This window comes from Eurosta solidaginis, chromosome 4 (genome assembly GCF_040869045.1).
Source record: "Eurosta solidaginis isolate ZX-2024a chromosome 4, ASM4086904v1, whole genome shotgun sequence".
Classification (NCBI taxonomy): Eukaryota; Metazoa; Arthropoda; class Insecta; order Diptera; family Tephritidae; genus Eurosta; species Eurosta solidaginis.
Window position 1 is genome coordinate 189,048,979 of NC_090322.1, and position 72,089 is coordinate 189,121,067.

General features: G+C 36.5%; 1 protein-coding gene and 1 long non-coding RNA gene across 2 annotated transcripts; one reads left to right on the forward strand and one right to left on the reverse strand.

The window, feature by feature from the left end:
• The first annotated feature begins 33,406 nt into the window (after positions 1-33,406).
• LOC137248746 (putative nuclease HARBI1) lies at positions 33,407-34,950 on the forward strand. Its single transcript, XM_067779653.1, has 4 exons — positions 33,407-33,692; positions 33,754-34,192; positions 34,256-34,400; positions 34,553-34,950. The coding sequence occupies exons 1-4, from the start codon at positions 33,595-33,597 to the stop codon at positions 34,948-34,950; spliced, it is 1,080 nt and encodes a 359-aa protein (XP_067635754.1). The 5' UTR covers positions 33,407-33,594.
• A 435-nt stretch (positions 34,951-35,385) lies between these two features.
• Positions 35,386-36,612, reverse strand: LOC137248697 (uncharacterized). The gene is made up of 3 exons (XR_010952186.1): positions 36,392-36,612; positions 36,122-36,320; positions 35,386-36,062 (listed from the first exon to the last, which is right to left on the reverse strand). It is a non-coding gene; the product is annotated as an uncharacterized lncRNA (long non-coding RNA).
• Between the last annotated feature and the right edge of the window lie 35,477 nt (positions 36,613-72,089).

The window sequence follows — 72,089 nt, forward strand, 5'->3', positions numbered from 1 at the left end:
AAAGAAGGGAAGTTTTGCAAGCTGTAATTTGGCAGTCGTTGAAGATATCATGATGAAATTTGGCAGGAATATTACTCCTATTACTATATGTTTGTTAAAAAAAATTTGCAAAATCTGATGACGAACACGCCCAATTTAAACAATTTTTTTTTTAAGTCAAATTTTAACAAAAAATTTAATATCTTTACAGTATAAAAGTAAATTATGTCAACATTCGACTACAGTAATGATATGGTGCAACAAAATACAAAGATAAAAGAAAATTACAAAATGGGCGCAACACCGCCCTTTTTCATTTAATTCGTCTAGAATACATTTAATGCCATAAGTCGAACAAAAATTTACCAATCCTTGTGAAATTTGGTAGGGACATAGACTCTATGACGCTAATGGGCGAAATCGGTTGAAGCCACGCCCAGTTTTTATACACAGTCGACCGTCTGTCCTTCCGTTCGGCCGATAACACGATAACTTGAGCAAAAATATATATATCTTTACTAAACTTAGTTCACGTACTTATCTGAAGTCACTTTATCTTGGTATAAAATATGGCCGAAATCTGACTATGACCACGCCCACTTTTCCGATATCGAAAATTACAAAAAATTAAAAAAATGCCATAACTCTGTACCAAATATGATAAAAGAGATGAAACATGGTAATCGGATTGGTTTATTGACACAAAATATAACTTTAGAAAAAACTTTGTAAAATGGGTGTGACAACCATATTAAGTAGAAGAAAATGAAAAAGTTCTGCAGGGCGAAATCAAAAGCCTTTGGAATCTTGGCAGGAATACTGTTCGTGGTATGGCATATATAAATAAATTAGCGGTACCCGACAGAAGATGTTCTGGGTCACCCTGGTCCACATTTTGGTCGATATCTCGAAAACGCCTTCACATATACAACTAAGGGCTACTCCCTTTTAAAACCTTCATTAATAATTTTAATTTGATACCCATATCGTACAAACGCATTCTAGAGTCAACCCTGATCCACCTTTATGGCTATATCCCTAAATGGCGTCCACCTATAGAACTATGGCCCACTCCCTCATAAAATACTCTTTAATGCCTTTCGTTTCATACACATTCGGTTTTCCTCGGTTCATTTTCCTACTGTGTGATTTTCCCTTGTTTTGTCTCCAAAGCTCTCAACTGAGTATGTAATGTTCGGTTACACCCGAACTTAGCCTTCCTTACTCGTGTTTTATTTATAATTTTTATTGTTACCTAGTATTTGAGAAGCAGTGGCTTCTTAAGCGCCGAGATCTAAAACTGCTCAGCTACAAAGAAACTCATCAGCTGAGAAATATATACTCATAAATACAATAGATAAAAAGTATACATATAATTTTACATTATTAAGAGAAGATAGAACAGTTTTTTTGTGGCAAAGAGCGAGTAAAAAAACATCAATTATTCTCCAGTGGAAGTTATTATCTTCGCACAAACATAGAAAAAGTCCGTTTAGTTGGAAATTGCGTCTGTATTGTTTAAGAATTATAGGTTTATAATGCCTTGTAACTCGACATGGAACATTCAAATTTACTTCGTTCAAAATATTGAAGTCGATCCATTGAATAGTTTAGCCATAAATAGTACACGATTAGTATAAGGAGCATCATTATACAAGCAGTCCCATTGAAGATTTCTCAAGGCGTAAAGTAAAAACTGTTTTTGAATTGATTCTAGCCTATTGACATGAACTTGATAACGACTATTCCAAATTGTCGATCCATATTCTAATATCGGCCTCACCAATGGTGTAAAAGTAGTTTTTGTATCGTAAGGATCACTAAGCCCTTTTGCCCATTTTTTCATAAAAGCTAAAGTTTCTCTCGCTTTATTGAATGTGGCATTAATATAAATAATAACTAAGTATGCAATTCATTGTGACTCCCAAGTAGACAAAAACATCAACGCTTTCCAGAGTTTGGCCATTAATTGCTTAAGAAGCTGGCTGTACGTTCCCACGTACAAAAAACACATAAATTTAAATTTTTCTGTGTTGAGCGGCATAAAATTCGCATTAAACCCAGTAACTGAACAATATAAATCTGCCTGGAGTACAGAACGTTCTTCAACCCACGCGTATGACTTAAAAAGTTTTACGTCATCGGCATACATAAAAATTTTTGAATATTTTATAGTTATGGAAATACCGTTTATAAATAGCAAAAAAAATAATCGCACCGAGATGACTGCCTTGAGGCACACCGGATGGAACATCGATAACATTTGAAAAAATGTTTTTAAAAATGACTCTTTGAGTTCTACCGCAAAGATAGGAGGAGATCCAGCGAGTTAGGCCAGGTTGAAAGCCAAGCAATTCGAGTTTATAAACAAGTAATGAGTGGCATACTTTGTCGAATGCTTTGCTGAAATCAGTGTATATAACGTCGGTTTGATGATTGTTTCTAAGCTGTGCAAAAGCCATCTGAGAACTATCTATCAATGTAGAAATCGCAAATGTAAGGCGATTAGTAACAATTGCTTCGAAAATCTTTGGGATAGCGGAGAGTTTTGCTATTCAGCTATAGCTTTCAATAGACGAATTGCTTCCTTTTTTATGGAGTGGGATAAGAAAAGATTCCTTCCAAGCCGACGGAAAAATGTCATTTTTCAAAGAGAGGTTAAACAAATCTGTAAGGGGCTGGTAAATGTATATGCACATTTTTTAGAAAACATGTTGTGATCAAATCAGGACCGTATTTGTAGGATTCTTTTAGGGTCTTTATACAGAGATAGTGAAGTCTCCTTCATTTGCGTTAACCTACATACATATGTACACGGCATAAACTGCTTTACTTGATAATATACAAGTATGGTTCGCATTTCTTTAAAAAGTAAATTAAAGTCCACGCTATGAAGCAAACGAAGAAGGTAGCGCTTGAAACGACCAAGTCGGACCGAGTCAGATTGTTGCTGCTACCACAAAAAAATCAGCGTATGATAGCCTAGCCGGCCTATATGCCATTTACGTTTTGTGTTGCGGGGTGGCAAAATACAAGCTCTAGTATGATTCACAATTTGTTAAACAAACAAATCCAAGTCTCCGATTTGAAGCAAACCAAAAATACTACATTCATATATTTTACTGCTATAAAATTTTTCAATCATCGAAATGCATTCGTAAGGGTGTTTGTGTAGAATTTCAAACATAGCTTTTATGTATGTTTAAACTAATGCAGGTATAAGTATGAGTTGAAGGCAATTACGAGGCGACTAAAATACCAAATTGATTCACGGGGTTGTGTAGAGCAACCCTCTCAAGGGGTTGCCAGCGCAACATATAGCTTCTCCAACCCAATTTTCAACCTCACCTACCCATGGCGAATCATGTTTCATTAACAACCGAAGCTCTGGCGATCCCAAATTCCTCATGGAACCAGGGGACGGTGAGAGCGGGATGGCATAGAAGATTTAATGTGGTCAAATAAATCGTTCCCGATATGTTCGGGCTAGTATCTTAACGGTTCTTTGTTACCGGAACGTACCGAATCTATACCTGGCAGAGGATCATCAACATCGATAACACTCTCCAAAGCCTTCGGGAAGTTTCTTTATCGTTAGTACAACAACAACAACTAACTCACTTGTAGCAATCCAAGCTTGGCATATATGAACAATCCTCAAGTAGCTTAAAAATTAATGTAGCTTTACCTATTCCTGTGATATCTACCATATTTTATACATACAAGTATTGAATGCATTAATTAATATTGTAACGAATTTACTGCAAATCCTCTTATTTGCAACCTTCTGCTAAGTTCGAATCACTAAACTCTTGAATAAATAACTCCAATATTGAATAATGGAAAAATGGCCTTTATTAAAGTACTCCACAATAACACTCCAACTATTTTCAAAATAATACTGCTGTTGCTCTCTACATAGCGTCTTAATCGAAACTGGTCATACCGCCTTTACCGCTGATGCTTTTATACTGTGTGATTTCCTCGTGGCATCTTCTAGGCGCTTCCAGAATTTACTTAGTTACCGCCATATAATTATAACTACAGATGCACGTATATAGCTTCTCATATGCGTGTATTTGTGAGCAACACTTTCACAATTACAATTGCATAATTTTGGGAGCATCTCAGATAAGATATCTGCATGTGTTTGTGCATCTCTTCTCTGCTGCGTGTACGTACATATGTGTAGACATAATGATTTATTCGTTTATGGAGATTCATGATTGATTTATGGATGTGCATACAGTCGCTGCTCAGCATTAGCTTAGAGGTGGCAGTACCCCTTAGTGTTGCTAATATTCGTAACAATATGAAATAATAAATTTAATTTATTCAATTTGTAATAAATAAGGCACTAATCTTTTGCACATAGAACTAAAAAATGGAAAATAAAAATATTTTAAGCATTTCCTTTATATAAATGGACAAAAATTAGCAAAAAATGTGTCCTTATATAAAGACAAATTCTTGTTTACTTTGATTTTAAAATTTTGACATAGAAACTGTAAAAATATTTATGAGAAATATAAATACAAAGGTGGAGCGCAAGTAATTGACTGTATATTGGTAAGTTAACTCCTTTTCTACCAACTTTCCAATGCACTCCACTTTTATATTTTTAATAATCATAAATATTTTTACAATATCTATTTTAAAATTTTAAAATCAAAGTTCAGCAAGAATATGTCTTTATGTAAGGACAAATTGTTCGCTGATTTTTGTCTATTTATATAAAGGAAATGCTATTGCATTCTTTCTTTGTGAATATGGACGAACTGTGTTCTAGTGATGTGTGAATAAAATTCATAAACATTACTCCCATGTGTGTAGTTTGAGCACAAAGAAAGATATCAGAATCAAAAGCCGTTTTGCATATACAAATAGAAGCGCGTATATAAACATATGTAATTTATGCCAAGGAAAGCATTGTGTAGAAAAAAAATTACAAAAAAACAAATAAGCAGCGTCAATATATCTACGAATGTACCTACATGAGAATAAGAAAGAATACGCAGAGAGAACGCTTTCGAGATAGCGTTTTTTTTTTTTTCAATCTGCATATTCCAAGCATGTCGGTGAGCAATAGCTGACATTTGCTCGCAAGAAGAATATGTATTATTAAAAAAGCTGACATAAAACATAACAAAAATACTTTTTGGTTGTATACTGAACTTTATATACGTTTACGTGCTAGCAGTAATTTAAAATTTAATTTTCCTTTTCCAAAGTTAATGCAATACGATGATCTAAACGGTCTTTAATCTTTGCTGTACCATGAGTAATCGATTTTCCATCTAGGAGTTCTCAATTTGGTAACTTTCCGATCACGTCTAGGAGACCCCTTCATAATATGGCACGCATCCGGGCGCACTTCCCAAGGAGGTGCATTGTCCATTCAACTGTGGAACTTAACAGTGCGCACTTTATTAATAAAGTAAAAAAGAAATTGCTTTCAGCTATTACTTACGCCGATGAGAGCACTTTAACAGCAACCGGAAAATATCTTTAGACCTAAGGCGAGCTACTGCAGACCATTTGAATCTTCGTAGAGTACCATATAAGCAGCATCAAAGTTAATCCCGCGAAGGCTAAAATGTTTTTCAAGCTACCACAATTGAACGGGGTAAATCTGGAACTCTCACGAGGAGCTAAATAACTCGGAGTTATTTCAGACAGTTAAATGAACGGAACGAAGAACATCGAGGCCGTATCCGAAAAGGCTATAACTGATCTCTTTGCCTATAGGTTTGCAGCGCACCGGTCGGGCAAAATGCTAATATCAGGACGCCTCACCTACGCAAGGGGAATCCAGTTACAAATATGGGTGTATCATAAACATATTTAGCAGACGAGGCCCTGGCGACCCTAAGCTAGTCAAGGAAGTAGGGGGTGGGAGGACGATTTGGCCTAGAAGGCTTAATTGGTCATATTAATCGTTCCTAAGATGGTCGGGCCATCAATATCAATAACACTCCCCAAAGCCTTCGGGGAGTTTCTTTATCGTTAGTACAAAAACGACAACAACAGCGATCTTAATGGATGACTTAAATTTGAACGAATTCAGTAAGGCTCATCGCTTCCTTCTCAAGTGCAAGCACTTCCTCATTTCAATGCCAATGTCAGATAGGCACTGAAACACACCTTTGAGGTGTATTGACAAGCTTGACGTCGCAAAAATGACACCCGAACTAGGCTCCTTATCAATCTCAATTGTTTCTCCCTAGTTTCATTGATCAGGGTATTAAAGGAAAATTGTCTGATGGTAGTACACGGCAAAAGTGTTGGAATTCCAACGAATTACTCTGTCGAAACTGTAGAAATGAGAAAGCGATTCGAAATATTGAACATATCTTCTGCAGTTACCAGGATCTACCAAAACACGCTTGGAATATCTGACTGTTTGGTTACGGGCTGGCATTTTATAATATATTTTTAAACGGTTTTATTTAGCTTGGCTTGACAGGCTGGCTGGTTGGATGGCTGGCACGAATTTTGTAATTGAAATTTAAGTAGCTTCCCGATAGGCTACAAGCTTAAATTTGGAATATAGTTCAGAAACGCATGACAATGCAATAATAAGAAAATCGCCGCTAGGTGGCGCAAGGGTCGGGATATTCAAAAAGTCGTATTTGTGGTCCGATATACATGAATAGAAACCGACCTATGTCCGATTTGGCTCATATTTGGAACAAATATTACATACAGGCCGGTAGAAGTGACATCAAAATATTTTGGAGTTGGAGGAGGGACAAACATACGTGGCGCAGAGTCGAGTAAAGGCTTTGCACGGATTATGTATTGAAGACTTAGATTGTAACAAATTACCAGGAAAGAGTCCTTGTAATAATGACTCACTAAACCAACTAAATAGAATGAGAAATAATAGATAATTAAATAAAGACCAAAAACTTGAAAATAAAATAATTAAAAAATATTGTTTAAGTTAAACGGTTTTATTGAAAACAATACTTTCATGAAGTAATAATAATACTACAAGCTATAAAATAATTAGGTAGGTCCAAAGTACTAGTCATCACACTCCTAATCAATCTAGGGATTTGATCACACAATTAAATAAAAGCATTGGGACGCGTCAAATTTCTATTGATAGTCATATATAAGGCCAACTGAACCATAATAAGGTTATGCTACGCCTCACATTTTTAGAAATTTCACGAGCCCAACGCTTTTATTTAATTGTCTGACCAACGCCCTAGATTGATGATGAGTGTGATGACTAGTGCCTAGGACCTACCTAATTATTTTCTAGCTTTTAATATTATTATCACTACATGTAAGTATTGTTTTCAATAAAAACGTTTACCTAAAATTTTTTTAAATTACTTTACTTCTATTTTGGTTAGCGAAAAATTATCGGTCTGTTTTAAAATTTTTATCACGGAGTTATCGATAAGTGTGTCGAATTTTTATCGGTTGTTATCAGTTTTTTATCTGCATGCTATAAAGATTTCTTTATGCCGATAAAGTTTCAATACAAAATCGATGATACATCGGCATTTCGTCGATAACGAGAATATAAGAAACCCATAAGAAGCATATGACGCTTTGTTAAAAAAGCTGATAACAAATCGAAAACTCGATGATAATTCGCTATCGATAATATGCTGAAAATTAAATTAGTAAATTTGTTCCTTTAAAGAAGCTTTTATTTTGATTTAGCTTTAGCTAGGCGAGCTCTAGTTAATTTAAGAATACTATTTTTTAAGATGTACAACTGAATATCTCAATTTAATAATTTGCATTAAGTAATACTGAGGATTTTGTCTCGCTCTAAAGAGCTCATCGACTTCTAGCCGCCCTCGCGAACTGAAATTACTAGAACTACTCTTGACCTAATTAAGCTAATCTTGAAGATAAGAGTATTGACAGAGGGCAGTAGCGTAAAAATTCTCCGCTCATAACACATCGAAACGCTCCACTCATTTTTGTTTACCTAACGGTTATCAACCAGATACTCACCAGGTTCATAGCACACTTAATAGCTCACAAAATAGCAAAACTAAACTCAATGTAATCACCGTTGAGATGAGAGGAGAGCTCGAAAACTATATATGTATCGTATTCTGTACCTTCATGTTTTTAATTTGGTCTTCTTCTTTTTTAACGAAACTTCACTATCCTAAGGAGGTGTTAAAATAAGCTTAAACCATATATATACAAATTTTATATGTAATGAAGTTATAGGGTATAATACTTTCATTCAGGTACGTAAACTAACATTTAGTAAGAAGTACATATGTACGTGCTTTTTAGTAAATGACTCTAGGACAGCTGCGGAAAACAGAGCAACTTACATAAATGACAACACCAACATTTCCCGACCCTCAAACCGGGAACAAACGCGATGCATATGACAAGAATAGGTTTTATGTGGCTTAGGTATGCAAGACATAAACTTCAGTTATGTGTCGGAAAAAGAAGTTTGAGTTGGATTTATGGAAGGTACTTGCGATGTAGATATATGCAAAAGTATATATGTACATACATATGTGCAGTGGAGATTTGACACAAACTTTTCCAATTAAATTCAACTTTTTTTATTTTCGATAATTTAATTGAAACTATGTAAATCAATCTAAAAAACGATTTCGAGATTTAAATAGCAGGAAATAACGTAAAAAATAAAATAAAATAAAATAAAATAAAATACAAATATTAAAATCTATTAACCTAAATAAAATTATATTAAATTAAATTAATTTAATTTAATTAAATTAAATTAAATTAAATTAAATTAAATTATATTAAATTAAACTAAACTAAATTAAATTAACTGAATCATTTTCTTCCGATCAGTATGTCATATATGGAGATTAAGTTTCCTTTAATCTATTCTGATCTATTTCGTTGTAGTGCGAATAAAAACAAGGTTTATTCCACCTTACGGCCCAACGTTTCGTCATGGAAAATTTACTTAACTACAACTTCACAGAACTCCAAAAACAACACAACATACAAATAAAGTTCCTTATAAAATAAGTTGATGACATATTCGCCATAATCAAAAGAAAAGACATAAATATAATTTTAAATACATTGAACAAATAACACAAAAAATTGAAATTTACCATAGAAAAAGAAGAAAACGGCAGTATCCCTTTCTTAGATACCCGAATATTTAGAAATAACAACGTTTTAATATTAGATTGGTATTCCAAACCAACTGCTTCTGGGCGCCTAATGCATTATTTTTCATCGCAACCTTTAAAATATAAAATAAATACTTCCGAGAACCTCATAAGCAAAATATTGACAATCAACCATCAGACATTTCACGACGCTAATATAAGAAAAATCAAAATGACACTTAGAAAGAATAATTACACCGACTACTTGATATCAAGCCTAATCAAGCAAAAACAAATGGACTTCAAACAACACACTCAGACAACAACAACCAAACAAAGCAATACTTCAGTGTCACATATACTCCTAGGCTCACAGAAAACTTCGCGCGAGATCTTATAAAAACAAACAAGACATTGGCTCTCAAATCAAATTGCACTTTGGCGACTTGCTTTACAAAAACAAAAAGCCCAGTAGATTTCCAACAACAAAGCAACATAGTCTATCAAATAGAATGCAAAGGAAACGACGAAGAAAAATGCAACAAAGTGTATATCGGGACGATCAAACGAGCTTCAGGTACGCGACTATCTGAACATGGAGCCGATATAGGAAAAACAGCATTAGCGCAGCATGCAATAACAAATAATCACAGAGCTGACTTTGCAGACGCGAAAGTTTTAGATAAAGAAATGAGAGAAAGAAAACGATACACTTTAGAGTAAGACAATCAACAGGAAGGAAGATACTGACAATATTGCCGCAGCTTATTTATTATGTTTATAGTGTTTAATGTGACAAAGTGTACCACAAATCGATGATACCGATTTTATATGTAATTAATGCAGTAATTTTTGTAAATTTTATTTATTTTCCATTTGTAATTTTGTCTACCGCCACATCTAAAATAAGTTGATTTTAAGAAGTATGTTGTAATTGTTCAATCTGTTTTACTGTGTTTTGTCTGTGGATATGTGTGTATTCACAAGCATTTAAAAATTTTATTGTAACATTTTGCATTCCTTGTTGTTTTTATTTTATACAAAAATAAATAGAATATTACGCCCGTGATGATGCCAAGGGAATTTGGCGAAACGTGGGACGTAAGTTGGAATAAACGTTGTTTTTATTCGCACTACAACGAAACAGATAAGAATAGCTTAAAGGAAACTTAATCTCCATAAATTAAATTAAATTAAATTAAATTAAACTAAGGATTGTGAAATTAAATTAAAATAAACTAAATTAAATTAAGTTAAGAATTCATGAGCTTAACACCGGCTTATAATAATTGAATATTCAATTATTATGGTTTTGTAAGAGAAACTGAAAAGAAAGAAAGAAATATTTACTGGCATATTGCGATGGTACCATTTTGATAACCGCCAACGTAATCAACAGCAGGCAATTTCGAAATATTATCAAAGGTTTAACCGATATTCGAACCGCGAATCACATGGTGAAACTGCCGTTGCCTTAACCACTAGGCTATCCTGCTGGTATTTGTTTGCATGCTTATTTCAGTTTTTCTCATTTCTTCACTAACAACACAACTGAGACATTCTGGTTCTATTAATTTGTTTGTTGTGTAGATTTGTTCTTGTGAAGTTTCCTTTTCGTTGAGAATGAGAAGCTTTGTAAACTCGAGCTCAGTTTTACATATTTATGTTTATTTGTTTAATGGTGTGTTCAATCCTTTAACAAGGTACAAGTTATAGATCTCTCAAATATTGCATTTATTTTAAAGTTTTTTTCAGAAGGTTGCTTAGGATTTTCTTCCATATAAAAAGAAAATTATGCGTCCTTCGTAAAGAAGAAAATATACAACAACTTATGGAAAGAATTTGTCAAAAATTCATACAAATGATGAGATATCTATAATCCGTTCCTTAAAATTTATGCTAAACTGCATACGCAAAATATGCAGAAAAGTCCAAATAAATAATACGAAAGTTGCGTAACATTTACTAAAATTTTTCGAAAAAGTTTCAATCGTAAGTTTCCATAGTTTCAGTTCGCTAGTTCAGTGAAGTTTTACCTCAAACTAAAGAAAATAAAGCATTAAAATTTAATTAGTTGACGAAATTTGATAAAATTTTACTATGGTATTTTCATGTTCGCTACTGTAGTAAAATAAAATGTGAAAAAAGTGGATATTTTATGGCGAGCGCGATTTTGTTATTACAATATGAGTTATGATGCACCATGTAGCAAGTATACATACAATATGTATATATGTGGCAGGTTTGATGAGAATATAATATAGCTCTGTTTATATGTTCCAGTAACACGTCTTATATGTTGTTTTCCCACTTTTAGGGATTACTAACCTCTTTTTGGAGTTGAGCGATGACTTTTGTCACAAAAGTTTTGTGCAGCTCAGAATTGCTTTAGTGGACAACAGTGACTATGAGCACAAGTAAGCTTAGAAAATTGATGACTTTATATTTTTCAATATAAACGGAGCTAAATATAATCACAGGAGAGTGGAGTTTTTTCCGTATTCATAGAATAATAAAATATGGAGAATTGAATGCAGAAAAGAGTAAAAAGTAAACGTCGGTTGCTCTGTTCTACTTCTGAAGCCAGTAAGCTCTTACACGGCACTTTAGTAGACATATAAAAAGTATTAGAGTCGTCCAATGCATTGTTATCGCTAGAAACATTTGGCCTTATCTTTATATAACTCTGTGCCATGCTGGAAATATAGATACACCCTAAAACACTTTTGTTCCCAAATCGATACGATTTTTCTCCACAGCAATTTTTTTCTTAAAACAATGAAAAATGTCTTTAAAGCTGGAAACCTGTCTGATGTAGATGGAAATTTTCTCTTACTTACTTACTTAATTGGCGCTTAACCATCTAAACGGTTATGGCCGTCCAACAAGGCGCGCCAGTCGCTCCTTCGCTCCGCCAACTTGCGCCAATTGGTCAGACCAAGGGAGTTTAAATCGTTTTCCACCTGGTCCTTCCAAGTTCGAGTAAGCAGAACTAACAGCGCGGGTGTTTAGGCCGATGATATCAATGTCATTAGCATATGCCAGTAATTGCATGCTTTTATAGTATATTGTTCCAGTGCGGTTAAGTTCTGCAGCTAGTATAATTTTCTCCAGCATCAAATTAAAGAAATCGCACGATATGGGGTCACCCTGTCTGAAACCTCGTTTAGTTTCGAACGGCTCGGAGAGGTCCTTTCCAATTCTAACTGAACCGATAGTGTTGCTCAACGTGATTTTGTACAGCCGTATAAGTTTTGCGGGGAAACCAAATTCAGACATAGCGGCATATAGACAGCTCTTTTCGTGCTGTCGAAGGCGGCTTTAAAGTCGACGAATAGGTGATGTGTGTCGATTCTTTTTTCACGGGTTTTTTCCAAGATTTGGCGCATTGTAAAAATCTGGTCGATGGTAGATTTACCAGGTCTGAAGCCGCACTGATAAGGTCCAATCAGCCGGTTCACCGTGGGCTTCAATCTTTCGCACAATACACTTGAAAGGACCTTAAACGCCATACTAAGAAGGCTGATTCCACGATAGTTGGTGCATTTTGCAGTTTCCCCCTCCTTGTGGACTGGGCAAAGAACACTTTGATTCCAATCGTCGGGTATGCACTCTTCCGCCCATATTTTGCTAAGAAGCTGCTGCATGCGCCTTACCAACTCCTCGCCGCCGTACTTGAATATCTCCGCAGGCAATCCATCAGCGCCCTCGGCCTTCTTGTTTTTCTAACTTCATCATAATCGGGCGGGGGGACATATATTCCATCATCATCGATTGCGGGATCGGGTTCTTCATCTCTGCGCGGTGAATTGCTGCCTCCATTTAGGAGAACAGAGAAGTGATCCCTCCATAATCTAAGCACTCTCTGGACATCAGTTACAAGGTCGCCGTTTTCGTTCCTACAGGAGTTTGCCCCGGTCTTAAAACCTTCCGTCTGTCGCCGTATTTTTTGGTCAAATTTTCGGGCGTTATTCCTGGTGGCTAGCAGCTCAAGCTCCTCGCACTCACGCCTTTCTACTTCTGCTTTTTTCTTCCTGAAAAGGCGTCTCGCTTCCTTTTTCAACTCACGATAGCGTTCACACACACTTCTTGCCGCGCTCGATTTTAACGTAGCCCTGTAGGCAGCGTCTTTTCTTTCAGTTGTAACGCGGCATTCTTCATTGTACCAGTTGTTTTTTCGTGGTAGCCGGTAACCAATTATTTCCTAAGCGGCAGTACGAAGTGCTTTGGAGATATGCTCCCACTGCTCCTGTATTCCTTCAGGATTAGTTGTGCTCTCAGAGAGCAGGTGTGAGAGTCGAGTTGCGAAATTATTGGCAGTCTGTTGTGATTGAAGCTTTTCGACGTCTAGCTTTCCTTGTGTTTTTGTTCCTTGGTTTTAACCGCGTTGAGGCGGGTGCGTATTTTGGCTGCAACGAGATAATGTTCCGAGTCGATTTTAAGGTCCTCGGATCGTGCGCACATCTAAAACACTGGAGGCATGCCGTCCGTCTATCACAACGTGATCGATCTGATTGCGAGTATTTCGATCAGGAGACAGCCATGTAGCTTGATATATCCTTTTATGCATGAACCTCGTGCTGGATATGACCATGTTTCGAGCACCGGCAAAGTCGATCAGCCTCAGTCCGTTAGGAGAAGTTTCATTGTGTACGCTGAACTGTAGGGTCAAAAACACCTTCTTTGCCCAACCTGGCGTTAAAGTCACCAAGCACGACTTTTATATCGTGAGGGGGGCAGCGCTCGTATGTGCGTTCTAATTGTTCATAAAAAGTGTCTTTCATCTCATCGTCTTTCTGGAAATTTCCTCTATTTTTATAAAATTTGTATACTAAATTGGGTAATAATTTTCTATTCAATGGTTTGAGGAAGCTTGTTTGTTGAGTGTTTCTATTAGGCAAACTGGGAGTTTTCAAGAGAAAGGTTGTTCGAAAAATTTTGGGCCACTTGGCGTCGGCGACGGCGAGTACCAAAGAAGATTTAAGGATGTACAAGCTTTACGCAGACACCAACATAGTCCAGCGAATTAAAAAATTGTTGTACCGCAGGCTAGTACTTGTTATGTAAATGAAAGATGATGCTCCGGCTAGAAAACTTTTCATATCAGAACTCACCCATAGAAACAGAGGATGGACTAGATTAAAAAGGAATTTAAATCCCTAGGTGTGACGAATTGACGCTAATTAGTCTAGTGAAGAAGCACAACTGTCCAAGTGTAAGCCAAGCATGATGATAGTGATCCGGCTTTTTTGATAGCGGCTCTCTGAAAATTATTATTCTTTTTATTTTTTTTAGTATATACAATTTTTCCTCTTACCAAAATAGGTATCAAGAGATTTGCATAAAAAGCTGTACCTATATATAAAAAGAAAAAAATAAATAAAAGGGTCATATTTTTCTAGCAAATTGTAGTCTTTGTTAATATGTGCTCGTTATAATGTAAAACAGGTATGGGTACCAAATTCACGAAAGGTCTAGAAAAGGAATGTTGTTTGTTAGACCTCGAACAGGGGCCTCTTCTCAGAAGAACAGTTTATAGGAATAAAATCATTTGTATTACTAGACTTGTTGTTGTAGCGACAAGGACACTCCCCGAAGGCCTTGGGGAATGTTATCGATGTTGATGGTCCTTTGCCGGATGCAAATCCGGTACCAAGCCCGACCATATCGGGCACGATTTGTTATGACCACATGCGACGTTCTAGGTCATTCCCCCTTCCCTCCCCCTAGATCCATGAGGAGTTCGGGGTGCCCAGGGCTTCAGCTGTTAATGAAACAGCATTCGCCACGGATAGGTAAGGTTGACAATTGGGTTGGAGAAGCTACATATTGCGCTGGCAACCCCTTGAAAGGGTTGCGCTACACAAGCCCCCGAATCTATTTGGTATTTTAGTCGCCTCTTACGACAGGCATGCGTACCGCGGGTATATTCTAACCCCCTAACCAGCTGGGGGATTACTAGACTTGCAACGGCCTATATGGGTTGAAATGCATTTCGGACTATTTCAGAAAAGCTTCCATGGCTTCACATCCGCTACAACGTATACTGACAAATTATTGTGTTATTATCGGCTGTTTATCGATAGCGAATTATTATGATTAGGGTACTTATTTAGAAAATAAAGTCTATTGTTCTGCACCAAACAGAGAAGCAACTGCTTTTCATGCCTAATATTCTCTATGTTTAAATTCCAGAAACGAACAAGCAAAACAAAAGAGCTTTCCTTATTGGTATTAGAGAAAAATTGCAAAGTTTACCAACGGCGATGGTTACTAGGACATGTTTCTGAATTTCACTTCTTCATCAGTTAGCTTCTCGTGAGCTGAGTATTGAACTCGAGAAATTTCTAGTTCAAAACTTGTGCGCTTCTAGCGAATTCGGAACTACTAGTGCCCTCTATCTCTTTCACACGCTTTCAACTGGCGAATTTGACATGGCGATGTCCTTGGCGGTGCAAATTGTCCCGTTGCATTACGTTATCGTTAACTTCGAACTAGATAAAAATTTCGACTGGTTTACTGGCTCTGTTTCGATAGTTCCGAACTAGCTTAAAAATTTACAGTTCAGATCTAGTTCTTTTCTTGGTACTATTTGATTGGCTGCGAATCCGGCCCAAATTCTACATGTTGCTTCTAGTACTTGTCCCATTTTTCGATAGTTCCGAACCGGTAGGAAAGTGTGAGAAGAAACGGCATATTTATAGTCAAAGATTCTTAAAGCTGGTGTATATTAGAACGATTTTCCGTCATCCCTTGTCAAATTTGGTTTGGAAACAAATCGGTTTTGGCGTTGCCGCATCATCAGTGTCGTTTCAATATACATCAATTATTATCTGTCGAAAAATCAACAAGACAAAACGAGTCCCTAAAGCTGCTGGCAGGTTTTTGTTGATGACTTCTTCTCAAGTATATGTTAAATATGAAATACTTAAACCCAAATTGTGGATTTTATAACTGGAGAAAATCTAGTTACTAACGAACTAGTACTTACTATATGGCACATTAGGTTTAGTTCGCAATCGGAAATTGGTATCACTAGTTACTGACTATCCTCCAGGGTTCATAAAGAGATTCAATATTAGCTGACTAATGGTTTTCAATCACACAAAATTCCAAATCTCATTAAAAAACAAAAGAAAACTTAAACAATTGTGCTAAATTATTGTTAGCATTGAATTTTGCACTCTTTTTGAAGAACTTAAGTGGAACTAATAAAATTTATTTAATGCAGTTATACTGCCCGAACTTTTGGTGCGTGCAAGTGTTTGAGTATATGCCACCACCCGTAGAGGTAATTTCATTTCAAATAACTTAACCTTATCGATACTCAATTTCGAATTAAATGGATTGACAACATCAAAAGCCAACAATCCTTATTCCAATACCAGTGGAGCTCTAAAATGTAATGTACTTATATGGTTGCACGAACATTTCACCTGCTGTGACAGGAAATAATCTGAAAAGAAATTTAAAAGCATATCGACTGATGTTTGAATGGGATAAGTGCGTGTAGTAAGTATGCGTTATAAAAGATGATTACAAACGATGCGAAACAAAAAAAAAATAAAAATTTAAATTTCCAGAAAAAATACACTGATTTACTGTTGTAACATTTACGATCGCCGTGGTAACAATTATGTGTTCTGATATACATTTTTACTACGCTATATATTTTGATTGTATGTACCATGATTATTTGGTATTATACAAACGGCTGGTAGTTTGTGATATTTGTTGACTACAAAGTCCCTACAATCTTCAACCAAAATCACAAAAAAAAAACGCGACTTTTTTAATGACATCTGTGGAATCACAACAAAATATATTTATGCTGGGGTATATAGGTATTTTTAAATGGGGGTTTTCCTTCGCATTCATCTGTAAATTTCTTTCTCTATCACTTTTTCAAATGGTAAAATCATAGTCCGAGGTATAATATATTTACATATTAAATTTAGACCCCTGAATGAAATATTACCTCGGCTGTCTGTTCGAAAATGTCCCATCGCAGAATATTTCTCACAAACTCCCTTTCTCATGCTTTGTTTAAAAAACGCATTATTTTTGATTTTTCTCATAATATATGCTCATATAGGGCTTTAAAAAAAAAAAAACATGATAGGTTGTTCTCCAATCGAGTTTTTATATGGAGATTTTTGAACAAATTTTTTTGTGTAGGATATTTCTCTAAAATTTTCTGAGTTAGGCCGTTTTTGAAATGGCAGCAGAAAATTCGTGATATTCTATTCAGCATTGATTTGTTTTAAAAGTTTCAAATTGTACTATAGACAGCAGCGAACACGGAAATACCGAAATAGCAGAGGCTAGTCTTAACAAATTTTGTCAAATAAGCCTGTCCGACGTACACTTCCATCTGGGAAATGATGCAGAAGAGCCAGTAGATAACACTAACACTACGATCACAGAGCGGGTTGTGACGCTCATGGTGGTTTATATCAGGATCGAAAGGGCTGTGAAGTATTTTTCTAAGTTTAAATCGCCGGTCAAAGGTGATTAATTTTCTATCTAAAAATCTCAAGCAGACCCATCGTGGAACGGCTCAACACAATATTAGACGGGTGCACACCACTGAATACTTAACACAAGAACTGCTTTCTTTCTAATATGAAATTTACAGCGATTCTAAAGCCCATTTTATACTATAGGGTTCTTGTTTGGTGAACGGTCAGTCAAAAAAGAAGATACCTCTTAAGCTAATAATGTCCAAAAATTATACCTTTAAGAGCCGGCAGATGGTGAACAATTTCCAAGGCCAAATAAAATTCCTGCAGCATGGATAATGACGACCTAACAAGAAGACGAACAATCTTAATAAAATTTTTGGAGGAAAACATTTCCTATGTTATATATAGCGAGATAAATGCCGAATCACATAACCCAATCTCCGATGAAAGTAGGGTGTCAAGACGTGGAAGCGGCAAATTTCCAACTGAAAAAAATAAATATAAAATAAATAAATAAAACGCAGGGCAACGATGGCCATATTGTTCAACCATTAAGTTGAAAAGTTAGTAAAGGGAATACATCAAATCCTATGGGCGAGCTCTGAGGGTTTGGCTGTGATTATAAGCCCCAAGTTAACGAAGCATGTTAATTTGTACGTAGCTAGGTCTGAATACAAGTTACACAAAAGTTTATGCTGAACTTCTGAATGACTAAAATTGCTGCCAAAAGCATATTTATATAACTCCATTAAAATCGGTAGAGAAGTTTTTGAGATAACAGCAGATATGCAAAAAAGTAATTTAAAAGGAAATTTAACATATTCAAAACAGGAATATTTTCTGTTCCACTCTGCCAATGCATACGTGTACACAAGTTGTACACAAGTTCATATGCTAAATCGAACTTCAAATGAAATGTAATAAAATTTTGCACAATTTGTGATGCCTAACTAACCATACAAGAAGTATACTTTAAAATGGAAAAGGCGCAGCAGCTCGCTGCCTTTGTCTCCCCCTCTATTCGGCAAAGAAGCACTTTACGACTCTTATGGCATGCATTATTCTGCCAGCACACATTTATCTACCACAATTTAGCATTTAAATCACGAAAATGAAATAAAATGTAGAAGCAAAGAAGAAAAATCAAAAATGGCTGACATAAATTAAAACAACTGCAAATAACAATGGAATGATAAAATATATGAAGAAATCAAAAAGAAATAACTTATTGTCGGAATGTGCAAAGAACAAGGCATCTACTAAATAAGTTATAAATTTCTTTAAATTATGAAGTGATCTATTGCGCCACCCACGTAGTTAAGGGCTATTTCAGTAATTATACTCAGCTGAGCAGAGCTCACAGAGTATATTAATTTCGTTCGCATAACGGTACCCCGTAACGGCATAAACTAATCGAGATAGATATAGACTTCTATATATCAAAATGATCTGGGCAAAAAAAGAAATTCATTAAGCCATGTCAGTCCGTCCATCCGTCTGTCCACGAACACGATAACTTTAGTAAATTTTGAGGTATCTTAATGAAATTTGGTATGTAAGTTCCTGGGCATTCATCTCGAAAAAGTGCGATAATTCAATATAAGACGGATAAAGCGATGAAACTTGGTAGGTGGGTTGACCTTATGACGCAGAATAGAAAATTACTAAGTGTGTACAATGGGTGCGGTACCGCCCACCTTTAAAAGAAGGTAATTTAAAAGTTTTGCAATCTATAATTTGGCAGCTGAGTATGTAATGTTCGGTTACACTCGAACTTAGCCTTGCTTACTTGTTGTACTCAGCTGACCAGAGCTCACAGAGTACATTAACTTTGTTCGCATAACGGTTATCCGTAACGGCATAAACTAATCGAGATAGATATAGACTTCTATTATTAAAATGATCTGGATGAAAAAGAAATTCATTTAGCCATGTCCGTCTGTCCGTCCGTCTGTAAACACGACAGCTTGAGTAAATTTTGACGTATCTTGATGAAATTTTGTATGTAGGTTCCTGGGCGCTTACCTCAGATCGTTATTTAAAATGAACGAAATCGGACTACAACCTCGCCTACTTTTTCGATATCGAAAATTTCGAAAAACCGAAAAAGTGCGATAATTCATTACCAAAGACGGATAAAGCGATGAAACTTGGTAGGTGCGTTGACCTTATGACGCAAAATAGAAAATTAGAAAAATTTTGGACAATGGGTATGGCACCGCCCACTTTTAAAACAAGGTAATTTAAAAGTTCTGCAAGCTGTAATTTGGCAGTCGTAGGAGATATCATGATGAAATTTGGTAGGCACGGTACTCCTATTACTGTATGTGTGCTAAATAAAAATTAGTGAAATCGGATGACGAACACGCCCACTTCAAAAAAAAAAAATTTTTTAAGTCATATTTTAACAAAAATTTATGATCTTTACAGTATAAAAGTAAATTATATCAACATTAGACTCCAGTAGTGATATGTTGCAACAAAATGCAAAGATAAAAGAAAATTTCAAAATGGGCGTAACTCCGCCCTTTTTCATTTAATTCGTCTAGAATACTTTTAATGCCATAAGTCGAACAAAAATTTACCAATCCTTGTGAAATTTGGTAGGGACATAGACTCTATAACGGTAACTGTTTTCTGTGAAAATGGGTGAAATCGGTTGAAGCCGCACCCAGTTTTTATACACAGTCGACCGTGTGTCCTTCCGCTCGGTTGTTAATACGATAACTTGCGCAAAAAACGATATATCTCAACTAAGTTTAGTTCACGTACTTATCTGAAGTCACTTTATCTTGGTATAAAATATGGCCGAAATCCGACTATGACCACGCCCACTTTTCCGATATCGAAAATTACGAAAAATGAAAAAAATACCATAATTCTGTACCAAATATGAAAAAAGAGATGAAATATGGTAGTTGAATTGGTTTATTGACACAAAATATAACTTAAAAAAAAAACTTTGTAAAATGGGCGTGACACCTACCATATTAAGTAAAAGAAAATGAAAAAGTTCTGCAGGGCGAAATCAAAAGCCCTTGGAATCTTGGCAGGAATACTGTTCGTGGTATGACATATATAAATAAATAAGCGGTACCCGACAGAAGATGTTCTGGGTCATCCTGGTCCACATTTTCGTCGATATCTCGAACACGCCTTCACATATACAACTAAGGGCTACTCCCTTTTATAACCCTCATTAATACTTTTAATTTGATACCCATATCGTACAAACACATTCTATAGTCACCCCTGGTCCACCCTTATTGCGATATCTCGAAAAGGCGTCCATCTATAGAACTAAGGCCCACTACGTTTTAAATAATGATTAACACCTTTCATTTGATACACATGTCATACAAACACATTCCAAAGTTACCCTAGGTTCATTTTGCTAAATAGTGATTTTCCCTTATTTTGTCTCTCTCAGCTGAGTATGTAATGTTCGGTTACACCCGAACTTAGCCTTCCTTACTTGTTTTTAATTACCCTTGAATATCACCAAATTTCTGACTTGTTATTATTGACAGTTTCCATATCCCAGTTTTCGTTGAAACCTTAACAACGGAAGGAACAATTGAAATTTAACTGGTACCACGCAGACTAATCTCACAAACGCTTTCAAAAATAAACATTTTACAAAAGTTTCGAACTGGAAGTCTGTGAATTTTTTGAGCATGCAGTTTAGTAGCCCAATCAATTTTAGTCCCATAAAGTACAAGTTATGCAATATTCGTACTGATTCCAATTTTTTTTTATAATGTTTTATATTTTCGGCCACCGTGGTGTGATGGTAGCGTGCTCCGCCTATCACACCGTATGCCCTGGGTTCAACTCCCGGGCAAAGCAACATCAAAATTTTAGAAATAAGATTTTTCAATTAGAAGAAAATTTTTCTAAGCGGGGTCGCCCCTCGGCAGTGTCTGGCAAGCGCTCCGATTGTATTTCTGCCATGAAAAGCTCTCAGTGAAAACTCATCTGCCTTGCAGATGCCGTTCGGAGTCGGCATAAAACATGTAGGTCCCGTCCGGCCAATTTGTAGGGAAAAATCAAGAGGAGCACGACGCAAATTGGAAGAGAAGCTCGGCCTTAGATCTCTTCGGAGGTTATCGCGCCTTACATTTTTTTTTTTTTTTTTTTTTATTTTTATATTTTCATTCTTTCGAACAGACCAAGACGCTGTATTTTGTATGAAAAAAATCTTAAACACATTTCGGAAAAAAAATTTTAAATAACACAGTGTTACAAAAATAACAAAATTGAAAATACCTGGGAATTGGTAAATTTTTCTAGTAGATCGAAGAATGACTGCATACAAAATTTTCCCCTGAGACCCCCAATCATAAGCGATGGGCAAAAAAACTGGGTTTTTGTACCTTTACACTCTTGCGTGTTTATGACTTTTTGGCACGATTTTCAGTTTTAAACTATGAATATTTTTAGAGAACAAACACAACAGTCTCAAGAAAATATTACGCTTTAACAAAAAAAAAAAAAAACATAGCTTAAGATTCCTGAGGATGACTTCAGACTGAAGTCGAAATATTGAAAAATAAAAACAAAATAAAATACACATCTAAGTGTTTTATTTAAGAAAACCCGTTCTTGAGCTCAACCAAAAATTTCAGTTTTTCTAAAAAAAAAAGACAAAAATTCAAAGACTATCAAAATAAATTGCATACATAATTATTCATCATGGATAGATTGCCTCTAATCAAATATTACCTGTTTTTAACGGTTTTTTTAAGAGCAAATTCAGAGAGCTCCAAATAAAAAGTTCGAAGGTAGTGGTGGGCATACTAACGCCTTCTGACGTCACATAGTTATAAATAAGAACTTATAACCTACAGCAGGTTCGGACTGTTCCATATATTCCGAAAAGTTCTTGAAAGTGCTCCGAAAACAATCCAGAAGCTTGATTTTATAACGATCCGTAAAGAGCTTAAAAAATATAAAAAACTAGCACGAGTACATCGAATGCTACCCCCAAAATAGTTCTAAAATTATTAAAAAAAAAAAATATATATATATATCGAAAATATCTTCCCACATAGCATATGGATTGATTAAAGTATAAATCACCACAATGAGACATTTTCGACTCCTTTTGACGATTAAAAACTGTTTAATCAATTCTGCGATCAAAAGAAGACACGAAATCGACTCCCTCTTATGAGTGAAATAGGATTTATTGAAAAAGCAACAACAAAATGTAAAGCGATCACAAAAAAAAAAAAAAGATTCCAAATATACTCTTAAATGTCTCGAGAAATAATCGCAAAAGCTTTAAAACACACTTAAATATTACTCCCACAAGACTCATAAATGATGGTAAATATGACTCGAAAATGACGAAATACTGATTAGAAATATAGGTTAAAAGACGCTCACCAAGTGTAATCGCGCGTAGGGTACCATTTTCTCCCGACGAGGGTGTCTTTTCTGATCAGAAAATGAGCGCATATTTGCTTATTTTGATCATGCTGGAGACTCGAAAAAGACTCTAATATGATTAATAATTTCAAAAAATGCTGGGTGGGTTTTATTTTTTACTGAGATAGTACCAGGAAACACCTCTGAAATGCGAGCTATAGCCATTCAAATTATTCAATAAAAGCGAACCTCATAATTTTTGGAACCTATTATTTTTTCGTACCGGTTACATTTTTGAACCAATTACATTTTGAAACTTGTTACTTTTTTGAATTGGTTATTTTTTTTGAACCCGGTACTCTTTGAAGCAGGTTAATTTCATGTTGGGAATCGTTAAAATTTACCAACGGATTAATTTTTTAACCGGTAAATTTAAACTATCTATTGATTCTGAAACGGTTCATATTTTGTTCTTACTGCTTGTTCGGAATGTTGTTCTTTAGAACCGACTACTTTTTTAACCGGTAATTTTTTTAAGCATATGAATGTTCAAGCGAGTTCCCTTTTTAGACCAGTTTCTTGCATAATCGTGTTATTCTTTGAATTTGGTAGTTTTTAACAGTTTTTTAAAAGTTTTAACAGTAACATTTTTAAAGCGTCCCATTTCCACCAGCACATTTACAAGTAATCACGATCGCATCTTTGTATCCGAAAGACTGGTGATCCAGAATCTAATTCTACCAACCGCCTACTACACTGGAGTTCCTAGATTGAAGTTCCAGGAAAAGCAACATCAAAAATTTAGAAAACTTTTTTTTCAATTAAAAAAAGTTTTCCTTGTCGCGCGGCCCGTTTATCGACTAATTTTTTTGCTCAAACTCACGAATAATGGCATAAATATTTCAAAAAGCTTTCATAATACAGATAAAACTACTTACAATGTGTGCATACAACAAGTACTTAATTTATACACATTGTTGCTATCTGACTACTGAACCGATTGTTAAATAGACAGCGCACCCTAAATTTTTTTTCATTCAGATATTTAAGTGGCATAGCTTTTACACTTTCCACATTTGCACTTTATCGCGTTGAAGAAGAGAAGACAAAATGGAACAGAAGAAAATAGGTGTAAAAAAAGTGAAACATAAACAGAAAAGCTTTTATTTTTAGCGAATGGGCTGGTACCCCACAAAAAAAAAATATTAAATAAAAACATCCAGGGCAAGAAAGCTGGTGCTTTTTACATAGCGCAAAAATTAAGCCATTCAACTAAGTTCAAATCTGCTGAAAAAAATTTCCGCTTAGTAATAAACTATGTGCATAAAAGCTTTTATTACATTCAACTTGTCACATGCTTTCAATTTTTTTATACTCAGTTGAGCAGAGCTCACAGAGTATATTAATTTTGTTCGCATAACGGTACCCTGTAAAGGTCTAAACTAATGGATATAGATAAAGACTTCTATATATCAAAATCATTTGGGCGAAAAAAGAAATTCATTTAGCCATGTCCGTCCGTCCGTCCGTAAACACGACAGCTTGAATAAATTTTCAGGTATCTTGATGAAATTTGGTATGTACGTTCCTGGGCACTCATCTTAGATCACTACTAGCAAAAGAGGATGACCACTTAAAAAAAATTTTTAAGTAAAATTTTAACAAAAAATTTTTAAGTAAAATTTTAACAAAAAATTTAATATCAAAAATATAAAATACAAAAATAAAAGAATATTAAAAATATAAAATACAAAAATAAAAGAATTTTTAAAAATGGGCGTGGCTGCGCCCTTTTTCATTTAATTTTTCTAGAATACTTTTAATGCCATTAGTCGAACCAAGATTAACCAAACCTTGTGAAATTTGGTAAGTACATAGCTTCTATGACGTAACAGTTTTCTGTGAAAATGAGCGAAATCGGTTGAAGCCACGCCCAGTTTTTATACACAGTCGACCGTCTGCCATTCAGCTCTGCCGTTAATACGATGACTTGACCAAAAATCGATATATCTTACTAAACTTAGTTCACGTACTTATCTGAACTCACTTTATCTTGCTACTAAAAATGGGCGAAATCCGACTATGACCACACCCACTTTTTCGATATCGAATATTTCGAAAAATTAAAAAAATGCCATAATATTATACCAAATATGAAAAAAGAAATGAACCATTGTGATTGGATTGGTTTTTGACGCAAAATAACTTTAAAACTTTGTAAAATGGGTGTGGCACCTACCATATTAGGTAGAAGAAAATGGAAAAGTTCTGCAGGGCGAAATCCAAAACCCTTGGAATCATGACAGGAATACTGTTCGTGGTATTACATATATAAATAAATTGGAAGTACCCGACAGATGATGTTCTGGGTCACCCTGGTCCGATATCTCGAACACGAATTCACATATACAACTAAAGTTCACTCCCTTTTAAAATCCTCATTAATACATTTAATTTGATACCCATATCGTACAAACACATTCTAAATTCACTCCTGGTCCACCTTTATGACGATATCTCGAAAAGGCGTCCACCTATAGAACTATGTCCCACTCACTTTTAAAATACTCTTTATTACCTTCCATTTGATACTAATGTCATACAAGCGCATTCCAGGGTTACCCTATATTCATTTTCCTATACGGTGATTTTCTCTTATTTTTTCTCCAAAGCTCTCAGCTGAGTATATAATGTTCGGCTACACCCGAACTGCCTTCCTTACTTGTTTAAATAATCGTTGTCGTTTCTGTAACTGTTGCGCGCTTATAAAGTTGAAATTTCACGCAATAAAATGTTAAAAAATTTCTGAAATTATTGTATGAATATCTTAAGTGCTTACGTGGTAGGGGTGCGAATATGGATGTGTTTGTAATGGCATTTAATCTTTAAATAACCGCGCAAGCTTTAAACTTTTTGCTTTAACTTTAATGGAATAAACTGACCTAAGTACAAAATTCTCGTACACTCATGACTTCGATAATAATATAAATAAAAATTTTTATTTTAAATAAGATATATTGTTTTAAAAAAAGGGAGGTTGACACTCCCATTTTAACAGGAGAACGAGCATACAGCCAAATTTTTAGCTCAACAGCTTTCAGGGAAATTAATAATGAAGAGAGCGAGAGAATGGGATCGAATATGAACGATAAAGATGGCGCTATAGACAAAGATTCTCACTTGGAAAGCGAGGAAAGGAGATAGTGAGATCGTTAAGTGAGCAGCAGATGTCTGTGAGTTCGAACAAGGATAAAGAGTTAAGGAAGAAAGAGGATACTCTTCCAATAACATCTGATAAAATCCGGGAAGAATACAATGCAGAAAGTGGTCATTGAAATTTGATGGGGAGGAAACGGCGAAGAATAGGGATGAGGGTAGGAATAGGAGTTAAATATTTAAATTAATAGAAATAAGAAAAGGAACATAAAGAAGAAGTAAGGATTGGAATACGAATAAAAAGAGGAATAAGAATAGGAGTACGAATGAGAATTAGAACAGGAATTGTAAAGGTAATAATAAGAGAAATAAGAATGGAGATAGAAATTGGAATAGAAATAGGAATAGGAATAGGGAAATAAATAGGAATAGGACTAGGAAGTGGGCTAGCAATAGCAATAGGAGCAAGAACACGAATGGGAATAGGAGTAGGAACAGGAATAAAAATAGGAATAGGAAAAGGTATATGAATGAGGGGCAAAAGGAATAAGAATAGGAATAAAAATGGGAATGTGAATAGGAATCGAAATAGGAAAAGGCGCGGGAATAATAATAGGAAAAGAAATATGAGCAGAAACAGAAACAGGAGACGAAATAGGAATATGAATAGAAATTGGAGTGGGAATAGGAATAGAATGGAAATTCAAATATAAATCTTTATATATAAAAATCACGTGCCACATTGTTTGTCCGCGGTGGACTCTTAAACTACTGAACCTTTTTTGAATTCGTTCTGCACCCCGTGTGTAGTTTGATCTAACCTGAAATATAGGATATGTTGTATCTCAGTTTATAGTCGCAATATTATTTTATTGCAAATTTTTGTATATGTTTATACATATTTTCAGGTGGTGCGGATAGGTGTGTCACGAAATCCCCAAAAAAAAAAATACCCAAACACAAAATCCCCCAAAAAAAAATACCCAAACACATAATCCCCAAATTCAAAATCCCCAAAATCAAACTCCCCAAACACAAAATCCCAGTGCTATGATAAACATCATGACCGTGTAAAAAATAGCAATATCTGTTTCATTCATATTTATGTATGTATAACTATATATTCACGTTTTGGCAATACATATTTTTACTTATCCATATATAGGACTGCTAGTCGCTCTAACAAGCTAACAGAAGCGTGTACTACGCCGAAGGACATCACCGTGGCGGTAGCAATGGTTACACCACACACCCGGACTTGGCATGGCGTAGCCCAGGGTTATTTTTTATAAGCGCAGAAAGTTGGTACGGATTATTAGCCTTTTTTGGTCTCGGTGATTTTAAACCTAATTTGAATTTATTTCACACTAAATGGGGATTTTATGTTGGGGATTATGAGTTTGGGGATTTTGATTTTGGGCATTTTGATTTCGGGATTTTGTTTTGTGGATTTTGATTTTGGGGATAACGTGGTAGACCCGGTGCGGATATATTTCCGTGTATTTGGTTGGTATTTAATTAAACAACGTGCTTATCAATAAAAAAATATTATAGCGAATGATATCAAGTATGGCACATCACCAGGCCCGTCGAGAGGGGTGTGGGGGGGATTACCCCCGTACACCGAGTTTCTGAGGGGGCCGCGATTTAGAAGTACTAAGACATTTTTTCTTAATTCAGGAGAGTCTTTATTTGTTCCATGTGCAATTTTTAAGCCGAATTTCGAAAGCAACGAATATCTGCATTTCGTTTTAATATTATAGTGTAGTGTGAAAAATAAAAATCTATATATATGAAAGGAAAGGCTAAAATGTGTGTTAGTTGGTCGCCGGTGTTTGAAGACATGCGTTGGTAGATTTTGTTCAAACGTGGACCCGGGCACCCCTAGTATGTGTTTATAGAATATGGATAACAAATGAAAGTTGTTGATGAGTGCTTTAGTACAGAGTAATATATTATACCGCTGGGTGACTAGGGTCTCGCCAAAACGTGGACACGGATGCCCCTAGAATGTGTGGGTAATATGGATATCAAATGAAAGCTGTTGCTGAGAGCTCTAAAATAATTTTCATTGTGATATTCGATTTAGTCGCATCAACCTGGCAAAACTGATAAATATGCATGCGATGCCGAAATAGAGACATGAATTAATAATACCCACATACGTATTTACATATGTCCTATTCGATTTGCCTGAAATTTGGTATATAAACTTGCCTATATTAGTATTTACCATCCTTTTTTCCGAGAAGTATACCAGAGAAGGACTGGGACTGGGATTAGGACTAAGACTGGGACTGAGACTCGGAGTGGGACTGGGACTGGAACAAAAGAGATAGACTGAGAGATAGATAAAATGAGACGAAGATGGAGATAGATGAAGCGAAAAAGACAGAGGGAGGAGTTAATAAAAATATTAGGAAAACGCGAAGAGGGCGAGGGCAGAGTTAGATGGAAAAAGCTTTTTAAAATGTATGCAGATAGGCCAAATTTAGGGCAGAACAACGTCTGCCGTGTCTGCTAGTAGGAATATAAATAGGTATATGAATGGAGGTAGGAATAGCAAGAAGGAAAGACATAAAAAATAAAATGAATAAATAAATGTAAGGCGCGATAATCTCCGAAGAGATTCTAGGCCGAGCTTCTCTTTCAATTTGCGCCGTGTTCCTTTTTAATTTTTCCAATGGCACTCCGAACGGCATCTGCAAAGCAGATCAATTTTAACTGAGAGCTTTTCATGGCACTCAGAGTGCTTGCCAAGCACTGCCGAGGGGCGACACCGCTTAGAAAAATTTTCTTCTAATTGGAAAACCTTATTTCTAGAGTTTCTATGTTGCGAAGATCAGGGGCGTGAACCTAGGGTCTTCGTTGTGGTAGGGGGAGCACGCCACCATCACACCACTTTGCCGCCAGAAAAGACATAATCATAGGATAAACGATAAAAGCAGGAATGGAAGGAGGAACAGGAACAGGTTTAAGCATTAAGTATATATGTAGATAGAATAAGGAATATTTATAGGAAATGGGAAATGTATAGGTCGAATTTTAAGTAGCGGGAAAATCAGGTGAAAAATGGAGAGCAGAAAGAAAAAATTCTTGGAGCAGGAAATGGCTAAACTTGAATTATAGGAGCAGATTGATAAAAAAGAAAGAGAAAGTATATATATACAGAACCAAAACAAAGAGGGTGACACTCTCTAATTGAGAGCATGTTGTCAGGAAAGAGCGCATGCAGTAAAATTTTTTAACACGCAAACTTTTAGAGAAATTAAAAATGAAGAGCGACAGAAACATTGTGATAAATACGAAAGCGAAAATTCAAGGTCTGCGTAGCGTAAACCTCTCTAAAGTTTGCCACCCAATATACAGCTTCGTCTTTCAAATTTTCAACCTTGCACTCCTGTTAGGGGAGGTGTGGGCGTGGTTAAATCGTTGCCGAAATGGTCTATCTAGTATCTTTCTGCAGATTTTGTCCAGAGCGTATTGGGTCAATATCCTGAAATATCAAAAACGATAAAACAAACCGAAAATTTCTAAAATCTTTTTACAGCTACCAGAAGGAAAAGGAACAGATAGTATTAGAGTAAGAAAATAATATAGTATAAAGAAAAAATAAAAGCAGACGAGTTGAAAAAGCTGAAGGAAAATAAGTGGGGAGGAATACGAGACCGAAAAAGATTTTAAATGTAAAAAAACGAGTGAGAGAATCTTTAAATATTGATGATGAGGGGCTCGCTACAAGTTTCTAATAGAATGAAAGGGAATTTTTGGACAGAAAGTCGTCTAATCGGTCTGCTTGATGAAAAAAGAGATAGCATGAATAACTCCCTTTCACAATATTGAAATGGAAAGAGGTCTAACAACCCTACTCTAACAGAGTTACCCTTTACATTGAAAATAGATGACTGATCTGTACTCCGACTGGACACTGCCTTCTGGCGTCTGTGACAGCAGATGTAGGAAACGCGAGCTGGTGAAATAAACTAGCGATCCCGTTTTGTGCTTGTTTTTGTTGTTGTTATAGCGATTAGGTTGCTCCCCGAAGGCTTTTGGGAGTGTTATCAATGTTATGGTTCTTTGCCGAATGCAGATCCGGTGCGCTCCGGTAGCAAAGCACCATTAAGGTGCCAGCCCGATCATCTCGGGAACGATTTATATGGCCATATGAATTCACATCCATAGATCAATCATTATGTATCTACATAAACAAAACAATAATTGTGTCTACACATATGTACCATGTACGTATACGAGCAGCGGAGAGTCAATGCACAAACACATGCATATATCTGAGATACTCCTGAAAGTATGCAATGAGAAAAAAAAACTATAAAATCGTGCAATTGTAGTTACAGCTGAGAAGTTGGAGAGCTGCTGGACAAGTAGATTCTGGAAACGCCTAGAAGATGCGAACGTTGAAATCCGAGAGTATAAAAGGCGGCAATTGTAGAGGCGCTGGAATTCAGTTTGATTTGAGATTTCGATTAAGACGCAATCTAGCGAGCAAGAGCAGTATTATTTTGAAAAGTAGAGTTTCATTTGAGCTATCGATCAGTTTGGTTATTAAGCAAGCTATTCGTTGCACAGTTTGAGCGTTATTGTGAAGTACTTTTATAAAGGTCATTTTGCATTATTACATATTGGAGTTATTTATTCAACAGTTTAGTGATTCGAACTTAGCTGAAGGTTGGAAATAAGAGGATTTGCAAGTAAATTCATTACAATATGTATATTCTTTTAGCTTTCTGTATTGAAAGTTTCGAAGTTTAAGTTTTTTTTTTCGTTTTACAAATATTCTATAATCTTCGAAGCGTAGTTAAGAAGCTACTTCACATACTATAAATAAAAATGCGTATCCACGCAATTCTTAACAATAACAACAAACAATTATATCTTTATATTATGTATGAATGAAAAAAAAGGAATAATATTATCATAATAATCTTTAAGGTACCTTCATATCGTTTAAATTATAAGATGATACAAAATATCATTGGCATAGTAAATTTGCCGAATCATCCACTCAAATCTCTAACAAATGTGTCACTGATTATTACTTTTGTGAAAATAACATAAAGAAGCTGTATCAAAAGAGAAATCATGAAAATGCAAGTGAGCTGAACAAAAGCCAATTGGTGTAGCAACAACAATTGAAGGAAAATAAATCAAGGAGGGCATAAAGCACTCATACTAACCCAAAAAAAGTTATTGGTGTCGATACAAGCATATCGAAATGAAGTGAAATGGCTCTGAAATAAAGGCGCTTTATTTGAATTAAGTCTGATTTTGCAAGACAGATACGATACTGGTATCAAGAAAAATCAGCTATATAAGAAGTGGCAAAAAAAATCTAGCAAAAAACCACAAATGCTCACAAAATTTTGACACAGATAAATAACAGTTCGATTTGTTCATTATATGTGACTTGCATAAATTTGCAATATCTATTGTTTATTTTTTGCTTATTTTGCTACATCAATTGCTTTTGTGATTTCAGTTTATAATGATGACGAATATAATGAAAATAGTAGAGTGGAGTTTACAAGGAAAAGCCACGAGTACTAAGTACTCTCGAAGTTCGGTGTGTAAACAGACAGATGTACGTTAAAAAATTTTTAGTTTTAAGAATAACTGGAGGTAGCATAAGAGTTGAAGCTAAATCACAACGGAGACAACTTTGTCAAAACGAAATAAAATTGGTAACAATCAATACCGATGAATTATTGCTGCATTTCTTATTATCGAATTAATATAGACGGCAAAATTATCGTCGAGTCCACGGTTTGTTATGGCCTTGTTATCGATGCTTTACAGATGTGTTATCAGAACAAACTGATATTTCGTTAATAACAAATCAATAACACGCCGATAACAAACTGGTAACAATTCGATAGTAAATCGATAAGTTTACGATAACTTTTTGGTAACAAGTTGATAGCTATTCGATAGAAAGTCGATATCTTTTGGATAAGAAATCGAAAAAATGGTAACTGATCGTTTGTAAATTGGTGACACTCTGCTAACAAATCTAAAACTTTTCTATAACCAATCGATAACGTTTCTATTACAAACAGATAATTCGTTGGTAAAAATTTCGATAACCCATGAATAATCTTTGCTATTAATGGAAAGTTTAGAAGACTTGATAAAAAACCCGATAGCTCGTCTATATCTTGGGTACGCCCAACTCACGCGTAGAATTTAAGTACGTTGTGTCTATATACAAGACAGCAAGGCTCACAAGCCGCATCAATTGCCGCTAACTCAGTGTGGTTCAGCTGGTAAACTGATTGGATCATATAAGTGCGCCTCCAGTAAATACAATTTACCATTATCATTAATTAGCGCTTAACCGCCCAGGCGATTGTGGCCGTTTCGTAACAATTCCCGCCATCTATCCCTGTTTCGCGATAACTGACGCCAATTGGGAGCACCAAAGGAGTTCAAATCTTCCTCCACCTGAATTTCCCAACTTAGTGGAGGTCTTCCCCATCCTCTGCTTTCAAACTGCGGTTTCGACTAAAATACTTTCTTAGCTGGAGCGTCTTCGTCCATTCGCATGACATGATCTAGGCAGCGAAGCGTTCGTATTTTTATTCGACGCCTATACATCTTGGTTATACTTCCTCTCCGTCGGCATCATGGACAGGACCAAAAATCTTCCGTAGAACTTTTCTTTCAATCATTCCAAGAGCCCTCTCGTCTTCCTTCAACACAGTCTAGGATTTCGAGCCATACATCAGAACAGATATGATGAGCGATTTGTAGAGCGTTATTTTTGTCCATGGAGAGGGGACTTTACTTGCCTGCTCAGTCCAAAGTAACAGTTGTTGGCAAGAGCTATTCTCCGTTTGATTTCTATGCTGATATTTTGCTGTTAATGATAGTTCCCAAATATACGTAATCTTTCACAGTATCGAATTTATACTCGTTGGCAATGACTTGGCTGCCAAGGCGCGAACGCACCATTTCTTTCTGGGATGATATTTCTAACCAGACACATTCGACATATACCTCCTTTCTCATTTGTCCTTGTGCTTACATGATGCGGCAAGAACAAAAGAAATTCCCATAATAAGAGTATTAACACTCAATGTCGTTGAACAGCTTCACCCGAGCGCTTCAATAGAAAACGAAGCTTCAGGTGGTAAGAAGGTAGTCAAGGCGAATCTGCGAAATGGGCTGAATTGGGTGCGGTGAACATGGCCGGATATTATCAGCGACGCTCCTAGAAATACGCATATTTAAGCAATAAATATCAATCAGACTACGCGATGAAGGCTTTGGCGTATCTGGGGGCCTACTCTGTATTGCGATGCGAAAGGCAGTGCGATGCGAAAATAAATTGCGATGCGAAAGGTAATTGGAACTCTGTAGCGCTATCGCATTGCTAACAGTGTCGCTTTTTTATTTTTCGCTAATTTTTTGCTTGAGTATGCATCACTGACCAAAGTCAAAGAAAGAGAACAAAACAAACAAGGCGATTACAATTTCGGCTAAAGATTAATTTTTGTTCAACAAATTAAAAAATGGATTCTGTAGCATTATGGGACGATTTAAATGAAGAAAGAATTGATAGGAGGATTATAAGGGACAACTCCAACATTATGAGTCTCAGCGATCAAAGGTAATTTAAACGTTACAAAATTACTCATACATATACTATTGCTTTATGTTCTATTAATTAGTTTTGTGCAGAATTTTCGGCTTAATAAGGAAGCATTTTTGTATGTGCTAAATAGCATTAAAAGTGAGTTGAAAACCCCACGGAGAGCAACGGCAGTTCCTGAAATAATAAAAGTTTCTACAACGTTAAAGTTTCTTGGTCAGGGTGCATACCAACACTTGATTGGCCAAGACCGTCACGCGGGATTAGCACAGCAAACCGTTTCGAGTTGTATTTTGGAAGGTTGCAGTGCAATTGAAACGATATTGTGTCCAAAGCATATTACTTTTTCAATGAGCAATCGCGAAAAACAGGATGCCAACCGTAGGTTTTATGCTAAATGCGGAATTCCGGGTGTGATCGGAGCTGTAGACGGAACGCACATTCAAATGATAAGGCCATCAAAAGACGAACATCTATTTTTTAACCGAAAGCTTAAGCACAGCATAAATGCAATGATCGTAAGTGTATTTCGATTAAATAAGATTACTTTTATTGTGCCTACATGTTTTGTTCTATTTTAGATATGTGATCACAAAATGCAAATAAGAGCGGTCAATGGTAAATTTGGAGGTGCATCGCATGATTCGCACATATGGAACTTGTCCGCTGAGCGCGAATATTTAAGGACTGCCTATGAAAATGGAGATACTGGCCAACGAATTCTCGGTAAGCTTTTTAATATATCGATTTAATGTAATGGTAGCATACACGTATTAACATAGTTACTTATGTAATATATAACATAATATATATACATATAATAAATGGTACTGAATGTTATTCAGCTAAAAAGACCTTTATGTTTTTGTTATCTGCAGGTGACTCAGGATATCCGTTGGAACCATGGCTTCTTACCCCATACAGGAATTCTGCGGAGGATTCTGACGAGAACTTTTTCAATCAAAAACATTCAAAGGGAAGGTCTCTCATTGAGAGAGTTTTTGGTGTTTTGAAAGGTCGATTTCGCTGCCTTTTGGCCTCAAGAGAATTGCATTATGCTCCAGCAAAAGTGGTGCAAATACTAAATGTTTGTTGTGCCCTGCACAATATTTGTATAATGTTCAAAGTTGAAAATCTTCCCAGTTCAGAAATTGAACCGGAAGAAGTGAACGTAATAAATTCAGAAAACGTGGAAAATTATAGAATGGGAAATATTGCTAGTTGTATCAGAGACCAAATAAAAAATGACATGATTTCCAATAGAAATGCTTTATAAAAAAGTGGTTTAAATTAAACATTATTTATTTATGTATTTTTACGGCTGCTAAGGCCTACAACTTAAACTACTAAATATAATTCAGTATTATTTAAATTCAAGTTTTCAGTCTTTTATTTAAGTAAGGGTTACAAATTGTGTATATATATATAAACTAATACTATTTATGTATTTTTACGGCTGCTAAGGCCTACAACTTAAACTACTAAATATAATTCACTATTATTTAAATTCACGATTTCAGTCTTTTATTTAAGTAAGGGTTACAAAGTGTGTATATATATAAAAATTAATACTAATTGTATCTAAATAACATACATACTGAAAAGTGCACCAAACTATACTTCGGTAATGCAATGTGTATGTGCAGGTACATACGTAAATAAATAGAAAATAAAAAGGAAATTTCATTCCAAAAACTAAGCCACTTGTAGTACATAAATTATGTGTCTACATATCTTTAAAAAAAAAATTTTGTGTATCTGTTACTACTTTCTGGATATTGCTTTGTTGGTCTGTAACTCCACATCCAACATTTGTTTTTTAATTTCTAATTTGTTTAATTTGATTCTTAAATTTTCACGGTCCATTCTTTGTTTATGGACAAATTGTTCTTTGGCGAACTTTAACTTTTTATTTTTTATTTTTAATGTAATTCTCATCGTTCTGGCAATGTTTTTCAAATTGTCATTAATCTCATTTAGCACTTTTACTGAGTTGCTTTGGTATTCAATTTGGTTGTCTACTTGCCTTTCCAATAGACTCTGCTTCTTGCGTGGAGTAAGTACCGATCGGCTGCAGCAAGGTTCCTGTTGTTGTTGTAGCAAGAAAGGTTGCTCGTTCTCCTCTTCACTCATTTCAACCGAATCGCTGTCGTTATTAAAAGCAGGTTCCAAAATTTCACTTGGTACTTCCGTCATAGCCTGCCGCGCACCAAACTCCCGCGTGCCAGCTATCCCGTCGACTGCTTGGTCCATCGACAGCAAATCGCTAGCTTGCTGTTCCAATGGCGTGAGTGCGGAGTAAACAGATGGGCCGCCCCCCGTACCAGCAATATTGGTTTTATTGCGACGCATTTTGGCCTTCAAATGGACTTTGTAGTCAGCCCAAACCTATAAATTTTATCAATCCCATTATAGAATTAAAAGTACACATATATCACCCAACCTACTTTTTTTCAGCCGGTGATATCACGCATCGGTGGTCCAGCTGCATTTAGTTGGCGAGTTACTTGTTTCCACAAATTATTGGCCATTGTTTTCGCGTTGGGTGTTTTAAGTAACCCTTTGGCCAAATCTGGGTGTATTGCCATGAAGTCCACTAGGAGTTCGAATTGTTGCTTTTGTGTTTGTTTTGTTTTTTGAGTTGTCCTATATATTTTAAAAAGAATGTACAATGAATATAAAGATATCAATTTATAAAATCATCAATTAATACTTACATATTTGTACAATGCGAATGCCTATTACTTGTAGCAAGAAAAATGCGAAAATGAATGCTGTTTGACATTCGCTTTCGCAATACAGAGTGCCGGCAATGCGAAAAGGGAGAAAAATTGCGAATGGGCAAAATGTGAATGCGAAAGTCAAAATATGCATGCGAATGTCAAGATACAGAGTACCGATTTTGCGATTTCGCGTATTTTTGCTTTCGCATCGCAATACAGAGTAGGCCCCCTGACTTTTGGCACCTAAGCTTCTAACTTATATTGGGTGGAGAAGAACTCGTTTGGGCACAGAACTGATTAACTCGATAGCGAATGTGTCGAAGTTGAAAGTAAAACCTTTTCATTTTGTTATTTAGCATACATCTACTTGAGCATGTACACTCATAGCCCCGACACATAAGCAGGTTTTCATATAGATGAGTTTAAAACGTGCTTAGGCATTATGAGTAGATTGCATGTATTTTTATGGAGAATGGTAGAATGAGCGCCACTAGCGCCATCTAATATTTGAAAGTAGCCAACTCCCCAATTTTGTTCCAAGGAAATCATAAGAAAAAGAATTTGACATTTGCTTTGGCTAAGGGTGTTGCCACACTTTGCAAGTGAAATTATTTTTCCCACTGGTTGGTAAATTTTCTAATACTTTTAACAATTAAAAACTGCAACATAACAATCGAATACGACACAAAATATGTTAGCAAGTTTTTTTGTTGTATAGGGAGAATGTTTGTAACAGTGCTTCGCGAAATTTTGTATGTAAATGGGCAAGGCGTAATAAACTTCAATTACTACGACTGAAGTTCCTTCATATTTACAAACGCAACAACTTGGTTGATTGTGGCGATATTATTGAAATGCATAAGCTTGTGTTAAACGCATCTATATGAAAAATGTCATTGTGTCACCGCCTTCAATGTATGGTGAAGTCAACAACAAACACGACAAAACAGTTCGGTAGCGCAAAAAAAACTAAGAGCAGCTGATTTAGGATTCACACAATAATACTTCCGCGCTGCGGCACTGAATTTGTGAAAGAAAGAGCGACAGTTGATTTACGACTCTGGATACTGGAGAACTGAATTTGCATTCGTTCGTAGCTAATTTTCATTTTTCGAAATTTTATGATACAGTCCGTTGGTTAGATTATATTTACAAACATATATTCAAGAATACTTCAAAGGGCAAGACCATGCGGTGTTTGGGTTTCATTTTGATAATAAAGCTATATGCAAAAATAAATCTTTGTTTGCGTTTTCTCAACAAATTTTAATTTTAAATGACGTAGATGAATGCGTTTATAACCATTTCAACTATCGTAGGAGTTCGGGTTCGACTCCCACTCCCGGGAGAAAAGGCTTTGAAGAGATTTGCAAGGTATAATCGAAACAGCTGCCGCCTTGTCCGTCCTGATATCACGTTGTTTAAATTTTTCCCAAATTATTAAATAAATTATAAAATTAAAAATTGCTTGAAATAAATGTTTTCATACATTTAAAGCGATACGGGCAATCCCCGGTTAACTCATATAAGTAGACAACATTTGGTAAATTCGTTGTAGTTCTATAAATAGAACAAAAACAACAACAAATACCAAGTTTCTCTGAAAACCGCCTTACAAACAGGCATAACTTCAACACATAACTACATACGAATTATGTAATGTGTGGAAGATAATATATGCGAAGAAGGCAATTGGGAAAAACTTTACAACAACTAAGGCATGACGTAGCTGAATGCGTTTATAACCATTTCGACTATCGTAGGAGTGCGACTCCCACTCCCGGGAGGAAAAGCCTTGAAGAGATTTACAAGGTATAATCGAAACAGCCGTCGCTTTGTCCGTCCTGATGTCACGTTGTTTAAATTTTTCCCAAATTATTAAATAAATTATAAAATTAAAATTTTGTTTACATCTATTTATAATAAAATTGGTGATATACACTTTTCTGTTTCACCCGAACTTATATTTGTTTATTTGTTTCCTTTAATTTCACTTTTCTATATTTCATATATATTCTTCTGTTTTTAATTGTTTTTATACCTTTCATGTTAATGAAATGTTATAAGTTTATTACGAATCTCAAAATTGTATGTCCTAAAAGGAAGAGGAAAAGACCCACCAATAAGTATATCGAGTTATTATTATTATTATTAGGTATTTATTTCATTATTCTCATAAGTATATGTACATATATCAATAGCTTAATTTTACTTCTTTACAACATCATTACTTATAGGGAATAATTAGGGACATTTTATTTTATATAATAACAAGTAAGCGTGTCAAAGTTCGGGTATGACCGAACATTATATACTCAGCGTGAGCTTGAACTGCACATTTTATTTCAGATAAATTACTTTTCTACATAACACGTGGCACCGCCCGTTTAAAAAAAATGTCGCCCCATTTCCTCTTAAAATAAAACTTGATAAGTGAAATATCATTGATTCAAAACTATTTTTTGCTGAGGCTTATTATTCTAATCTACGACCCTTTTAAACTTGTTTTATATTTAAGTTGCCGTGGTCTTGAACAGATCCCGTCCATTTTTACTACAAATATTTTCTAATATAGGCAAAATTTTTGTACCCAATTTCATTAGGATCCGTTATTTTTTCTTCGAGTTATGGCGCCCGAAACATAAAAAATTGCTTAGTCATAAAAGGGGCGGTGCCACGCCCATTTTTTTAAATTTGAAGTTTTTCCTATTTACTGTTATAAATCCACTTGGGAAATGAAATACCATTGATAAAAAGCTCTTTTTGACAAAGATATAGCTTATTTTATTCGTCCAAGACCCTTTTAAAAACCTTTTATATAAAAGTGAGCGTCGTCCTTAACCGATTTCATTAATTTTTCTTCAAAATATTCCTTATAGTAAAGGCAACTTCTCTGCCGAATTTTGGTGTGATAAGTTTAACGATTTTTGATTAATAATATTTGTAAAATTGATTTTACCACAAGTGGGCGGTGCCACGCCCATTTTAAAAAATGTTTTCATACTTTTATCAAGAGTCTCAGTATCAGTCCACAAATCAAATTTCAACACTCTAGGTGTATTATTTACTAAATAATCAGGCTTTTTGTGTTCTCCAAAATGTTATATACGTAAAAAGTGGTCGTGGTTATCATCCGCTTTCGCACATTTTCAATACCAATCTATTCTGGGTCCAGATAATTTGTGGAAGACATCTCAATATTTACTCAAGTTATCGTGTTAACGGAGAGACGGACGGACGGACATGGCTCAATCAAATTTTTTTCGATATTGATGATTTTGATATATGGAAGTCCTTATCTATCTCGATTCCTTTATGGCTGTACAACCAACTGCTATCTAATCAAAGTTAATATACTTTGTGTGTAAAGCACGCTGAGTATAAAAATTGTGTTCCATATCACATCATGTTTTGACAAATTCAATTACATAAATAGTAGTAGTGGGGTGGACAAAAAAAAGAATACAAGATTTATGTAAACAATTTTATTTAAAACGAGAGGAAAATATTTTAAAAATAACTTGATTGAATGAAGCTCATGAAACAATTTTAGGAAAAAAGATAAAAGCTAAGTTGCCAGAATTCCTCATATAAAAACGGAAAAAAGAAAATTCAAAGCTATACAATGCTTATATAATAGTAAATAGATATGCAGATGTATTATACAACGTAATGCATCAAAATTTCTACCTCAAGTTTAATCAGGTTGACGATCTGAGTTGATTTAGCCATGCCCACCTGTCCGTCCGTCTGTCTGTTTGAACGCAAACCGACTCCTAAATTTTTTAGATAGCTCGATGAAATTTGGTGAGCTGATATATTTCGGTGTCCGACTTATCATTTATCAGAAAAAAAGAAGGTTTTTGTCATTTATTCCTTAGTTCAACAGCTATAAGAAATTTCGCACGATAATTATATATAAGGCATACGTTGCTGTCTGGAAAAATTTGCCAAGATCGGTCATATATTTAATATTAATTACTTACAACCGATTGCGCAAATAAGAGATTTTATGTAATCTCTTCCTCATTTCAACCGCTTGCAGCTTCAAATTTTTTCTTGTGTTCACAAATATGACATATATTTTTACCCCAAGAAATCGTTAAAACCCGGAATATATATGTATATTATACTAGCTTATGCCCATGTGTAGGCACACAATTATTTGTGCGATATCCAAAATTAATTTTATTAATTAAAGTTTTGAAATTTACATGAATATATATATAAGTTTACTAAAATGAAATAAATGTATTGAAGGCGTGGTGTATGACACGTTCGTTGTCCAAGTATTAACTCTCTTCTTCTTCTTTCGTTTATGTATCCATCTGTTTGACAGTTGGGGTAGCGTTGCCAGTTGGTGTGGTATTGGCAAAGTTGCCGTCGCTCACAGTCGGCTTTCCTGACCATTCGTAGCGCCCTCGCTCGTTGTCACTGATGTCATCAAGATCATCAAGTGGTAACTGACACAATGGTCGTATTTGATCATATGCAAAGTCGGATGTATAGTGGCGTTGTGTTCTTTCAGCATGAGGGAGATCTTCTATCACGTAGCGGTCATTTGGTAGTACCTTGCTAACAATGAAAGGACCTTTGTATCAGGGTTCCAGCTTACGTGATCTACCCGTGCTCATCGGTTCATTCGTGGTAAGCACTAGATCACCTTCGTTATACGTCTTCGGCCTGGAGTGCTGCGGGTCGTACAGAGCTTTTGCGTGTCCTCGAATGTCGTCGATGAGATTAGCTACATCTCCTCGTAGCTGCTGTAATTCGGTGTCGGTCATCATGTCATTGGAATCATCTTGGAGCGCTTGGATGAGCTGGTTGTGCAGGATATCTCGTGGCGTATACCCATAGAGTAACTGGAATGTAGCATAACCGGTAGTCTTGTTGGGCATGGTGTTGATGCACCATTGGATCCGGCGTAGATCGTCGTCCCATCGTTTTTCATTTTCGGTTGTCGGTAATAGCATGGATAGTATAATGCGATTCATTCGTTCGGCGTGATCATTTGCACGTGGAGTACGCACGGCATTGAGAACATGTTTTACGTTGTTGTCGTTGCAAAACTTCCGGAACGTTTTTGACGTGAAAGCCGTTCCGCGATCGGAAATGATGCGTTCAGGCATTCCTAAGTAGCTAGTTACTTCTAATAACACCTGGATTACGTGATTTGTTGCTGTGCTCTTTACTGCGCGTATTATAGTAAATTTCGTGAATGAGTCGACAATGGTCAATATGTGCTCGTTGCGTTTGGAACTTTTAGGAAACGGACCTAAATGGTCGACGTGAATTGTATTAAATGGTATCGGCTTAACGTTGTCGTAATGGTACTGACCTTCTCGTCGTCCACCTGGTGTTTTGTTCAGAGCGCATCCGACGCAGGATTTGATGTAGCTCTTCACGTAATTACGCATGCGAGGAAACCAAAACATAGTGAGAATGCGCTTTATCGTTTCATCGACGCCTTTGTCGTGGCATTCATGTAACACCACATGTCTTATTTGCTTCGGGACTACCCATAGAAGTTTGTCGTTGTACTTCCTGTATAGACGTCCTAACTCGATGACATAATCCGAGTGTTCTGGATTTGTACCATTCCTCATCTCGTCGACGTTGTTCTTGAGTTTATCGTCTTGCAATTGGATGCTGAATAACCAATCCGGCTTGTCGATGATTGTTTTAGCAATTCTGAAATCAGCGGTTTCCATCTCGTGGGCGCATTCATATGGCATACGGCTAAGTGCATCCACATGTTCCATACGGGAACCTGGTCGGTGAATGATCTCAACGTCGAATTCCTGGATTCTCAACCACCATCGGGCTATACGTGGTATCAGTTCTCGTTTTTCCATTGTAGTCCGCAGAGCGTTACAATCAGTAATGACTCGAATCTTCTTTCCATATACGTAATACTTGAATCTTTCCAATGATTTCACGACCGTCAAAGCTTCCAGCTCATAACTGTGGAAACGCTTCTCGTTATCTTTAGTGGATCGACTAAAGTATGCAATCGGCTGGAGTTGCCCCTTCTCGGCTTGCATTAGGACGCTTGCAAGGCCAATGGAACTGGCGTCCGTATGTAGTTCGTGATCGGCGTCGATGCGGTAGCTCACCATTGTTGGTTTTGAGATGAGCATATGTTTCAATTTGTTAACTGCTGATTCTTGTTGTTCTCCCCATACGAATTTTGTATTCTTGCGTAGTAACTGGCGTAACGGTTCAGATATGATGGAATATCCTGCGACAAACTTGCGAAAATAGCCGCTGAGGCCTAAGAATTTGCATACTTCGGTGACGTTTCGTGGTGGCGGAAAGTTGGCTATTGCATTTCTCTTAACTTCTCCTGGGCTGATGCCTGTAGGATGTAGTTGATGTCCTAAGAATGTGATGGTTTGTTTGAACAATTCACACTTCTTGACGTTTAGTGTGAGTCCACATGATCGTAACACTTGAAGTGTTCGGGAAAGTTTATCGTACATTTCTTCGAAAGAGTTGCTGCCAATCAGAATGTCGTCCATGTAGTGAAGCATTTCGCCTTTCTTCACTCGTTTTTGTATTTCGGCCATGAGTCGACTAAAAACTGCTGGTGCGTTCTTAAGTCCAAACGGCATACGTTTGAACTCGTACAACCCGTCGGTGGTAATAAATGCGGTGAATTTTTGAATATCGGGTGCCATTGCGATTTGGTAGTAGCCACTATTCAGATCGAGCGACGAAACGGAAACGTTTGGCTTCTTGCAGCCTTTCTTCGATATTTGGGACCGGAAAGTTCTCCTTTTTCGTCAACTTGTTGATGCGTCGGTAATCGATACATAATCGATCACTTCCATTTTTCTTTTTCACGAGTACGACTGGGCTAGCATACTCGGATGTAGATTTCGTGATGATGTCATGTTCTAATAGCTCGTCGATCATACTATTGACGATGCCCCTTTTCGGCTCTGGAATGCGATATGGAGGTTGGGATACCATCTGACCGTTCTCCAGTTCTATACTCGCTTGGACCACATCGGTTCTGCCGATGCCGCTTAACCCGTTAGAGAAAACATCTTCATAGCTCGTCAAAAGATTTTGCATTTTAACTTTCTCAGTTGGAACTCTGAAATTAGACAAAAGTTTAACAATTTTACATTCGGATATTACCAAATCTGCTGTAGCTCGTTTATTCCCGAAAATAGTTCGACAATCCTCAATCTTTATTGTAACGTTGGCGTTGACAATGACGTCTTGTCCTAAAAGTATTTCTTCCTGCAGTAGCTCGTCGTCAGCGATGTAAACTTCAGCTTTTATGACAGCTGTATCGATGATTATGTCTACGACCATAGACTCGTGGAGCATTCGTGATGCTCCACAAATACCTTTTACTTGCATGCAACACTTTTTACGTTTTGCATTTATACGATTTGCCACTGAGTTACGTATGATACTGCACTGGCTACCAGTATCGATAAAAGCGATATACGGAAGCGTTTGTATGTAAATTATTTTGTGGAAACATCCATCGAGATTATTTGCCCCAAGTCGTCTTGTAGCTGCCGTCGTTTTATCGCAATTTCCTCCATTTGGATGTACTTTGTTGCACGTTGTACAGCGATAACGTTTCTGTGGTAGTGGACATTTGTTTGAGAAATGCCCCGGTTCGTTGCAGTTGTAGCATTTCAGCTGCGGTTTCGTCTCGTTTCCTTTCTCTACAGCGTACAATTTTGTTTTTGCTTCATCTCGTTTGATTACTTGATTTGCATGCGGCTCACTAGCCTCGCCACGATTAATGAAATAATCCTCGATTGTATCGCGCATGTGCTTCATCGTTGCAAACTTCATTGCTGCTATACTGTGCTGGAGCTCACGGTGTTTCAAACTCGACCTAGCGTATCTGATGACTGCTGCTTCACTAAGCTTGTACCGAATACCTAGTGCTGATATACGGAAACAATATTCCTTCACGGTTTCTTTTGGTCGTCGTGTCGCATTAGCCATGGCAAAGTGAATTTCCGCTTCGTCTTTCACTGAGCCAAACTCGCATTGCAAAGCGTTGGCAAAATCGTTCCAAGCTGTGTGCATTGTGGGTGATGCATCCAACCACATACGTGCGGCACCTTTTAATCGGGTGTATACAGCCAATAACAAAATTCTTTCATCCCATCGATAGGCCTCTACAACTTTATTGAAATTGCTCTACGGTTATGCTTGCGTTGTTTGTCGGATCAAATTCCGGCAGGGTATGCGAAATTTCTTTGACCGATGCTTGCCTCATATTTCCGTTTGAAAAATTTGTATTTCCTTGATTTCGTAGTGTTGCGCCACCATTAGCTGACACTGCGCTGTCATCGTCTTCTAGAACAATCTCGTCGTTTCTATTACGTTCATTTGCATTTTCGTCGCCTGCTACCGTGCTGTCTTTTTCTGCGCGCTGCTCTGCTACCTTTGACGTGTTGTCACTAGCGTTGGCGTTCTGCGTTTGCAAAAACTGCGCCATCATTTCACGAAGTTGCTTCATTTCTTGCTGTAGCTCGGATATCGTTAACATTTGAGATGATTCTTCCTGAACATTCCCGTCCTGTATGTCCACTTCATCGGATTCCCCGTGTGCACCGAGACTCTGTATTAATTGATCCCTTGTACCCGTCGTTGCCAAATCTCGTTCGCGTAACTATTTCTTCAATTGCTCTACTTTAAGTTCGTTAATTTTCACCATTTTTATGTATAAACCAATGATTTTTCGTTTTTACGTTGCAAATTCCTTTTCGTTCGTTTTTACTTTGCTGAGCGATGCTTGCTAGCCGTTGTATCGTTGCCTACTTGCTTGTAGCCGTTTTCGTTGTCGCTGCTGCTGAGCGATTTCGCTTTACGTTATTAAGTGGTACCTATTCGTCGTTCCGTCACTGCTGCGTTGCAGTTACTATGCGCAGTCGCTGCACATTTCGTATTTCGCTGGAAGAAAATAAAGGTGACTTGTCGTTTTGCATGTACTCACATGCGCTGCCACAAAATCATACGCTTTTGATTTTGTTATTCGAAGCAAGTGGATTATGAGCCCACTCTGAAACTGTAGGCACACAATTATTTGTGCGATATCCAAAATTAATTTTATTAATTAAAGTTTTGAAATTTACATGAATATATATATAAGTTTACTAAAATGAAATAAATGTATTAAAGGCGTGGTGTATGACACGTTCGTTGTCCAAGTATTAACTCTCTTCTTCTTCTCTCGTTTATCTATCCATCTGTTTGACAGTTGGGGTAGCGTTGCCAGTTGGTGTGGTATTGGCAAAGCTGCCGTCGCTCACACATGGGTAAAAGATGAGTTGCTAAGATTGACTTCTGCTACAGCTAATGACTGTTGTTGTATAAAATATTCATATTTGTAACAGGATTCCCCTCGCGTAGGTGAGGTTGGCAATTGAGTTGCAGAAGCTCTGAAGTTATAGAGGTTTGTATTGCGCTCATTAATCCCTTGATTCGCAGCTAATGGTCGTCCTTGAGCTTCATTGATATGGATAGGAAAGTTGAGGCATTTAAAATTTTAAAGACACATCTATTCGGTATCAATGGAATCCTTAGTTTTAAACTCTTTTGTTTTTGAAATTTTCCGCTAAATTAATTGCTTCAATGACATTCTAAAAGTTTTGTGATGAAAAGCCTTGTCCCACTACATAAGCGTGGATAATCGAAATAACGAAGAATAAATATTATGATATTATGGACCATTTTTTAAGGATCAATCAAAAATGAGGAGAAATTTCGGATGTCTCAAAAGGGTAAATAAACTCATTCAGATATGCACAGATTGGGACTCTTTCACGACTGTGTTAATAGGGTGATAAGTTGTCTTGGTTCTAGTGATATTAACATCCTCATTTTAAGTTGCCTAAATTCCTTTTCTCAAAGCCATTTATAGTTTGTAACGATAGATTCAATATTTGGAAGAAACATTAGCTATTAAAACTAAAGGTGGTGTCATAATTTCTCAAAAGCTTGCAAAAAAGTAATAAAATCTGTTAGTATAGGAATAGGAATTTTGCCATACTTAATTTCAAGAAGCTGTTTAGCAAAAGCTGCTGCTGAAGTGTTTCCGTCAAATTGCCCTCTCATATTTCTAAAGAGAGTAAATTTTTGTACGTAGACGCAAAAGCACGCATTTACTTCAACTGCGGCTGTTCCAGCAAGTAACAGGAAAGCACCATCTTTGGGATGGTGAATACACCTTAAATTCTTAGGAGTTTGGTCTAAAACTTGCACCGACTGTTTACGAGTCATGGTGCACACATCGTACACCCTCACTTTGGCCTGACCGTTTGCTTATGTTGCACTTCGGTGTATCAGATGTATGCATATAGTGGTCATTTAAATGCGGAGTTGTACGTCCACCACACAAAGGGTATCCGCGGTATCTGAGAAAGCAACTGCCATAGTGATTTTTCTTTTTGCTCTTACATCAGTTAATATCAAATTAAACGAACATGTTTTTTCCGGTTCCTCTAGGCGTATCCGAAAATACCAACCCTGAAGATAACATAAAAGAATACTAAAGGAATAACAGCCACAACCAACTCTGCAATCAAACTTTACGTGTTGAATTAACCTAAGTTTTTAAGGCAGCCATAGTTTTAAAAGTCCCATTTGTGTTGTTCTTTTTCAATTTCATATATTACTGGTGCTGATAGGACTTAACGTCATATATCTCCTTACCAATTTTCATTATTCCATTTGTATGGGAGGTGCCACGCCCCTTCTTACTCATAAGGGGTGAGTTCTTAGTGGTGTTAGGGATTGATCCAGTTTAACTCTTTACTGGCTTTCAATGTTCTTGCATGAATACTTCCAGAGTTATGCTGTATCAAACATTCCATTTGTATGGTAGGTGCCACCCTCTTTTTATAACTTTCATGAAAATGAAATGGTATATTAACTTTGGTACGAATCTCAAAATTGTAAAGGAAAGTAGATATACCCACCATTAAATATACCGAAATAATCAGCATGAAGAGCTGAGTTGATTTAGCCATGTCTGCCTGTCCGTCTGTCTGTTTGTGTGCAAACTAGTCCCACAATTTTTGAGATATCTTGATAAAATTTGGTGAGCGGGTGTATTTAGGTGTCCGATTAGACATTTGTCGGAACCGGCCGGATCGGACCACTATAGCATATATCCTCCATACAACCGATTTTTCAGAAAAAGAGGATTTTTGTCATATCCTCCTCAATTTATGAGATTGAAGCTTCAAACATCACCATATGCTTTCGTTTATTACACATATTGTTGTCTGAAAAATAGGTGAGATCGGTCCATATATAGTATATATCCCCCACAACCGATTATTCAAATAAGAAACTTTCCCTAATTACTGCCCCATTTTAAGAGCTAGATGCTTCAAATTTCAACGAATGCTTATGTATATAGCATATATTGTTGTTGAGATAACTTACGAAATCATAAGCAACGAAGTCGGCTGCACTAACAAAACACGTGTCTCTACCAGATGCTTTGATTTTTCCAAAACTAATTTCAACAATTTAAATAAAGAGCTTTCTGAGAAAACGTGGCCTCGATATAAAGAGGATGTAGAGGAAAACGTTTTACATTTTAACAAATCCATTTATACTTTATTTGAAAAACATGTGCCCAAACGCACATGTTCGTACATTGAACCAGTGCAAGCCTGGTTTACTAAAGATTTAAAAGCTTTAAAAAATAAGAAATCACGTTTATTCAAATAATATAAGAGAACCGATTTAAATTCTGATTATGCACAGTACGCTATTTTCCGTCATAAGTATTTTGAACTTAATAAAAAGTGTTATAAAGCTTACATATGTAAAATTAGAAGAAACATTATTTGCCACCCGAAGTCTTTTTATGATTTCGTAAATTCTAAACGCAACCCGTTAGTGGTTTCCTTCTGCCATGAAGTTTAGAAATAGAATTTCCAGCGACGATCAAGTGATTGCAAACTTCTTCGCTCAATTCTTTCACTCTAATTACTCTGCTGTGGTTGATTCATCACCTACAAAATATTCGTATGAGCTCCATTCTAGTAACTCAATATATGCCCCACATTTGCTGCCTGAAGATGTTCTACTACATCTAAAAACCCTAAAAGAATCCTTCTTAAAAAATGTGCGGAATACATTTACCAACCCCTTATTTATCTGTTTAACCTCTCTTTAAAAAATGGCATTTTCCCGACGGCTTGGAAGGAATCTTTTCTTATCCCACTCCATAAAAAAGGAAGAAATTCGTCTATTGAAAACTATCGTGGCATAGCAAAACTCTCCGCTATCCCTAAGCTTTTCGAAGCAATCGTTACTAATCACCTTACATTTTCGATTTCTACATTGATAGATAGTTCTCAGCATGGCTTTTGTAGAGCCAAATCAACCACAACCAATTTGCTTTAATTTACAACTCACGCCTTTAATGGGTTTAGAAACAATCATCATACCGGTGTTATATACACTGATTTCAGCAAAGCATTCGACAAAGTACGCCACTCATTACTTGTTTATAAACTCGAATTGCTTGGTTTTCAACCTGGCCTAACTCGCTGGATCTCCTCCTATCTTTACGGTAGAACTCAAAGAGTCATTTTTAAAAACAGTTGTTCGAATGTCATCGATGTTCCCTCCGGTGTGCCTCAGGGCAGCCATCTCGGTCCTATTCTGTTTTTGCTCTTTATAAATATGATATTTCCACAACTATAAAATATTCTAAAATTTTAATATATGCCGACGACGTAAAACTTTTTAAGTCATACGCGTCTGTTGAAGAACGTTCTGCACTCGAGGCGGAATTAAATCGTTTAGTTACTTGGTGTAATGCGAATTTTATGCCTCTCAACATTGAAAAATGTAAATCCATGTATTTTTCACGTGGGAACATACAGCCAGTTCCCTACACAATTAATGGCCAAACTCTGGAAAGCGTTGATGTTTTTGTCGACTTGGGAGTTACAATGAATTGCAAACTTAGTTTCAACCCTCATATTAATGCCACAGTCAATAAAGCGAGAGGAGTTTTAGCATTTGTGAAAATATGGGCAAAGGAGTTTAGTGATCCTTACGTTACAAAAACCCTTTTTACATCATTGGTGAGGCCGATATTAGAATACGGATCGATAATTTGGCATCCGCGTTATCAAGTGCATGTGGATAGACTAGAATCAATTCAAAAACAGTTTTTACTTTTCGCCTTGAGAAACCTTCAATGGGACTCTCCGTATAATCTTCCTCATTACACTAATCGATTAAAACTAATAAATCTTCTTACCTTTGCAAGTCGTAGAGAAATGCTAGGTGTACTATTTATGGCTAGACTTTTAAATGGATCGATTTCAAGCCCATTTCTTTTGAACGAAGTAAACTTGAATGTTCCATGCCGAGTTTCAAGGCATTATAACCCTATAATTCTTAAACAATGCAGAAGCAATTTCCAACTACACGAACCTTTTCTATCTTTGTGTGAAGATTATAACTCTCACTCGAGAATAATTGATGTTTCGGACTCGCTCTTTGCCATAAAAAATACGGTTCTATCTTCTCTAAATAATTAAAAAATTATATTTATACTTTTAGTATATTGTATTTTGTGAATTTATATTTCTCAGCTGATGAGTTCCACAACATCCGAGAAAAAAAAATAATAATAGAGATCGGTGGTATATATATTTCGACCCCATATAAACTGTCATTTTTGCCCCTCTTTTACGGCTAGAAGCTTCAAATTTCATCAAATACTTACGATTACGTCATATATTGTTAAAATACGTAATTCGTAGTCATAGTTTTACATTCAGATCACAAAAAACGTGAGACCTTGCATCCTCACACAAAGTACCTACCTATTTTTATACCTTTCATGAAAATGAAATGGTATATTAATTTCGTCACGAAACCGAAAATTGTAAGTCCTTAAAGGAAAATAGATAGACCCACCATTAAGTATACCGAAATAATCAGGTTGAAGAGCTGAGTTGATTTAGCCATGTCCGTCTGTCCGCCTGTCCGTCTGTCTGTTTGTATGCAAACTAGTCCCTCAATTTTTGAGATATCTTGATAAAATTTGGTGAGCAGGTGTATTTGGGTGTCCGATTAGACATTTGTCGGAACCGACCGGATCGGACGACTATAGCATATATCCTCCATACAACCGATTTTTCAGAAAAAGAGGATTTTTGTAATATCTTACCCAATTTAACAGATTGAAGCTTCAAACTTCACCATATACTTTCGTATATGGCACATATTGTTGCCTGAAAAAATTTATGAGATCGGTCGTATATATAGTATATATCCCCCACAACCGATTGTTCAGATAAGGAACTTTTCGTAATTACTGCCCTATTTTAAGAGCTAGAGGCTTCAAATTTCAGCGAATGCTTACGTATATAGCATATATTGTTGTCTGAAAAAATCATAAAGATCGGTGGTATATATAGTATATATATGGTGGTATATATAGTATATATATATATTATATATATATATATTTTCGCAAATTTTAGCACCATTTTAACAGCTAGAAGCTTAAAATTTCACCGAATATTTACCTATATAGCATATATTGTTGTCTGAAAAAATCATAGAGATCGGTTGTATATATAGTATATATCTCATACAACCGATTGTTCAGATAAGAAACTTTTCGCAATTTCTACCCCATTTTAACAGCTATAAGCTTCAAATTTCACCGATTGCTTACGTATATAGCATATATTATTGTCTGAAAAAATCATAGAGATCGGTTGTATATATAGTATATATCTCATACAACCGATTGTTCAGATAAGAAACTTTTCGCAATTTCTACCCCATTTTAACAGCTATAAGCTTCAAATTTCACTGATTGCTTACGTATATAGCATACATTGTTGTCTGAAAAAATCTAGAGATCGGTTGTATATATAGTATATATCTCATACAACCGATTGTTCAGATAAGAAACTTTTCGCAATTTCTACCCCACTTTAACAGCTAGAAGCTTCAAATTTCACCAACTGCTTACGTGTATAGCATACATTGATGTCTGAAAAAATCATTGAGATCGGTGGTATACATAGTATATATCTCATACAACCGATTGTTCAGATAAGAAACTTTGCGCAATTTCTGCCCCGTTTTAACAGTTAGAAGCTTCAAATTTCACAAAATGCTTTCGTATATAGCATATATTGTTGTCTGAAAAAATCATAGAGATCGGTGGCATATATATTATATACTTCATATAAACTGTCATATTGACCCCTTTTTTACGGCTAGAAGCTTCAAGATTCAACAAATTTCATCAAATAGTTACGTTTACGTCATATATTTTTGAAATACGTGATTCGTAGCCATAGTTTTTACATGCAGACCACAAAAAACGTGAAGCTTTGCATCCTCACACAGATTACCTACCTATTTTTTATTTTATATTTATCTCAAAAATCGTTTAGATATGTTCAAATTTCACCAAATGCTTACGTGTATAGCATATATTGTTGTCTGAGAAAATCATAGATACCGGTGGTATATATAGTATATATCCCATACAACCGATTGTTCAGATAAGAAACTTTGAGCAATTTCTTCCCCATTTTAACAGTTATAAGCTTCAAATTTCACAAAATGCTTACGTATATAGCATATATTGTTGTCTGAAAAAATCATAGAGATCGGTCGTATATATATTATATACTTCATATAAACTGTCATTTTGACCCCTTTTTTACGGCTAGAATCTTCAAAATTCATCAAATTTCATCAAATAGTTACGTTTTCGTCGTATATTTTTGAAATGCGTGATTCGTAGTCATAGTTTTTACACGCAGACCACAAAAAACCTGAAACTTTGCATCCTCACACAAAGTACCTACCTGTTTTTATACCTTTCATGAAAATGAAATGGTATATTAATTTCGTCACGAAACCGAAAATTGTAAGTCCTTAAAGGAAAATAGATAGACCCATCATTAAGTATACCGAAATAATCAGGTTGAAGAGCTGAGTTGATTTAGCCATGTCCGTCTGTCCGTCTGTCCGTCTGTCTGTTTGTATGCAAACTAGTCCCTCAATTTTTGAGATATCTTGATAAAATTTGGTGAGCGGGTGTATTTGGGTGTCCGATTAGACGTTTGTCGGAACCGACCGGATCGGACCACTATAGCATATATCCTCCATACAACCGATTTTTCAGAAAAAGAGGATTTTTGTAATATCTTACCCAATTTAATAGATTGAAGCTTCAAACTTCACCATATACTTTCGTATATTGCACGTATTGTTGCCTTAAAAAATTGATGAGATCGGTCGTATATATAGTATATATCCCCCACAACCGATTGTTCAGATAAGGAACTTTTCGTAATTACTGCCCTATTTTAAGAGCTAGAGGCTTCAAATTTCAACGAATGCTTACGTATATAGCATATATTGTTGTCTGAAAAAATCGTAAAGATCGGTGGTATATATAGTATGAGTGCGAGGAGCTTGAGCTGCTAGCCACCAGGAATAACGCCCGAAAATTCTACCAAAAAATACGGCGACAGACGGAAGGTTTTAAGACCGGGGCAAACTCCTGTAGGAACGAAAACGGCGACCTTGTAACTGATGTCCAGAGAGTGCTTAGATTATGGAGGGAACACTTCTCTGCTCTCCTAAATGGAGGCAGCAATTCACCGCGCAGAGATGAAGAACCCGATCCCGCAATCGATGATGATGGAATATATGTCCCCCGCCCGATTATGACGAAGTTAGAATAGCAATAACCAGATTGAAAAACAAGAAGGCCGTGGGCGCTGATGGATTGCCTGCGGAGCTATTCAAGTTCGGCGGCGAGGAGTTGGTAAGGCGCATGCAGCAGCTTCTTAGCAAAATATGGGCGGACGAAAGCATGCCCGACGGTTGGAATCTAAGTGTTCTTTGCCCAGTCCATAAGAAGGGGGATACTGCAAAATGCACCAACTATCGTGGAATCAGCCTTCTTAATATCGCATATAAGGTCCTTTCAAGTGTATTGTGCGAAAGATTGAAGCCCACCGTGAACCGGCTGATTGGACCTTAACAGTGCGGCTTCAGACCTGGTAAATCTACCATCGACCAGATTTTCACAATGCGCCAAATCTTGGAAAAAACCCGTGAAAAGAGAATCGACACACATCACCTCTTCGTCGACTTTAAAGCCGCCTTCGACAGCACGAAAAGGAGCTGCCTATATGCCGCTATGTCTGAATTTGGTTTCCCCGCAAAACTTATACGGCTGTGCAAAATGACGTTGAGCAACACCATCAGCTCAGTCAGAATTGGGAAGGACCTCTCCGAGCCGTTCGAAACTAAACGAGGTTTCAGACAGGGTGACCCCCTATCGTGCGATTTCTTTAATTTGATGCTGGAGAAAATTATACTAGCTGCAGAACTTAACCGCACTGGAACAATATACTATAAAAGCGTGCAATTACTGGCATATGCTGATGACATTGATATCATCGGCCTAAACACCCGCGCTGTTAGTTCTGCTTACTTCAAGCTGGAAAAAGAAGCGGTAAAGATGGGTTTGATGGTGAATGAGGACAAAACGAAGTACCTGCTGTCATCGAGCAAAGAGTCAGCGCATATGCGCCTTGGCAACCACGCTACTGTTGGCAGCCATAATTTCGAAATAGTAAAAGACTCCGTTTATTTGGGAACCAGCATCAACATTAGCAACAACATCAGCACTGAAATCCAGCGAAGAATCAATCTTGCCAATAAATGCTACTTTGGACTAGGTAGGCAATTGAAAAGTAAAGTCCTCTCTCGGCGAACGAAAATCATACTCTACAAGTCACTTATCGTACCCGTCCTGCTATATAGGGCAGAAGCATGGACCATGACAACAGCAGATGAAGCAGCTTTGGGAGTGTTCGAGAGAAAAGTTCTTCGAAAGATTTATGGACCTCTACGCGTTGGCGATGGCGAGTACCGAAGAAGATTTAATGATGAGCTATACGAGCTATACGCAGACATCAACATAGTCCAGCGAATTAAAACGCAGCGGCTGCGCTGTCTAGGCCATGTTATGCGAATGAAAGATGATGCTCCGGCAAAGAAAGTGTTTCTATCGGAACCCGCCTATGGAAGCAGAGGTAGAGGGCGGCCCCCACTCCGTTGGAAGGACCAGGTGGAAAGCGATTTAAACTCCCTTGGTGTGACCAATTGGCGCCGGTTGGCGGAGCGAAGGAGCGAATGGCGCGCCTTGTTGGACGGCCATAACCGTTTAGACGGTTAAGCGCCAATTAAGTAAGTAAGTAATATATATGTGGTTATGTTAAAACATGACTTTACTGTTCTAAGTTCACTTCTTTATTCATCTTCACTACAATTTTATAATTTAGTTTAGTCATTGCGAAATACGGTGGAATGTAAACAATACAAATGTCAAAATTTACAGTGTTGAATAACTATTACGAAAGTTGCTATTATACGTGTGTTGGAGAACGTAATTTTGCAGATATGCTTACGTAGCAGGATTAAATGATTTAAAACGTAGGCTGATACGCCACATTACCCCCCTCTTAGGAACCAGGTAGGGTTGCGGTGAAAGCAGGTTTAAGTCTGTCGATCGATACCTTTGTTTCGTTGTTATTAAATTGTATAACGTAGTATTTGGAAGTTCGCCTTAACACGTTGTAAGGACCTTTGTACGGGGCTGTGAGCGATGGCCGTACAGAGTCATCTCTAACAAATACTTGCGCACAAGACTTCAATTCTGGATGAACGAAAACTTTAGGAGATGCATGCCAGGATGTGCCAACTGGGCGAATGTCTCGCATAGCTCGTCTAAAATCACTAATGAAATCATGTTCATCGGTCGACGGTTTGTTGTCGATAAAAAATTCCGCCGGCAGGCGAAGATTCGTGCCATAAACTAGTTCCGAAGGTGTTGCCATTAAGTCGTCTTTAAACGCGGATCGAAGACCAAGTAATATTAACGGTAAATGCTTTGTCCATTGGTCAGCACCATGACAGAGGATGGCAGATTTTAGGGTGCGGTGCCATCGTTCCACCATGCCATTGGCTTGTGGGTGATAGGACGTCGTTCGCAAATGGCTAACTCCTAAGCGCTGAAGAAGTTGTCGAAAAAGTGCACACTCAAATTGCCGACCACGATCGGTGGTAATTGACGTAGGAACTCCGAAACGAGATATCCACTCTCTTACTAAGGCGGTGGCCACAGACGGTGCGGTAATATCGGGGAGTGGAATCGCGTCTGGCCACCTTGTGAAGCGATCAATTATTGTAACGCAGTACCGATTTCCATCCGAAAGCGGAAACGGCCCTACAATGTCGATATGAAGGTGAGCAAATCTTTCGTTGGGTATGGCTCGTCGTTGCAGCTGCGTTCTATTGTGGCGAAAGACTTTATTTCGTTGACAATCTATGCAACTTCGAGCGAATTCCCTGCTATCTCGTTGTATTGACGGCCAAACGAATCTTTCTGTCATAAGCCGGGCTGTGGCTCTTATTCCGGGATGTGCGAGACCGTGTATCGATTGCAGAACACTGGAGCGAAATTTTTTGGTGATGAACGGTCGTACTTTCCCAGTTGAACAGTCACAGTAGATTTTATGTTCACTAGAGGGAATAGAAAGCAAAGCAAATTTAAGTGAGTTAGCAGTGTTACCTTTCAAGAGTGATTATAACTCTGAATCGGTTTTTTGATCTGCAGCTAGTTTCTTGTAATCTATCGGCTGGTGTGTAATCGACTCAATACGAGACATCAAATCTGCTACTGCGTTATTTTCACCATTTACGTGCCGAATGTCTGTCGTAATTTGGGCAATAAAATCAAGTTGTCTTACTTGCCGGTCAGACGCTTTGTCTAGTCGTTGTTTGAATGCGAAGATCAGGGGTTTATGATCCGTGTATATGTGACAATTTCTGCCCTCGACCATGTACCTGAAGTGACGCAAAGCTAAATAAATGGCGGTCAGCTCCCGGTCGTAAGTACTGTAGCGCTGTTCCGATTTTGAAAACTTCCTCGAAAAAAAACCAAGCGGTTGGATCTTATCGTTTACGACTTGATTGAGTACTGCACCGGCAGCTAAGTTAGATGCGTCGACCCAAAGTGATAGCTCGGCGTTCGGAAGTGGATGTGCGAGCATAGCAGCATCAGCTAACTCTCTTTTACAGGACTCAAAGCAGCGCACGGTATCGTCAGACCACACGAGGGGCGTTAAATTGTTACGTTTGTTTGTCGGTATCATATCGAAAAGAGGTGCCTGCGATTTGAGTGCGTGAGGCAAAAAGCGTCGATAAAAATTTAAAGTAGCTAAAAAACGCTTTAACTCTTTCGCCACTGTTGGAAGTTTAAAGTTCACTAAAGCATCCACCCGACTCTTGAGAGGTTTTATACCATCTTTCGTAAGAGAGTGGCCGAGAAACTCTAGTTCCGCTACTCCAAATTCTGATTTCGTAACGTTTATTGTAAGGTTGTTGTTTTTTAAGCGCGTAAACACTTGCCGTAGATGGTCTCGATGTTCTGCTACTGACGTTGACGCAACGCAAATATCATCCAAGTATGTAAAAACGAAATCAAGTCCACGAAGCACCTCATTTATTAGACGCTGGAACGTTTGAGCTGCGTTCCTCAGACCAAACGTCATCTGAGTAAACTCAAACAGACCAAAAGGCGTCGTAATGGCGGTTTTTGGGACGTCATCTGGGTGAATTTTTACCTGATGGAATGCCTTTTGCAAATCAATTTTGGAGAATACAGTCTTACCAGCAAGAACGTTGGAAAAATCCTGTAAGAACGGTAGTGGGTAGCGGTCAGGTACCGTCTGCGCATTAAGTGAGCGGTAATCACCGCATGGCCTCCAAGAACCATCTGGTTTGCGTACCATATGCAGTGGGCTAGCCCAATTACTGCTCGATGGTTTACAAATTCCGAGTTTGAGAAGAGATTCAAATTCAGCTCGGGCTGCGGAAAGTTTTTCGGGAGAAAGCCTTCGTGGCTTCGCAAAAACGGGTTGGCCGTTGGTGATGATTCTATGTACAATAGTGGATTGCGTGGAGGCTCCAATAACTGGCGCACGAGTAATATCGATAAATTCACGTAATAAATCTAAAAACTTTGAGGTCGTGCTAATTGTCTTAACACTACCCACACTGCTGATCTCTTTGTCACAATGGGCACTTAAATCTGTTTTGCTGTCGATTAAGCATTTCCGTTTAAGATCGACAACAATTCCAAAGTGACTCAAAAAATCGGCACCTATTATGGCTTGAGAAACATCCGCAATCAAAAAATTCCAAGTAAAGTCGCGACGCAAATTAAGGTTAAGTCGCATGATTATTTCGCCATACACTTTAATACGAGAACCGTTGGCAGCAAACAAATTTTTACCGGTGTAAGTAGCTCTGGCTGTCCCCGCAACAAATGGGATTACTGATACGTCAGCACCCGTATCAATTAAAAAACGAATTTTAGATGACGTATCGAATATGCGAAGCCGGTAAGTTGAGACAATATCAGGCTGCTTGCCAACTCCTGATATCGTCGTAGCCGAGCAGTATTATTGCGAAGTAGAGGGTTTCCCTAAAGAACATGGTTCGCGACATTTTGTAGCTTTATCGCCAAACTTTTCGTGATACCAGCAAATTCCGTTTTTCGAAGTACCGTTTTTATGCACTGTTTTTGTTCGAGACGTTGAACGGGAACGTGGGCGGTTCTCCCTAACCTTAAACTGTTTTTGCAAGTTACGTGACAGCTCTGCTATTTCATTTTTAATATCCGAAATATCATTGCGTGATGAAACCATGTCTACTTGGCCATTATACCACCCAATAGATTCAGAAATTGAATCTGCTACCTTCACTTTTTCCGTTAAGGGTACATTGGTGGCGATTATGGCTGCTTGAACGTATGGCGGCAGGCGTGCGACCCATAGATCACACAGAAGGCTATCGTTGAGTGTGGTACCAGCCACACGCTTCATGTCTGCGAACAACTCGCTTGGTTTTCGGTCGCCGAGTGGCATGTCTTTTAGGAGGCGTTGCAGGCGGCGTTGTTGACTTTCAGTGTAGTGATCGATGATTTTTTGCTTCATGTAAGTAAATTTATCCGTAAATGGAGCTGCATCAATTAGCGGCTTAAATTCCAGAAGTTTTTTTGGTGGTAAGCTCGCAAGTATTATGTGAAATTTTCGTAGATCACTCTGCACGAGCGAGGCTTGAAACCAAAATTCTAATGCGTAGAAGTATGCCTCGATGTTTTCTTCACTCAACACGGGTAGCGGAATTCGAGGAGCACCATTGTGGTTGTCCAAAATACTAAAATTTTGGCCCTCCGTGATCGTACTGCTATCGTTTAGAGGCATTTCTCTTAAAATTTTTCTACAAAAAACCGCGTGTTAAAAACGTTCGGGGTCACCACTGTGGTTATGTTAAAACATGACTTTACTGTTCTAAGTTCACTTCTTTATTCATCTTCACTACAATTTTATAATTTAGTTTAGTCATTGCGAAATACGGTGGAATGTAAACAATACAAATGTCAAAATTTACAGTGTTGAATAACTATTACGAAAGTTGCTATTATACGTGTGTTGGAGAACGTAATTTTGCAGATATGCTTACGTAGCAGGATTAAATGATTTAAAACGTAGGCTGATACGCCACATATAGTATATATATGGTGGTATATATAGCATATATACATAGTATATATATATATATATATTTTCGCAAATTTTAGCCCCATTTTAACAGCTAGAAGCTTCAAATTTCACAGAATACTTACGTATATAGCATATATTGTTGTCTGAAAAAATCATAGAGATCGGTTGTATATATAGTATATATCTCATACAACCGATTGTTCAGATAAGAAACTTTTCGCAATTTCTACCCCATTTTAACAGCTATAAGCTTCAAATTTCACCGATTGCTTACGTGTATAGCATATATTGTTGTCTGAAAAAATCATAGAGATCGGTGGTATATATATTATTTACTTCATATAAACTGTCATTTTTGCCCCTTTTTTACGGCTAGAAGCTTCAAAATTCATCAAATTTCATCAAATATTTACGTTTACGTCATATGTTTTTGAAAGACGTAATTCGTAGTCATAGTTTTTACATGCAGACCACAAAAAACGTGAAGCTTTGCATCCTCACACAGATTACCTACCTATTTTTTATTTTATATTTATCTTAAAAATCGTTTAGATATGTTCAAATTTCACCAAATGCTTACGTGTATAGCATATATTGTTGTCTGAAAAAATCATTGAGATCGGTGGTATATATAGTATATATCTCATACAACCGATTGTTCAGATAAGAAACTGTGCGCAAATTCTGCCCCTTTTTAACAGCTAGACGCTTCAAATTTCACCATATGCTTACGTATATAGCATATATTGTTGTCTGAAAAAATCATAGAGATCGGTGGTATATATATTATATACCCCATATAAACTCTAATTTTTGCACCCTTTTTACGGCTAGAAGCTTCAAGATTCATCAAATTTCATCAAATAGTTACGTTTACGTCATATATTGTTGAAATACGTGATTCGTAGTCATATTTTTTACACGCAGACCACAAAAAATCTGAAACTTTGCATCCTCACACAAAGTACCTACCTGTTTTTTATTTTATATTTATCTTAAAAATCGTTAAGGTATGTAGATCTGTTCACTATATATTTCTCATCTTATACATCCGATTATTCGGAGATTACGAACGGCATAAGATTATTGTTCAGCGCCATTCATGAAAGGTATGAAGTCTTCGGCACAGCCAAAGACAGTCCCGTCCTTACTTGTTTATTTTATATTTATCTTAAAAATCGTTTAGGTATGTACATCTGTTCAGTATATATTTCTTATCTTATACAGCCGATTATTTGGAGATTACGAATGGGATAAGATTATTGTTCAGCCCCATTCATGAAAGGTATGAAGTCTTCGGCACAGCCGAAGGCAGTCCCGTCCTTACTTATATATATTGAAGTTATGTTTATCCTATGACCATCTTTGGATGGTTTCTAGTGCTTGATACAAACTTAGTTGTGATCGGCCGATCCATTTAGGGTGCAACCCGCTTTATACCTACATACAAACATTCATAATTTTAACTTTATATATATAGATAGAAGATGTGGATAGACTGAAGTTAATAAACAATTTTAACGGCGGAAGATTACTAAACATCCAAAAGGAATAACAGACAAACAACTCTGTAGTCAAAACTTTAGCTGTTATAATAACCTAAGTTTGTACGGCAGCCTTAGTTCTGAAAAATCCCATTTTAAGAAGGTGCCACGCCCCCTTTTCCCCAATTCCACATTTTACTGGAGGTGTTAGGACTTAACCTCATATAGCTCCTTACCAATTTTCACTATCCTACCATTACTACATCCAGAGATCTGCAGTATGATAAATTCCATTTATACGGGAGGTGCCACGCCCCCTCTTCCGCACCCCACATTTTCTTGGGGGTGTTAGGGATTGGCCTCTTTTAACTCCTTACTGAATTTCAATGTTCTAGCATGTATAATTTCAGAGTTATGTAGTACCAAATATTTATTTTGCATGGGAGGTGCCACGCCCCTTTTCTATGTCGATATTATTTTTAGCCTATCACCATCCTTGGAAGGTTTCTAGTGTGTAGTGCAAATTTGCTTGTGATCGGTCGATCCGTTTAGGACGCAACTCTATCTATACCTACTGCATACATAATTAGAATTTTATATATGTGACCCGGTCTATGAAAAGGTGGCTTATGACTCAAAAAGGAAATTGCGAGAAAAAGTTGTTAAAGATAAACAATGCATTTCTTCAGGACGTTTATGCTCTTCTTTTTTTTTTTTTTTTTGAGTCATAAGCCACCTTTTCATAGACCGGGTCACATATATAGATTTGAATTTTATATATATAGATATCAATTACAAGCGATTGTTCAGGTAAGAGGTTTAACGTAACTCCCTTCCCATTTTAAAAGCTAGAAGCTTGAAACTTCACAAGCTGCTTACTCAGATATCATTATGTTTTTGAAACCTTAACAAATCATTGTTCAGCTCCAATCATGAAAGGTATGAGGTCTTCGGCACAGCCGAAGACAGTCCCATATAACTTGTTTTAATGTTTATTTTAGATCATATTTGGGTCAGCATTTCACTCAAATGCATGCTAGACATTGAAACATAAATACAACGCAATGAGTATGTTCATATTAATAAATGTAGGTTTGTGTGAGTATTGCAATTATTTGTTATTCAAGTGAGATTCAGTGAGATTTACAATATACGCACAGAAAATCCTTATCACGTATATAAATAATAACACTGGTCGACACACGTTATATTGCATGAAAGTTGATGCATGATTGTTAAAGTAATTTTTAAGCTAATTTTATATCTAGAAGTCGTTTTTTTCAGCAGCCCTAGTTTCTGACATATTTCGTAATACAACTTTTAGTAAAAGTAATTTTTTGTTTACAAATAAACTTTATTATTATCAATTACAGTGAGTTAAATTATCCTTTAAAAGATTTTCTTGTATGGGTTTATTCAAGAACAGTTTTCTGAATGCTTCCGTAGTAATCAGTTAGCATATGTGCATTTCAGTTTCTTTGATATCGCTCTTCTCTTCACGATGACCCAACACAACTTTTACATACGAAAGCTGTGTCCAGGATTTCTTATTAGTCCAATTAAGATCGTTTCACTAGGTCTGACGGATTTAACATACACACGCCACAAATAAAACTAAAACTGTTTGGATTGTTTACACACATTTTCCTTGATGAACTCAAAATATATTTGGTAATGGATTACATGTTTTACTACAGCTACTAATTTGACACCTGAGTAGTGTTTTTTAGAAGAAATTTCAGGACATATTTGAAATCAGCGACCCCAAATTAGTTAGAAACAATGTTGTGGTGATGTGGCGTGATGGTAGCGTGCTCCGCCTACCACACCGAAGATCCTGGGTTCACGGCCCGGCAAAGCAACGTCAAAATTTTACAAACAATTTTTTTCAATTAGAAGGAAACTTTTCTAAGCGGGTCGCCCCTCCGCAGTGTTTGGCAAGCACTCCGACTATATTTGTGCCATGAAAAGGTCTCAGTGAAAACTCGTCTGCCTTACAGATGCCGTTCTGAGTCGGCATAAAACAAGTAGGTCCCATCCCGCCAATTTGTTGGAAAAATTATGAGCACGACGCAAATTGGAAGAGAAGCTCGGCGTTAAATCTCCTCGTAGGTTATCGCGCCTTTCATTTGTTTATTAAAAAAAGTTTTATGCAACAGAGAAAAAGTGCCATTTTGTTCACCAGTGTAATGTATTCGTTTCAAATAGGTCATGCTTTAGTATGGGTGAATTTGTTTTTAATACATAAATAATACATAAAAAACTTCTATGCAGATGTATATATTTCTAATGACTACGGATTTGAATTACGAACTGCATACGAATTATTGTAATATATTTACAAACATAACAAGTAAGGAAGGCTAAGTTCGGGTGTAACCGAACATTACATACTCAGCTGACAGCGTTGGAGACAAAATAAGGGAAAATCACAATGTAGGAAAATAAACCTAGGGTAAACCTGGAATATGCTTGTATGACATGTGTATCAAATGGAAGGTACTAAAGAGTATTTTAAGAGGGAGTAGGCCATAGTTCTATAGGTGGACGCCATTTCGGGATATCGCCATAAAGGTGGACCAGGGGTGACTCTAGAATGCATTTGTACGATATGGTTATCAAATGAAACGTATTAATGAGGGCTTTAAAAGGGAGTGGCCTTTAGTTGTATATGTGAAGGCGTTTTCGAGATATTGACCAAAATGTGGACCAGGGTAATCCAGAACATCATCTGACGGGTGCCGCTAATTTATTTATATATGTCATACCACGAACAGTATTCCTGCCAAGATTCCAAGGGCTTTTGATTTCGCCCTCCAGAACTTTTTCATTTCATTCTACTTAATATGGTAAGTGTCACACCCATTTTACAAAGTTTTCTATAAAGTTATATTTTGCGTCAATAAACCAATCCAATTACCATGTTTCATCTCTTTTTTCATATTTGGTACAGAATTATGGGATTTTTTTCATTTTTCGTAATTTTAGATATCGAAAAAGTGGGTATGGTCATAGTCGGATTTCGTTCATTTTTTATACCAAGATAAAGTGACTTCAAATAAGTACGTGAACTAAGTTTAGTAAAGATATATGGATTTTTGCTCAAGGTATTGTTAGCGGCCGAGCGGAAGGACAGACGGTCGACTGTGTATAAAAACTGGGCGTGGCTTCAACCGATTTCGTCCTTTTTCATAGAAAACAGTTATCGTCCTAGAAGCTAAGCCCCTACCCAATTTCACAAGGATTGGTAAATATTTGTTCGACTTACGGCATTTAAAGTATTCTAGACGAATTAAATGAAAAAGGGTGGAGTTACGCCCATTTTGAAATTTACTTTTATCTTTGTATTTTGTTGCACCATATCATTACTGGAGTCGAATGTTGACATAATTTACTTTTATACTGTAAAGATCTTAAATTTTTTGTTAAAATTTGACTTAAAAAATATTTTTTTTTAAGTGGGCGTGTTCGTCATCCGATTTCGCTAATTTTTATTTAACACACATATAGTAATAGGAGTAACGTGCCTGCGAAATTTCATCATGATATCTTCAACGACTGCCAAATTACAGCTTGCAAAACTTTAACATTACCTTTTTTTAAAAGTGGGCGGCGCCACGCCCAATGTCGAAAATTTTACTAATTTTCTATTTTGCGTCATTAGGCCATCGCACCTACCAAGCTTCATCGCTATATCCATTTTTGGTAATGAATTATCGCACATTTTCTGTTTTTCGAAATTTTCGATATCGAAAAGGTGGGCGTGGTTGTAGTCCGATTTCGTTCATTTTAAATAGCGATCTGAGGAGAGCAACCAGGAACATACGTACCAAATTTCATCAAGATACCTCAAAATTTACTCAAGTTATCGTGTTTACGGACGGACGGACGGACGGACATGGCTAAATGAATTTCTTTTTTCGCCCAGATCATTTTGATATATAGAAGTCTATATCTATCTCGATTAGTTTATGCCATTACGGATTACCGTTATGCGAACAAAGTTAATATACTCTGTGAGCTCTGCTTAGCTGAGTATAAAAATACACTCAATACGTATGTATGTAAAACTGCGTTTAGAGCTGCGAATATTTTCAGTTCTACAATCATATGTAGAACAATTATACTGATACAAAAGCAACACAGACACTCTGATATATATCCACCCAAAGATTTGCATTTAGTGAACTGTTTATTTTATTTTTACTATAATACGACCCAAATAATATGCTTTGAACGAAAGTTATACGAAAATTGCATAAATAAGATTGTGCTTGAGATTCATTTTTGATTAAAAAGTGCTCTGCGAACTAAGAACAAATATAAATGCAAGCATACCGATCACTTGGGATCACGCAATATTTATGTGGAAGTAACTTCTGTCTGTGGAAAAGTGTTCATGAATGTAGCGTGGAAAGTATTGTGCAAAGCTAAAAAGAGGAAAAAGGAAGCTACGGTACACGTGGCTAGATTTCTCTATTGCGTTCACCTCCGTACCACACTTCACAAATTTTAAAGGCACTTGAAGCGCATTGCTAACCAGGTAAAATTATCAGCACAATTAGGTAAAACTAAAAGGACAGCTAAAGGTAGCAGAGGGTAGCTCTTGCATATGTATGGGGGTGTGAGTACGCCGGGGATGTCTTTCAGCTCTATGATGTTCGCCTTGATCCTGGAGGTCGTCATCCGCTCAGTGGAGGTCCAAGACAGGCTCAGATAACAACGGGACAACGCCCTTATTAATAACTTCGCATATACCAACGATGTGCTGCTAATCATGGATCCACCAGCCAATGCGCAATAAATGCTGGAAGCCACGGAAAAATTGCGTCAGCTATTGGGTTCAACTATCATGCAGCTCAATGCATAACGCTCCACATACCGGGGATGGGCAACGACACAACTGCTACGAATTTTCTAGTTCATGACCAGCATGTTGGAGCATTCACACCAGGAAAGTATTACAACCACCGTTCAGATCAGACAGACTCTGGTGAGCACCATAGCTGGCTTTCTGAGTGATATGCGAGCACTGGACTGCTCCGGGCTTATCCTGTGGCAGAAGGTAGATGCTACGACAGCTTTATTAGTGTCACGTCAGGACTTTATCTTACAAGGGGAATATGTGGATAAAGAATAACTTGGCGCAGCTGAGGTGAGCTAAGCTGTGGACGAACTTGCCTCAGCGTGCCATACCCGAGCCTATATTTCTACCGCCCCGCAGATGAAGGCGGACTGCTACCTCTGGTCATCGCTGGGGTATTTTTGTAAAAAAGTACATAAAACTATTTAACATCTAAAAGCTTTTTGAATTTCAGGAGTACGTACGACTATTAAAAATTTCTTTTTTAATTTTTTTGTAACGGACTCAATATAAAAATAGGGAAGTATCAATTTAAGAAAACTGTGTTTTCCAAGTTTAAACAGTGGCCGATATATAGAACTGGATTGAGCAGCACAACTATATAAGGAAGGGACGTGACATTTTGGTTAAACAGCCAATTAGTGAAAGTAAAAACGATAAAGGCTTTCTTGGGGAATCTTGTGTCTCCTTCCAAGATAAGGGGATACAATAAACTATTTTATTTTCACATCAAACACATAATTAACCTTTTTTCTAAGTGAGTGAAATAACGTCTGGATACTTTTAGTTTTCGGTTCGTGGAGAACCAAATTTAATAATTATTTTATTTTTTTTGTCTCGAAAAAGTCCGTGTCAAAAAATTGTTCTAGGTAAAAATTTATGGGATTCTGGGAATCGATTTAGAATTTTCAGTATGGATCATGCATTTTTTAAAAAGTCTACAATAAAAAGTAAAATCTGGACTTTCTTTTCAAGTCCGAAAATAAGAGTTAAATCCAGAATAAAATTCCAACGCTTTTACTATGGAACGGCTCATACAAACGAAACGAATTTTTCACCAATCGCTTTTGCTAAATATATGGATCTGAAATCCGTGCAGACATTTCAAAATTTTGGTTACAACCCTGCAGTCAAACCAACTAGTTGTATACTAGAATACTAGTTTCCCAAAATCCCAACTAGTATCAGTTCTGTAATTTTTCCATATTAGCAACTGGAATTTTTAACACGGCGATGTCCTACGAAATATAAATTGCCAGTCTCTGCATCAGCATCATACTAATTGACGAACTAGTCATAATATACACCAACATGGTACCAGATGCTATTCTAATCAGCATACCCATCAGGGTCATACCAATTAACACTATAGTCAGCCTTTGCGCCAGCAGTTTAGATACCAGATGGCACACTAGTTATTATATACATCAATATCATATCAATTGCCATACTAAATAGTGTATTAAACATCAACATACCAGTTGGCATACTACTCAGTCTATGCATCATTGTAACAACAATTGACATACTAGTCGATATTTGCATCAGCATCCTACTAGTTAATACACTAGTCCTAGTCGGGTTGAAAATTACTTGAAAATTGATAAATTAGCTCAAATTCATTTTATACATTATATTTCATATGTATATATTAGGGCGGGTTGATTTAAAAATCGCTCATTGCTCTGTGAAAATCGTATTCGAGGGATCAAAATAAGAAGCCATACCTCTAAAACGAATTCTGATGTCCAATTTGGGTCGAACTTTTGGGTAGGGGCAAATTTTTAAAAATCCCACTTTGACCCATTTAGAGTACTCCAATCGAGTCCGAATGTATGACCGACCCCCACTAACTTTGGAGGCCCGACCCACCGATGCCAGTGGCACACCCCCTGGAACTCCCCTGGGGGTTCACCATACAAACATTTCAGAAAATCGCCGGTTTTGCACTTTACATGAAAAAATCAGCGAAATGCCTATGTTTTTTCTTTTTGGATTTTATTTTTCTCTTTAGAAATTTATTTAGTCCGAACATATGTAAATGAAAACATGAATTTAACTTAGTAATATAAAATAAATTTAAAAAAATATTAGAAATTAGCGTTTTTACAACCCTTTTAAAACCAATGCATCACTGTGATGCATTTGCATGTCGTAAACATAGTTGTATGGGTTTTTTATTCAACCGTTTTAAAAAATGAAGGTATCATTGTCAGACATCGTAAAATTGCTTGTGTTGTTTTTTTTAAGCCACCACAAGACACAGCAGGTAGAATTGAAATTACCATTTCATTCTTGTTACCTCGTCTCGTAGACCATATATAAGGCAACAGTTTCTGAAATAATACATATACATATGGTTCTATTCTCAACTAATTTTTCTTCTAGTTATGGCTCCCGAAACATAGAAAATTGCTTAGTCATAAAAGAGGCGGTGCCACGGCCTTTTTCTAAATTTGAAGTTTTTCCTATTTATTGTTACGAATCCACTTGGGAAATGAAATAACATTGATATAAAGCTCTTTTTTGCAAATATATAGCTTAATTTATTCGTCCACGACCCCTTTAAAAATCTTTTATATAAAAGTGGGTCCTTAACTAATTTCGTTAATTTTTCTTCAAAGCATTTCTTGTAGTAAAGGCAACCCCTCTGTCGAATTTTGTTGCGATAGGTTTAACGATTTTTGATTTATGATTAATAATATTTGTAAAATTGATTTTAATACAAGTGGGCGGTAACACGCCCATTTTAAATTTTTTTTTCAAATTGTTATCAAGAGTCTCAATATGAATCCACCCGTGAAATTTCAATATTCTAGGTGTGTTATTTACTAAATAATCAGGTATTCTATGTTTTTCAAAATGTTATATATATTATCATCCGATTCGCTCATTTTCAACTGGGTCCAGATAAGATCGTGTACCAAAGATATTTCAATATTTACTCAAGTTATCGTGTTAACGGACAGGCGGACGGACGGACGGAGGGATGGGCATGGCTCAATCAAATTTTTTTTCGACACTGATGATTTTGATATATGGAAGTCTATATCTATCTCGATTCCTTTATACCTGCACAACCAACCGTTATCCAATTAAAGTTAATATACTCTGTGTGCAAAGCACGCTGAGTATAAAAAAAAATTAAATAAGACAAAATATCAAAAATAAAATAAAATAAAATAAATAAAAATAACATAAAATAAAATAATTTTTGTTGTTATATCGGCCTACTGATTTTAAGATCGCGGGTTCGAATCGAGCTCAAGGCCTAACAATAATTTTTTATCATTATTATTGTTATGATAAATTTTTTCTTAATTGAAAAAATTTTTAAATTAGAATAGAAGAAAGAAAAAATTTTAGACAACTGCCAAAGCTCGTTGTATAGATCCATTTCGGGAACTGCTAAATTCCTTCATCGGCAACGTTTAGGCGCCGCTGCTATAACCATTCAGCCACCACAGCGGTTTTTTGTTTGTCTTCATTAATCCTACTTCTATTCTGGTTCGTGCCAATTGATATTCACACCACTGCGACATCTGTTGCAGAATAGCTGTGAAAATTGGACTTGTTTGTTGGCAATGCTGCCATAGTGTCATATTTTATTGACACTTTTTTTCCCCGTGCTCTGGGATGTATTAACAATTTTTGTTGTTATATCGGCCTACTGATTTTAAGATCGCGGGTTCGAATCGAGCTCAAGGCCTAACAATATTTTTTTATCATTATTATTGTTATGATAAATTTTTGCTTAATTGAAAAAATTTTTAAATTAGAATAGAAGAAAGAAAAAATTTTAGACAACTGCCAAAGCTCGTTGTATAGATCCATTTCGGGAACTGCTAAATTCCTTCATCGGCAACGTTTAGGCGCCGCTGCTATAACCATTCAGCCACCACAGCGGTTTTTTGTTTGTCGTCATTAATCCTACTTCTATTCTGGTTCGTGCCAATTGATATTCACACCACTGCGACATCTGTTGCAGAATAGCTGTGAAAATTGGACTTGTTTGTTGGCAATGCTGCCATAGTGTCATATTTTATTGACACTTTTTTTCCCCGTGCTCTGGGATGTATTAACAATTTTTGTTGTTATAACGGCCTACTGATTTTAAGATCGCGGGTTCTAATCGAGCTCAAGGCCTAACAATAATTTTTTATCATTATTATTGTTATGATAAATTTTTGCTTAATTGAAAAAATTTTTAAATTAGAATAGAAGAAAGAAAAAATTTTAGACAACTGCCAAAGCTCGTTGTATAGATCCATTTCGGGAACTGCTAAATTCCTTCATCGGCAACGTTTAGGCGCCGCTGCTTTAACCATTCAGCCACCACAGCGGTTTTTTGTTTGTCCTCATTAATCCTACTTCTATTCTGGTTCGTGCCAATTAATATTTACACCACTGCGACATCTGTTGTAGAATAGCTGTGAAAATTGGACTTGTTTGTTGGCAATGCTGCCATAGTGTCATATTTTATTGACACTTTTTTTCCCCGTGCTCTGGGATGTATTAACAATTTTTTTCACAGCTATTCTGCAACAGATGTCGCAGTGGTGTGAATATCAATTGGCACGAACCAGAATAGAAGTAGGATTAATGAAGACAAACAAAAAACCGCTGTGGTGGCTGAATGGTTATAGCAGCGGCGCCTAAACGTTGCCGATGAAGGAATTTAGCAGTTCCCGAATTGGATCTATACAACGAGCTTTGGCAGTTGTCTAAAATTTTTTCTTTCTTCTATTCTAATTTAAAAATTTTTTCAATTAAGCAAAAATTTATCATAACAATAATATTGATAAAAAATTATTGTTAGGCCTTGAGCTCGATTCGAACCCGCGATCTTAAAATCAGTAGGCCGATATAACAACAAAAATTGTTAATACATCCCAGAGCACGGGGAAAAAAAGTGTCAATAAAATATGACACTATGGCAGCATTGCCAACAAACAAGTCCAATTTTCACAGCTATTCTGCAACAGATGTCGCAGTGGTGTGAATATCAATTGGCACGAACTAGAATAGAAGTAGGATTAATGAAGACAAACAAAAAACCGCTGTGGTGGCTGAATGGTTATAGCAGCGGCGCCTTAACGTTGCCGATGAAGGAATTTAGCAGTTCCCGAAATGGATCTATATAACGAGCTTTGGCAGTTGTCTAAAATTTTTTCTTTCTTCTATTGTAATTTAAAAATTTTTTCAATTAAGAAAAAATTTATCATAACAATAATAATGATAAAAAATTATTGTTAGGCCTTGAGCTCGATTCGAACCCGCGATATTAAAATCAGTAGGCCGATATAACAACAAAAATTGTTAATACATCCCAGAGCACGGGGAAAAAAAGTGTCAATAAAATATGACACTATGGCAGCATTGCCAACAAACAAGTCCAATTTTCACAGCTATTCTGCAACAGATGTCGCAGTGGTGTGAATATCAATTGGCACGAACCAGAATAGAAGTAGGATTAATGAAGACAAACAAAAAACCGCTGTGGTGGCTGAATGGTTATGGCAGCGGCGCCTAAACGTTGCCGATGAAGGAATTTAGCAGTTCCCGAAATGGATCTATACAACGAGCTTTGGCAGTTGTCTAAAATTTTTTCTTTCTTCTATTCTAATTTAAAAATTTTTTCAATTAAGAAAAAATTTATCATAACAATAATAATGATAAAAAATTATTGTTAGGCCTTGAGCTCGATTCGAACCCGCGATCTTAAAATCAGTAGGCCGATATAACAACAAAAATTGTTAATACATCCCAGAGCACGGGGAAAAAAAGTGTCAATAAAATATGACACTATGGCAGCATTGCCAACAAACAAGTCCAATTTTCACAGCTATTCTGCAACAGATGTCGCAGTGGTGTGAATATCAATTGGCACGAACCAGAATAGAAGTAGGATTAATGAAGACAAACAAAAAACCGCTGTGGTGGCTGAATGGTTATAGCAGCGGCGCCTAAACGTTGCCGATGAAGGAATTTAGCAGTTCCCGAAATGGATCTATACAACGAGCTTTGGCAGTTGTCTAAAATTTTTTCTTTCTTCTATTCTAATTTAAAAATTTTTTCAATTAAGAAAAAATTTATCATAACAATAATAATGATAAAAAATTATTGTTAGGCCTTGAGCTCGATTCGAACCCGCGATCATAAACTAAATTTATAAAAAAAAAATAAAATAAAAAAATATATATCGAATTAAAATTAAAAAAAATTTCACCAATCTAAATTCAATCGATTTTCAATCGGTTAGTTATTCGTTTGTTATAGAAATTTTTTTAATTAGTATTGAAAAATTAACTATAAAGAATAAATATGTTACCGATTAGTTTACGGACTTTTACCGATTTGCCAAGAGGACAGAGTTATTTTATAACATACGTCCTGGTCTTTGATAGAGTTTTTCAGTTTGGTCGTTATTCAGTCTATGTGAGGTCCTCATGGACCGGCCAGTCCAACCTAACCCTTACCGATTTCTTATTGAAAAGTTATCGGTTTGCTTTCAGAAAGTTTTCGAATACTCATCGGAAAGTTATTGATATTGTAACGAATTTGTTTGCAAATCCTCTTATTTGCAATCTTCTGTTGAGTTCGAATCACTAAACTGTTGAATTAATAACTCCAATATTGAATAATGGAAAAATGGCCTTTATTAAAGTACTTCACAATAACACTCAAAGTTTGCAACGAATAGC

Excerpts from the sequence above, each read along its gene's own strand:
- LOC137248746 (XM_067779653.1), top strand. The coding sequence starts at position 33,595 with ATGGATTCTGTAGCATTATGGGACGATTTAAATGAAGAAAGAATTGAT. Across the intron at positions 33,693-33,753 it reads ATGAGTCTCAGCGATCAAAG|TTTTGTGCAGAATTTTCGGC; the intron begins GTAATTTAAACG and ends TCTATTAATTAG. Across the intron at positions 34,193-34,255 it reads ACAGCATAAATGCAATGATC|ATATGTGATCACAAAATGCA; the intron begins GTAAGTGTATTT and ends GTTCTATTTTAG.